Raw genomic sequence first — 72,089 nt, forward strand, 5'->3', positions numbered from 1 at the left:
TATATAAATGTATGTTTTATTGATGTTAAAATTGTTATGTTACATTAAAAAATATCGAACAATTTATTTCCCATCGCCGTGAGGTTCTTCAATCCCCACAATATGGGCAAGTCAAAGAAAATAACTTAAATCGGGTGTCAAAACTCGTTTTCATTGAGGGCCACATCGCAGTTATGGAGGCTCTCCGAGGGCCGCTTGTTAGAGTGAATATATATATGACATAATCTCCTCATGATATTAGTGCACAATTCCCTATGCATTTGATCATTAGTCTTTTTTATGTAACATACTTGCTTTTGAAATCATAACTCAAGGGAACAAGCATTTTATTCTAACAAAAAATGCTTGGTATGTACGTGAATATAGGAGTATCCACACTTTTGCACCAAGTATACAGAGGCCATTGCTCTGATTACTGCTTTGCACACATTCTCTGGATGAGCTTCAAGCACACCTGTGAAGTGAAAACCATTTCGGGTGACTACCTCTTGAAGCTCATCGAGAGAATGCCAAAAGTGTGCAAAAAAAGTAATCAGAGCAAAGGGTGGCTATTTTGAAGAAACTAGAATATACAACATGTTTTCAGTTATTTCACCTTTTTTTGTTAAGTACATAACTCCACGTGTTCATTCATAGTTTTGATGCCTTCAGTGACAATCTACAATGTAAATAGTCATGAAAATAAAGAAAATGCATTGAATGAGAAGGTGTGTCCAAACTTGTGGCCTGTACTGTATATATTTTGTCTTCTTGTCTCTCATAATGATTGTGAACGATAGGCAAAATAAAAAAATTAAAAGTGCAGTTTCCCTTTAAAGGCCTACTGAAACCCACTACTACCGACCACGCAGTCTGATAGTTTATACATCAATGATGAAATCTTAACATTGCAACACATGCCAATACGGCCGGGTTAGCTTACTAAAGTGCAATTTTAAATTTTGCGTGAAATATCCTGCTGAAAACGTCTCGGTATGATGACGTCAGCGCGTGACGTAGCGTATTGTGGAGGACATTTTGAAACAGCATGGTGGCCAGCTATTAAGTCGTGTGTTTCATCACAAAATTCCACAGTATTCTGGACATCTGTGTTGGTGAATCTTTTGCAATTTGTTCAATGAACAATGGAGACAGCAAAGAAGAAAGCTGTAGGTGGGAAGCGGTGTATTGCGGGCGGCTGCAGCAACACAAACACGGCCGGTGTTTCATTGTTTACATTCCCGGAAGATGACAGTCAAGCTTTACCATTGGCCTGTGGAGAACTGGGACAACAGAGACTCTTACCAGGAGAACTTTGAGTTGGATACGCAGACACGGTACAGTGAGTACGCATGCAGCTGCGGCTTCCAAACATTTGATCGCTTGCCCGTACGTGCGTGCCGCTATGTGCATGTCACGTAAATAATTCAATGTATACACCCTGATGATTATCTTGTGTGATGACTGTATTATGATGATAGTATATATGATAGTATATATCTGTATCATGAATCAATTTAGTGGACCCCGACTTAAACAAGTTAAAAAACTTATTCGGGTGTTACCATTTAGTGGTCAATTGTACCGGATATGTACTGTACTGTGCAATCTACTAATAAAAGTCTCAAAAAGTCTCACGTACGTAACTTTGGGGACTTTGGGGAAATATATGTGCTGTATGAACTTTGGGGAGGTGAACGGTACTTTGGGCTGTGGGATTGAGTGTGTTGTGCAGGTGTTTGAGTTGTATTGGCGGGTTATATGGACGGGAGGGGGGAGGTGTTTGTTATGCGGGATTCATTTGTGGCATATTAAATATAAGCCTGGGTTGTTGTGGCTAATAGAGTATATATATGTCTTGTGTTTATTTACTGTTTTAGTCATTCCCAGCTGAATATCAGGTCCCACCCGCCTCTCACAGCATCTTCCCTATCTGAATCGCTCCCACTGCCCTCTAGTCCTTCACTTTCACTTTCCTCATCCACAAATCTTTCATCCTCGCTCAAATTAATGGGGAAATCGTCGCTTTCTCGGTCCGAATCGCTCTCGCTGCTGGTGGCCATGATTGTAAACAATGTGCAGATGTGAGGAGCTCCACAACCTGTGACGTCACGCTACTCGTCTGCTACTTCTGGTACAGGCAAGGCTTTTTTATCAGCGACCAAAAGTTGCGAACTTTATCGTCGATGTTCTCTACTAAATCCTTTCAGCAAAAATATGGCAATATCGCGAAATGATCAAGTATGACACATAGAATGGACCTGCTATCCCCGTTTAAATAAGAAAATCGCACTTCAGTAGGCCTTTAAGGCCTCTTATTGCAGTATGCCTAGGGACTGGCACTATTGTGGATGCTTTGAGGCAGGTGGGGACAGAGCAATGTGACAAGGAAATGTTAAAAATGTCTGTAAAAATCCACGGCATAATGGTAAATGGTAAATGGGTTTGTGGAGGGAGATGTGGCCAGCGCTGCCTGCAGGAGCAAAGGTCACCGCCTCTGTCCATGGTGCTGAGGACAGAGCCCCATCAGACGGGGGCGTGGCAGTGCTGACGGCGAGACACAGCTGGCAGTTGATTAGATTTCACAGGTGGTACGTGTTAATCTAATCATCTGTTGTCTTTAACAGTAAGCGGCCGGGAGCAGGAGGGGAGAGAGGATACGGGCGTGGCTGAAAAGTCGAGAAAACTTTTGTTAAAACATATGAGTATTGAAACCTTGTTAAAACTTGCACGCTTGGCTCCTGTGCCGTGTCTGACAGTGGGACTGCAAGGACGCAACTTCCACAGGGTTATACTTGTATAGTGCTTTTCTACCTTCAAGGTACTCAAAGCGCTTTGACAGTATTTTCACATTCACCCATTCACACACACATTCACACACTGATGGCGGGAGCTTCCATGCAAGGCCCTAACCACGACCCATCAGGAGCAAGGGTGAAGTGTCTTGCTCAAGGACACAATGGACATGACTAGGTTGGTAGAAGGTGGGGATCGAACCAGGAACCCTCAGGGGCCTGCTGCTTTCCGCGTGATGTTACGGCGTGTTCTCCGTACTTCAGCAGTCTATAAAACGAGTGCCTGGTTGTCTCGCACAGGTGTTAGTTAGTGCCACTACAGACCTCAATGGAATGCCTCTCAAAGCGTCCACAGAAGAGGCTGAGTTCCTCAGCTCGTGGAGCGTTGTTGATGGTGAGCGAGTCGGTTCTGTATTGGCCTGTAATGTGTCGTGTTCCTTCCCATGCACGTCGTGAGTCAGAGTTGCTGAAGTGGCCCTCTATTCTCCCCCTGTAGGCCATATTTGCATCCCTGATGCTTTTTTTTAGTTGTCTCCTAGCAACTCTGTATTGATGTGCATCACCAGACATGAATGCAATGCTGCGGGCTTTAAACAGGTGTCAGATCTTCTTGTGCAGATTTTGGCTTAAAAACCAACGATAAAGGTGAAGTTATAACACGACTAAAGTCCATCTACAGTCGGCAGTGTTTTAGCTACTTCTTTTTTATTTTTTTATTTTTTTATTTTTTTTGTCCTCTCCAGCTTCTCAGGCAAATCATATAGTTGATGTAAATGCCCATGTCGGCTGTTCAGATTTACTTTACAAAAGAGAAGTGTAGGATACTTCTCTTGTTGCCTTATTTGTATTTGACTTTATTAAATGTATTTATATTATCATTTGGTGCAGCCGGGCTGGAGGAGGAGGGGATAGAAAGAGAAAAAAAAGAAGACAGAGGGGGAAATTGTGGGGACAAGAGGGGGATTAGACAGAGAGACAAAAACAACAACAACAACAACAATAGAGCAACATCAGCAAATACAACGTGTACAAATATGATGGTGAAAGTAATAGCAAATAAGCAGTTAGCGAAAAATAAAAAATAATACAGAAATGACAATGAGCATTATTACACTACTAATGGAGCAATACAAATACCAATAGAAATAGCGCTATTGATAAAAAACACTACCAATACTTTACCTTTATTATCAACAATACAGTTGTTCAAATGCAACAATACATATACGTCATGATAACTTGAGATACGAAAGAATGCAGAAAAATGGAGGGGGAGAAAGAGAAGCAACCTACATTAACCTTGTAGATTGTTATCGTAACAATAGGTTAAGCTTTGTCAGTGTGCCATGTGTTATACCCAGTTTACCCTAGGGCAACAACGTTAATATATGTTTGATGAAACGTGATTATATGCATGTGTGTAAGTATGCATATGTACTTGTATATGTACAGAATGTGTATATGTATTAGTACAGTGAATGTATATGTACAGAATGTGTATATGTGTTTGTACAGTGAGTGTATATGTACAGTATGTGTATGTGTATGTTTGTTTATTGAATGTGCGTGTGGGTGTACGAACTTTAAGTATGTAAATATGTACTGTATTTGTGTATGTATGTGGGAGCGTAGGTACCTATATACTGTATGTATGTATGTATGTATGTGAGCATATGTGAATTTGTATGTACAATGTATTCGACTCCCAGAGTGTGTGGGAGCCAGAGCACGGCCCCATCACCCCTGAGAGCCCAACCCACAAACAGTAGGCGTGGTGCCCAGGGAACCAGGGACCACCGCCCCCACGCAGCCAAGCCGGCCAGCGACAGGAACCCCAGAGCCCGACCCACCGCACCGCCCACAAGGGCCAGCAGTAGGCCGCAGACAGACGCACCCGGCAGAGGACAAGGCACGAGAAAAGCAGGGGACAGCCAGACCCCAAGCCAGCGAGAGACCACACCCCACACGGGCAGAAAGGCGAGACGCCCCGCCCGAGGGACCCAGAAACTCCCCGCAACCGAACGGGAAGGTCGCCCCCGCCCCACCGGCAACCGGGCCCCCACGAGCCCACCCCCCACCCCCGGAGAGCGCGGCAAGGCCAGTCCCCTTCAGCAGACAAAAATGCCCTGTAATGGGTGGAAAAAGCTGATGGGAAATACAAACAAACCCAACCCTGCCAACACTTAAATCTATTTTCACCTCATGTGGTCTCCAAAAAACAGACACTATCCTGAAGGACACAACCCACCTGTTCAATCTTCTCCCCTCAGGGAGACGCTACCAGGGGGTTAAAACACGCACAACACAGTTTTTATTCACAAGCCTCCAACAAACTAAATAATGCACTAAAAACTGCCCTGTGAAATACAATTTTACTATCTTTCTAGCACACTTTTACTGTCTTTTTAACAATAGTTTTACTATCATTTTAATACATTTTGCTGTCTTTGTATTACAGAAATTGCTTATTTTATGATTACTGCATATTTTCAGGCACTACGTGTGCAGTGTGTATGAATGGACTTGTTTTTATTTCTTAGTGATTGTTGTTTGTGCTTTAAACTGAATCACGTCGTATCATTTTTAGAATGACAATAAACGGAATTCACACATGGGGGCGTCACCGTTATTATATCTGCAAGGATGTCAGCATTGTCCATGTCCAATCATGACTGAATAGCCTCTCGTTATGACCTGCCATTAGCCTCTTAGGACCCTGACAGAGACTACAGTATGTGATGAATAACAACGAGACTGAAGTGGCTTAAAACTCTGAAAGTGATTGTTCCTATAACCCAGTGGCGGGCCGTGCGTTTCCCACCTAGGCCTTCACTGATGTCCGACTACAATGATTACCTTTCAAAACACCATTATTTATATCACCACATGACCATTGCTGGTGAAATACTATACAGAAACACATTTACGCACTACTGTTCATTGGAGCAACTCAACAGTGTACAAAACGGTTTATTTTCTGGCGCATTTAAAAATTAAAAAGAACGCATCAGCAATTAAAACATATCTTATGTGGTACTGTCAAAATTAAAATTGCAAAAAACATATAAAAAGTGAAAAAATTAAATATTTGAACTCACAATTTGTAGCGCTTATTCGATGCCGTATAAGATTCAGATGGATTCAGATAGGTCTTTATTGTCATTGCACAAGTACAACGGAACTTTGTTTTCAGCACAAACCCGTTCAAGATTAGACAAAACAAACAGTGTACAGGGTTACAGAACAGGAACGCTGATGGGTCGCCATTTTAAGGCGCCCCGTAAAAGATGGAAAAAAGGTAAGTACAAAAATACAATCTAGATTGGGCTCCTAATGGGGGCCTAGTCTGGAGTGGGAAAAAACCTCCATACAATGCACACAGACATGTCACATTTAATCACGACAAACTCGCAACAGAGGGGCGGGGAGTTGGGGCCCTTGAAGGCGACCGCTGCCATGAAGCGCTGCCATCCGACCATCACCCCGAGAAAGAAGTGGTGGTGAAGGTGTGGGGTGGGGCAGGGGGATTGGGTGTGCATGTGTGCCCAATTGTCTTGGATGTGATGATGTAATGTTTTTTTATGGACTAAGGCTGATCTGCAAAAGTTCGACTCCAGGTGTCGAAGAGGGAGGGAGGTCAAAAGCGCCCATCATTGAGGTGTCCTCGGGGGTGTTTTTCAGAACAGCCTGTTCCTGTTGTTCACAGCGTCAAGGCCATTCGAGGGAGTCAAATCGTGGATTAGGATGTTTGTTTTCCGCGAGCAGACAAACAACAATGGCTTGTCTGTTCTATTTGTCCATGCTGGCTTCTCTCAATTCCAATTCAATTTTCCTTTTCAGCACGCTTCTCCATGATGTGATCCATCTTGCGATTCAGTTCAGAAATCGCCGCAGTCTGTGTTCCCACAGCCCTGCCCAAGCCTTCCATTGCGATGAACAGCCTTTGGGCTCCTTGAGTGGCTGCCATCGTCTTACGAATTTGACGGTACACCAGAGCAATGCCCAGCCCAATCAGCAGGTGCCCCGCGATCATGGTTCCAAATAGGTAGATGTCTTCCACGTCCTCGATGGAAAGGACTGAGAGGCACATGATTCTCCATTTATTCCAGGAATCTCTCACGTACCCCGCAGCAATGGTTCCATCAGGGCAGCCAGGCTCCCCCGAACCGCTTTTCCTCGTCGAAAAGACTTTGTCAATTGCGTCGAGAGTCCAGCTTATCATATCCATGTCTGATGTTTAGATTTGAGGACAGCGCAAAGAAAGAGGCTTCAAAAAAAAGTTCAGACAAGACAAAAACGAAGAGAGCAAGCTGGGAAAGGAGGGAGCGGAGAAACATGCGACCGCCCTCACAAACAGAATACTTGTGGAAACAAAATAAAACATAGCCTATAGAAAGCTAAGGTCTACAGACAGGTGAGGTCAAAGACGGTGTATGCTGGTGCCCGACTGCCCCTTCTAGGCCTGCGTGGGAACTTTTCACCACCTGCAAAGGGTGCACACTGACATACACACATCAATCACTCAAAATAATAGAATAAGCATGGATTTAAGTACAATTCTCGATTAGGCTCCTACAGAGACAAATAACATTTGGGATCATTTGAAGCCGAATTTGTCATGTAAATTGTACACAGCTGGCAGCTAAGACAATAGAAACGCTTAGTAAGCGATGCCCTATATTAGGGGTGTCAAACGTACGGTCCGAGTTTACCAAGTATAAAAAAGTACCTGAAAATTTTGAATGAAATAAACAGGAGTCCACTAGATGTCGCAATAGCAATTCTTTGTATCTTTGTAGTTGATGCTATATATGTACAAAATAAACCACGTGATGTTAGTACATCAGTCAAGGAAAATGATCAAACTACATAGATAACATCCTGTAATTTGATTTTGATATCATTTTTTTCTATCTTGATAGACTGAAAATGAACACCAATGAGTTGACAAATGAACATTATCACATAATTTATTTAGAAAATATAAATAATGACAAATAAAGATAGAATACTATTAACCGCGACATGTAAGTGTAAAAAAAACCCCCAACAACATTATGATTTGTACAATTCCAGAATGTGCTTGTTCTATTTTTAAACAAAGACAAAAATCTGAAGTTGTCTTTATTTTTAAGTTATCGTGCCGTAATTTTTCCAGTCTGGCCAACTTGAGGGTAGATTTTTCTCCATGTGGCCCCCGATCTAAAATGTGTTTGTAATTTCAAGTGCTAACATGATAATGGATCACTAGTGTGGCTTTATAGTAAGTTTCTTTAAAATGCTGCATCTCAAGTTGTGTAGAGTATACAGCAGGGATCGGGAACCTTTTTGGCTGAGAGAGCCATGAAAGCCAAATATTTTAAAATGTATTTCCGTGAGAGGCATATAATATTTTTTAACACTGAAAACAACTAATTGCGTGCATTTTTAAGTAAGACCAACATTTTTTGAATATAATAAGTCTCTTATTCTTTTTTAATAACATTGTTATTTTGAAGCTAACCAATAATAAATCAAATACTTCTTACCATTAATTCGACTTCTTGAACAGGTGCGATAGAAAACGAATGGATGGATTAAAATGTATGAGAATGGTTATAATTTGAACGTTATTTTTAACACTGTGATTACCAGCGGAATTATTAATTACTTATCGTGTTAAGCAATGTCAGCTAAGATTTATCTGAGAGCCAGGTGCAGTCATCAAAAGAGCCACATCTGGCTCTAGAACCATAGGTTCCCTACCCCTGGTATACAGTATATGGTAAATCTGCATACTCCTCCTTTTGGCCAAAACACTCGGATTTAGCAGCCTGCTCCCCAAACACGACTAGACTCTCTTGTGATTGGTCATGGCTCCAGCTGCTCCAAGTTGTGACGTAAGAAATTCAAGAAAAATGGTTGAAATCTTGTGAGGCTCTAGCACCCTACCTACTATTGATGAGATTTAGTAGCATACAAAATAAAACCAGGGATAACTTAAAACCATACCAACCTCATGATTTGTCACTTCCATTTCATGTGGAACAAAAGTGTAGCATTTTGAACATTCACCATAGTCTAAAACCATGGAAATGTAGGCTAGGGCCCAGTTAGTGAAGTCCAATCTGCATGCATTGACTAACTTTGACCAGGTGAGGGCACCATTTACTTTCCCAAGTTCCCCATCCACCCGACTGATAAGATAGGATAGACTTTATTTAGCCCACAACTGTCAGCAAGCCCACAAAAAATAACAGATGAAAACTTGCGGGAAACATAAATGACATAAAAGACATTAAAAGAGCAAGAACACAAAAGGAGGAAACACAAAAGCAATGAGCTTCTGCAACCAGCAGCCAATACAGCGGTGCCCATCCATTCATCCATTTTCTACCATCTTGGAGAAAATCTATAAATGTTGATATTTGACTTAGATTGTATTTGACTAACAAATCTTATGTATCAATAACGAAAAACCCATTGGTGCTATATGCGTAATTTACAAAATAGTTACCGTCAATGTAACCAGTAAATGATATGTTTGCATCATTTGTCATTGACTTCAGTGTCGTTAGGAACATTTGAATGTTAAAATGTCACTCAACACATTGCCTATACAATTAATCAGTTTAACACCGGAACATATTCACCATACACTATTTCCTTTGTATTAAAAATGTACACAGGATTAATTCTTAAACTGTAGCAGGACTACCACTACACGACTGCTACGTTTCGTGGTCCTGGGGAACACCAAATTTATTTTTTTTTCAATATCAAAATTATACCAGAGACATATACATATGAAATGTTCAAATACAAATTAATGTATTTTCTGGACTACAGGCAGGCTGGTCTAGTACCCACACTCGTTTACTATGAAGCCACGCTGTTGTAACACGTGCAGAATGTGGCTTGGCATTGTCTTGCTGAAATAAGCAGGGGCGTCCATGAAAGAAACGTTGGTTGGAGGTTGCTCCAAAACATGCATAAACCCCGTTTCCATATGAGTTAGGAAATTTTGTTAGATGTAAATATAAACTGAATACAATGATTTGCAAATCATTTTCAACCCATATTCAGTTGAATATGCTACAAAGACAACATATTTGATGTTCAAATTGATAAACATTTTTTTTTTGTTGCAAATAATCATTAACTTTAGAATTTGATGCCAGCAACACGTGGCAAAGAAGTTGGGAAAGGTGGCAATAAATACTGATAAAGTTGAGGAATGCTCATCAAACACTTATTTGGAACATCCCACAGGTGTGCGGGCTAATTGGGAACAGGTGGGTGCCATGATTGGGTATAAAACAGCTTCCCTAAAAATGCTCAGTCTTTCACAAGAAAGGATGGGGCGAGGTACACCCCTTTGTCCACAACTGCGTGAGCAAATAGTCAAACAGTTTAAGAACAACGTTTCTCAAAGTGCAATTGCAAGAAATTTAGGGATTTCACCATCTACGGTCCATAATATCATCAAAAGGTTCAGAGAATCTGGAGAAATCACTCCACGTAAGCGGCATGGCCGGAAACCAACATTGAATGACCGTGACCTTCGATCCCTCAGACGGCACTGTATCAAAAACCGACATCAATCTCTAAAGGATATCACCACATGGGCTCAGGAACACTTCAGAAAACCACTGTCACTAAATACAGTTCGTCGCTACATCTGTAAGTGCAAGTTAAAGCTCTACTATGCAAAGCGAAAGCCATTTATCAACAACATCCAGAAACGGGCCCGAGATCATCTAAGATGGACTGATGCAAAGTGGAAAAGTGTTCTGTGGTCTGACGAGTCCACATTTCAAATTGTTTTTGGAAATATTCGACATTGTGTCATCCGGACCAAAGGGGAAGCGAACCATCCAGACTGTTATCGACGCAAAGTTCAAAAGCCAGCATCTGTGATGGTATGGGGGTGTATTAGTGCCCAAGGCATGGGTAACTTAAACATCTGTGAAGGCACCATTAATGCTGAAAGGTACATACAGGTTTTGGAACAACATATGCTGCCATCTAAGCGCCGCCTTTTTCATTGACGCCACTGCTTATTTCAGCAATACAATGCCAAGCCACATTCAGCACGTGTTACAACAGCGTGGCTTCGTAAAAAAAGAGTGCGGGTACTTTTCTGGCCCGCCTGCAGTCCAGACCTGTCTCCCATCGAAAATGTGTGGCGCATTATGAAGAATAAAATACGACAGCGGAGACCCCGGACTGTTGAACGACTGAAGCTCTACATAAAACAAGAATGGGAAATAATTCCACTTTCAAAGCTTCAACAATTAGTTTCCTCAGTTCCCAATCGTTTATTGAGTGTTGTTAAAAGAAAAGGTGATGTAACACAGTGGTGAACATGCCCTTTCCCAACTACTTTGGCACGTGTTGCATCCATGAAATTTTAAGTTAATTATTATTTGCAAGAAAAAAAAAGTTTATGAGTTTGAACATCAAATATCTTGTCTTTGTAGTGCATTCAATTGAATATGGGTTGAAAATGATTTGCAAATCATTGTATTCCGTTTATAATTACATCTAACACAATTTCCCAACTCATATGGAAATGGGGTTTGTATGTACCTTTCAGCATTAATGGTGTATTCACAGATGTTTAAGTTACCCATGCCTTGGGCACTAATACACCCCCATACCATCACAGATGCTGCTTTTGAACTTTGCGCCTATAACAGTCTGGATGGTTATTTTCCTCTTTGGACACGACGTCTAAAGTTTCCATAAACAATTTGAAATGTGGACTCGTCAGACCACAGAACACTTTTCCACTTTGCATCAGTCCATCTCAGATGAGCTCGGGCCCAGCGAAGCCGGTGGCGTTTCTGGGTGTTGTTGATAAATGGATTTCGCTTCGCATAGCAGAGTTTTGACTTGCACTTACAGATGTAGCGACGAACTGTAGTTACTGACCGTGGTTTTCTGAAATTTTCCTGAGCCCATGTGGTGATATCCTTTACACACTGATGTCGCTTTTTAATGCAATACCGCCTGAGGGTTCACAAGTCCTGCACATTCAATGTTTATTACGCTTACGTGCAGTGATTTCTCTAGATTCTCTGAACCTTTTAATGATATTACGGACCGTAGATGCTGAAATCCATAAATTCCTTGCAATAGCTCCTTGAGGAATATTGTTCTCAAACTGTTCGACAATTTGCTCATGCATTTGTTCACAAAGTTTACCAGTTCGAACGTTAAGTATCTTGTCTTTGCAGTCAATTCAATTGAATATGAGTTGAAAAGGATTTGCAAATCATTGTATTCTGTTTTTATTTACGATTTACACAACGTGCCAACTTCACTGGTTTTGGGTTTTATATAAAATGTTTAAGTCATGTACAGTATGCCACAAGCAAATTCCTGCGAATACAAGCCACATATCAAGGTACTGTAAACCAGGATGGTAAGCGGAGGTCGCGAAAACAGAGATACTTGCAAAAAAGCTCAATATGTTTGAGGTTTTACTTGATGTAAAAAGTTTGAAGACCCCTGGTCAAAAGAACATTTGAATTTCAAGCCCCACTCTGGTTGGGAAAATATGTGAATATTGAACAAATATTTCTATAAATGTTGCTGCCTTTATAGTAAGCATAAGTATAAGCTAACTTTTTTCAATAAAATAATTTATATTTTTAAGAAGAACAATATTAATAGTAACGTAGCCTCGCGAACAGGTTTTACCCGGCCCGCGGGATAAGTTTGCTAAGTATAAAAATTTGCCAAAATTTTGTAATGAAAGAAACTGCTGTTCTAAATGTGTCCACTAGATGTCGCAATAGCAATTCTTTGTATCTTTGTAGATGATGCAACATATGTTAAAAAAAAATAAACCACATGATGTTAGTACATCGGTAGAGGAAAATGAGCAAAGTACATAAATAACATGCTGTAATTTGATTTTGACATAATTTGTTTATCATGATAGATTGAAAATTAACACCAATGAGTTGACTGATGAACATTGTCACATCATTTATTCAGAAAATATAAATAACGACAAATAAAGGTAGAATACTATTAACCGCAACATGTAAGTGTAAACATTTTTTCAGAATGTGCTTGTTTTATTTTTAAACAAAAGAAAACAAACTGAATTGTCTTTATTTTTAAGTTATCGTGCCGGGATTTTACCAGTCCAGCCCACTTAGGAGTAGATTTTTCTCCATGTGTCCCCCGAACTAAAATGAGTTTGACACCCCTGCACTACACCCTATACAATAGGGACTGAAAAATATTTCCCTAAATTGAAATACTACTGAGAATGTAATAATAATTTATTTATTTAGCTGTATACAAACCACTGTATAATTAATAATAATAATAATACATTTTACTTATAAGGCGCCTTTCTGGGCACTCAAGGACACCGTACAAAATCCAAACAATAAAATCAAATTGGATAAAAACAACAACAACAACAACAACAAAGATAGAGAAGATAAGATGATTACAATCAATAAGCAGTCAGGAATAGGTGTGTTTTGAGTCTTGATTTGAAGAGGGATATTGAGTCTAAGTTACGAAGGTCTGGTGGTAAAGAGTTCCAAAGATGTGGGGCAGAGCGGCTGAAAGCTCGGGCACACATGGTGGACAGTTTAAATAAGGGGATTGCTTGTGATCACATGTTTATTAAAATTTGTTAATAAATTGAGATGAGTTAACGTCTGTGTGACAGACTCTGGTTGTCGTCCGGGTTCGCAGGACCACCAAGGAAGGACATTGTCGCGAGCAGGTTTGACTTCTCTATTTTTCAATAAGAAAAGTCCGTGTCGGTCGCTTTTCAGCTCCGCTTCGCTCTGCTCGCTCCTCCGCTCCAGCTCTTCAGCTGCGTGCGTCGTCGTCTTCCGTGTGCTTTCTTTCGCTCTCGCTCAGCGTCAGCTTCCCTCTGGCTCCTTCTCTCTCCATCTCTCTCCCTGACGTTTACGGCTGACGCCCTTTTATACCTTGCGAGGAGATTAGCTGATTGCGACTAGGTGCGCGATCCACGCACCTGGTAAAAATTGCGGCGTCGATCTCGGCGTGCACCGCATCGCCGCTTGCTCATCGCCATCTTGGAGCGGGCTCCGGTGTGCCCTGCCTCGCCATTGGACTGCCGGCCACGCCTCCTCGCCACCATCTGGGAGTCGGCCCCGCCTCCCCACAGTCTGCAACAACTTAAAACAATCGAGAACTAAAAGTGAGAGTCCCCCATGCATGACCCCCAACATGAAACAGTTCTCATACAGCAGCCTCTCATATCAGATGTCATTAGAAAGTCTAGTGTACTTAATACTGTGGCCATCAAGTGTACACCTGAGGGGCAAAGAAGTGCATCTTCAGTAAATGCCAAGATGATGAAGATGGGAGCGTGTCTACGCCGCTAACAAGGTTAAAAGTGGCGAGGGCTTTAACAAAAACAGCTGCATCATCTGTCCACTCCATTTATGCCAAATTTGGGTTATGATTGCAAATTGATAAAGTCCTGATTGATAAATGCCATCCGTCCAGCTCCTTCTCTGCTTCCTTCCTGTGCAGCAGGCAAAACCCCACTTTGGGGCTTCACTGATAGGGAAGATTAATGTCAGCACACGCTCTGCTCGTAAGCACCTCCCTTCCTCTTCACCTTTATCCCAAAAACGTCACCCGGAGAGCAGCATGGTCGTGACTGAGAGGGTGGGAGGAGGTTCTCCCTTGCTGCCCTCAGCGCCTTTGGTTAAGGATCCATCTGCATGCTGCTCTCTGGCAGATGCTCCCAAATCCATGGATCAACATCTTGTGCTCACGAAGCAAACAAATGTGAAAACTAAATTCTTAGTGTGCACTGTAGTCATACTATAGTAAATATCCACCTGGCTGCAGGCTGATTCTAGCACAGTTTGTTTCAAGGCCACTATTAAAAGCCGCTTACCGTATATTCCGGACCATAGGGCGCACTGGATTTTAAGGCGCATTAAAAGAGTCATATTAGAATTTTTTTCTAAATGGAAAACACTTCCTTGTGGTCTACATTATCTAGTTTCACGTATTTGGATTAAAGATATTTTTTTTAAACCAGTAATTATAGTCTGCAAATGATGTGTTGTTGTTGAGTGTCGGTGCTGTCTAGAGCTCGGCAGAGTAACCGTGTAATACTCTTCCATATCAGTAGGTGGCAGCCGGTAGCTAATAGCTTTGTAGATGTCGGAAACAGCGGGAGGCAGGGTGCAGGTAAAAAAGTATCTAGTGCTTAAACCAAAAATAAACAAAAGGTGAGTGACCCTAAGAAAAGCCATTGAAGTTTAGGGAAGGCCATGCAGAACAAAACTAAAACTTAACTGGCTACAAAGTAAACAAATACAGAGTGCTGGATGACAGCAAAGACTTACTGTGGAGCGAAGACGGTGTCCACAATGTACATCCGAACATGACATGACAATCAATAATGTCCACTCAAAGAAAGATAAAAACCACTGAAATATTCTTGATTGCTAAAACAAAGTAGATGCGGGAAATATCGCTCAAAGGGAGACATGAAACTGCTACAGGAAAATACCAAAAAAAGAGAAAAAGCCACTAAAGTAGGAGCGCAAGACAAGAACTAAAACACTACACACAGGAAAACAACAAAAAACTCAAAATAAGTCACGGCGTGATGTGACAGGTGGTGACAGTACACCTACTTTGAGACAAGAGCTATAGTAATGCATCCTTGGTTATGGTTTAAAGTCATATTCAACAATTGCGGCAACGACTTTTTGCTGTGAACTGAGTTTAATTTTTTAATGATTTCTGCTGGTGGTGTGCCTCTGGATTTTTTCAATGCAAAAAATGTGCCTTGGCTCAAAACAGGTTGAAAAACACTGGTCTACATAACATGTAATGGTGGTTCTTTGGTCAAAAATGTTGCATAGATTATGTTTTACAGATCATCTTCAAGCCGCTTTCTGACAGTCGCTTCCAGATGCGCCGTTTTGTGGGTGGTCTTATTTACGTGGCTCACCTTCGACAGCGTCTTCTCCCCGTCATCTTTGTTGTAGCGGTGTAGCATGCAAGGACGGGTCTGGAAGAAGTGTCAAAAGATGGAGCTAACTGTTTTAATGACATTCAGACTTTACTTAAATCAATAACGGAGCAGCATCTCCTCATCCGGAAACAACAACAAGTCCCGTGAAAAAACGTCCGACCGGAGCTCTCTAATAACTAAAGTGCCTTGGGTGAATTATGTAAACTCACTACACCGGTATGTTTTAGCGCTTTCATGGCGAGTTAACTGACAGATATAAATAAGAAATTTACACTACTTTATATTAGAAATGGCAACAGCAGAGGATGAATATCCCATGACAAGAAAATAGAGAAAATGAAGCACAATTATTCAGGACTTATGCAGATCCCAAATACAGATCAGCAGGTACCAGAAGGTAAGAAAAGTAGCCTTTGCATAATATTGTGAAACAAAACGCCAGATAATATGTCTTACCTTATACACAAACCATAATAATACTCGTATGTTGAAGCACAGTACAATCCATCAAGCGGTGCGGCTTCATAGCTTACCAAAGTCGTAGTAAAACATTTTGATAGATTTTTGAGCGCCGTGTGTAATGTTCTATGCTTTCAATGAAACATATATAATGTTGGTGTTGTTTACTTGAGTCATTTTGCAGTCTATATGTATCTCTTACATGTGACTGCCATCATATTGCAGTCTACATGTATCTCTTATTGCCATCTACTGGTCACACTTAACATTTCACCATGTAATAAAATACGGTAAATTGTCAATATTGGGAAGTGATCACACTGGCTTGGTATTGCAGATGTTTTAGAGACAACAATTCCTCCGTAGTCCTTAAGAAGGATACAATTAAATTCCTCCCAATTGTGAATTTTTTTTTTTAAACAATTGCTTGCGAGTTTGTTTACCTTCTCTGATTAGCACATAATGATAATAATAATGATGCTGTTGATGCTTGTCATTGCCTTCACTTCGTCCCAAGGCAGTTTAACACTTTTGAAGCTGATATTCAACACACTCAAAAATGCATCAAAGCAGCCCATTCATTTCTTTATTAAGAAAATACACCATAGTGATCGCAATCGTGTATTATTGAGTAGGCGGTGGGTGAGTTATCGATTCGCTTGGATGCAGTTTGCTAGCTTTTGGCTGCAGCAAGCATCTCTGTCACTTTTATGCTTTCTTTGTGGATTTACAGTGCTCATATTTTGCAGGGGCAGACACCGCCGCCATGTTTGCAATGAGTCATCTGATGCAAACACTGCTCTTATTGGACAAACGTGTATACAGCTGCACAATGGCAACTTTCACCTGATGCCTTCAAAATTTGTGGACGATCATGATTCAGTTTTAGATTTTATAATGGGGTATATATATTAAAATATCTGAAGCTCACATTTTTAGTTTGTTTTGTTGCTAGGCGAAATGTGTTAAGGACTGCTTGTTCTGCTTGACCCATTACATAATAAAAGATACATTCAAATACTGCCTGCCCACAGTACAGTGAGTGAGTCACATTCAGTTTAAATGGCAAGTGGGAGCAAATTATTATTATAAAGTATTATTATTAGAGATGTCCGGTAATGGCTTTTTTGCCAATTTCCGATATTCCGATATTGTCCTACCGATTCCGATATCAACCGATACCAACGTATACAGTTGTGGAATTAACACATTATTATGCCTAATTATTTCGCCAACATGGCACTGCCATATTTATTATTGAAGTCACAAAGTGCATTATTTGTTTTAACATGCCTCAAAACAGCAGCTTGGAATTTGGGACATGCTCTCCCTGAGAGAGCATGAGGAGGTTGAGGTGGGCGGGGTTGAGGTGGGGAGGGTAGGGGGTAGCATAGTGTATATTGTAGCGTCCCGGAAGAGTTAGTGCTGCAAGGGGTTCTGGGTATTTGTTCTGTTGTGTTTATGTTGTGTTACGGTGCGGGTGTTCTCCCGAAATGTGTTTGTCATTCTTGTTTGGTGTGGGTTCACAGTGTGGCGCATATTTGTAACAGTGTTAAAGTTGTTTATACGGCCACCATCAGTGTGACCTGTATGGCTGTTGAGCAAGTATGGCTTTCATTCACTTGTGTGTGTGAAAAGCTGTAGTTACTATGTGTTTGGGCCGGCACGCAAAGGCAGTGCCTTTAAGGTTTATTGGCGCTCTGTACTTCTCCCTACGTCCGTGTACCACACAGTACAGCGGCGTTTTAAAAAGTCATACATTTTACTTTTTGAAACCGATACCAATAATTTCGATATTACATTTTAAAGCATTTATCGGCCGATAATATCGACAGTCTGATATTATCGGACATCTCTAATTATTATTATTATTATTATTAGAGCTGTCTAAGTTAACGCGATAATAACATGTAATCTGTAAATTTCAATAGCGGCACACATTTTTTTAATGGCCAATTAACGTCCTTTTTGACCTTCGGGCCGTGCTGGAGCGGGGGGAACTTGGCTGCAGTTTACTTGCCACTGATGAGCCACAAGCGAGCAGAAATGGACAAAGGAAAGTCTACCTAATGGAAATATCAGGTTCAAAGCCATGGCAAGTTGTTTTCCTGACAAGAAAGGACCCTTTTTCACCGTGGGAAGAGCAAACGCCTGCTGTGCGGGTCGTTCAGAGGTGGTGCTTCACTTCTGTGTTCAGATTACATTTAAGGTGCAGTGATAACATAACAATTGGATTGTTACTGTGACTGATTTAGTAAGATGACATAAAGGCTCAACAGAAATAAAAGACGGTCGGCAAGAAGTCTAAAGCAGACTCTTTTTTTTTTAATTGCAAACAGTCGATCCAACTTCAAAACATGTCAAGACACTTTCTCAAACCAATCACACACACTTTTCTGGCTTCAAAATAAAAGAGCTATGCTATAAATCTGGTTTAACTACATTAACAAAATAAAAAGGTCTTTCACTATAATCAAGCTTTGTCAATAGGGATTGGGCACCGGATTCGGTACATTTTTGGCACCGACCAAAACCAGCCGGTACTAACGGGCACCGATTCACGTAAGATCCAGCGATGCCATGTTTCGATGGCTGGGTTGCGCGTGACGTCACGTCTGTTTTAATTAGCCCTTGCGATTGGCGAGTACTTGCTGGCACTTGAGAGGAAAACAGGCGATTTCAAAGCGGACATGCTCTTAGTAATCTTGCAACCCAACCATGCCAAATACAAAAACGTTAAAGGCCTACTGAAACCCACTACTACTGACTACGCAGTCTGATAGTTTATATATCAATGATGAAATCTTAACATTGCAACACATGCCAATATGGCCGGCTTAGCTTACAAAAATGCAATTTTAAATTTGGCGCGAAATATCCTGCTGAAAACGTCTCGGCATGATGATGTCTGCACGTGACGTCACGGATTGTGGAGGACATTTTGGGACAGCATGGTGGCCAGCTATTAAGTCGTCTGTTTTCATCGCAAAATTCCACAGTATTCTGGACATCTGTGTTGGTGAATCTTTTGCAATTTGTTCAATGAACAATGGAGACAGCAAAGAAGAAAGCTGTAGGTGGGAAGCTGTGTATTGCGTCCGACTTCAGCAACACAAACACAGCCGGTGTTTCATTGTTTACATTCCCGAAAGATGACAGTCAAGCTTTACCATTGGCCTGTGGAGAACTGGGACAACAGAGACTCTTACCAGGAGGACTTTGAGTTGGATACGCAGACACGGTACCGTGAGTACGCATGCAGCTGTGGCTTCCAAACATATGATCGCTTGCCTGTACGTGCGTGCCGCTATGTGCATGTCACGAACGTAACTTTGGGGACTTTGGGGAAATATATGTGCTGTATGAACTTTGGGGAGGTGAACGGTACTTTGGGCTGTGGGATTGAGTGTGTTGTGCAGGTGTTTGAGTTGTATTGGCGGGTTATATGGACAGGAAGGAGGTGTTTGTTATGCAGGATTAATTTGTGGCATATTAAATATAGGCCTGGTTGTGTTGTGGCTAATAGAGTATATATATATGTATTGTGTTTATTTACTGTTTTAGTCATTCTCAGCTGAATATCAGGTCCCACCCGACTCTCACAGCATCTTCCCTATCTGAATCGCTCCCACTGCCCTCTAGTCCTTCACTCTCACTTTCCTCATCCACAAATCTTTCATCCTCGCTCAAATTAATGGGGAAATCGTCGCTTTCTCGGTCTGAATCGCTTTCGCTGCTGGTGGCCATGATTGTAAACAATGTGCGGATGTGAGGAGCTCCACAACCTGTGACGTCACGCTACTCGTCTGCTACTTCCGGTACAGGCAAGGCTTTTTTATCAGCGACCAAAAGTTGCGAACTTTATCATCGATGTTCTCTACTAAATCCTTTCAGCAAAAATATGGCAATATCGCGAAATGATCGAGTATGACACATAGAATGGACCTGTTATCCCCGTTTAAATAAGAAAATCACATTTCAGTAGGCCTTTAAGTGTGGATCATCTTTTCCAAATGCGTTTCCTATGCAGTTTGCGCCCGCTGCAATATTTGTGACGAAAAGATCAAGGCAAGTGGCGGGAATACTTCCAATCTGAGGAAGCACCTGGTTAAACACAAGATTTTTCTCATGGCTGAAGAGTGCAGCTAAGTTTGATGTACAGGTGCAACTCTTGCATTTGGCACCTTTAGCGAGCCGGCTCCAGCCAACAGCACGGGGGCAGAAATGGCGTTAACATTTGGTGACGAAATCAGCAACATCATCATCCTCAACGTATATTCTAGTTCCTTCAAAATAGGCAAAATAGAGCTTCAAGCACATCTGTGAAGTGAAAACCATTTCAGGTGACTACCTCTTGAAGCTCATCGAGAGAATGCCAAGAGTGTGCAAAGCAGTACCGTATTTTTCGGACTATAAGTTGCAGTTTTTTTCATAGTTTGGCCGGGGGTGCGACTTATACTCATGAGCGACTTATGTGTGAAATGATTAACATATTACCGTAAAATATCAAATAATATTATTTAGTTCATTCACGTAAGAGACTAGATGTATAAGATTTCATGGGATTTAGCGATTAGGAGTGACAGATTGTTTGGTAAACGTATAGCATGTTCTATATGTTATAGTTATTTGAATGACTCTTACCATAATATGTTACGTTAACATACCAGGCACGTTCTCAGTTGGTTATTTATGCCTCATATAACGTACACTTATTCAGCCTGTTGTTCACAATTCTTTATTTATTTTAAATTGCCTTTCAAATGTCTATTCTTGCTGTTGGCTTTTATCAAATAAATTTCCCCCAAAAATGCGACTTATACTCCAGTGCGACTTATATATGTTTTTTTCCTTCTTTATTATGCATTCTCGGCAGGTACGACTTATACTCCGGTGCGACTTATACTCCGAAAAATACGGTAATCAGAGCAAAGGGTGGCTATTTTGAATAAACTATATAAAACATGTTTTCAGTTATTTCACCTTTTTTTGTTAAGTACATAACTCCACATGTGTTCATTCATAGTTTTGATGCCTTCAGTGACAATCTACAATTTAAATAGTCATGAAAATAAAGAAAACACATTGAATTAGATGGTGTGTCCAAACTTTTGGCCTGTACTGTGTATATATGGAAGGTGTGTATCGAAGCGTGTTGTCTCCTCAACAATGTCAATTTTTAATGGTGATGGCCCCTCGCCTCCCAATTTCGATAGCCTCTTTCATCCATCTCTTGTATTTATTTGTTTCTCATTAAATTACTTCTCTTTGTGTTCCGGGAGTTGGTGCGTCACGGTTACTTGCACCACTGTTACTTCCGTTGTGTTGGCTCTCTGTCTTTTGAGGTTTAAAGTTGTTTTGCAGCTTTATAATTGTGTTGTTGTCACAATGAGTTGTTGGTGACAAACCCCAAGATGCAGAGATGGCAGGCTTTGTCCAGGAAAACATGATTTAATGATCATAAAATAAAGGAAAAAACACAAACCAGGAACTAGGAACAGGAAGATGAGGAACAAAAAACAGCACGCTGCCAACAGCTACAGGATTCAGGTACAATCGACAAAACAGGTAGGAGCTACAACGACAAGTATTACAATGACAATAATCCAGCACTGACTCAGTGACGTGCAGTCAGGGGAGGCAGGTGAGGCGGGGCCTCACGTACCATCATGGAAAGAAAAAAAATGTAAAAAGAAAAAAAAAAATTAAATTGTTATATGTATCCAGTGATTATACTATAAAGTTATTTTCCATTTAACTTCACCAGTTTTAGATTATTTTTTTATTCAAAATCGCTGAATTTTCACATTTGCCGTTCAAATACTGAGAAGAGACTTGCGGTGAGTCAGCAGCCAGTTGAGGCACGTCACTGAGTTGAGCCTCACCATGGATTGCGCAATGACTCGGCTAACTGCTGGCCTGCTGTGCAGTGAGACCGTATTGCTATATGAATTATATTATACATTTCCATAGTTTAGTTAGCTGAGGTATATAATGTACAGTGTATTTTGTCAACAACTGTATGTGTGTAACGTATTTCTTGTGCTGAGCAATCATAAAACGGCTGCGAAGACGCACTGTGTGAGGCTCGCAGTAATCCCGCCTCCTGGTGGTAGAGGGCGGTAGTGATCCCAGGAAGCATTTCTGCGACTACTCGGCTGCAGAATAAGTGACAACAAGCAGCAACAGTTAGCAGCGATCGTTTATTTTTTCCCTCTTGCCTGGACTTTTAACATGGAGGATTATATATCTAAAATAAAACAGTTTTCTAAACTGGACTTTCAATCGAAGCAGGAGGTAATAATTAAAGGAAGATCTCCATCGAGACAGAGAGACTTTTAAAACTGAAGAAAGATAAGGAAGACTTCTATAAACAAGTTATCGATGCTTTTGTTCAAAAGGAGCTGCGCATGGACTTCATTTATAAGTAAAGGTAAGACCATAATACATTTTTTTCTATTAAATGTGCTTTTTTGTGTGCTACAGTTTGTATGTGTAAAGTTAAAGTTAAGTTAAAGTACCAATGATTGTCACACACACACTAGGTGTGGTGAAATTTGTCCTCTGCATTTGACCCATCCCCTTGATCATCCCCTGGGAGGTGAGGGGAGCAGTGGGCAGCAGCGGCGCCACGCCCGGGAATCATTTTTGGTGATTTAACTCCCAATTCCAACCCTTGATGCTGAGTGCCAAGCAGGGAAGAATGCTGGTATGAGCTTTTAAACATAACCCGTTAACTGCTGCCAATCAAATGGTGAATAAGATACTCTTTAGAGTTCATATGTTTGTAAATCTGACTGTGATGAAGTCAGTGCCTCACCAGCCATGAACCTCACCGCACGTCACTGCACCGACTGGAGGGGAAGGCAGGTTCAAATAGCAGCTGGCTGATTGACACCAGGTGTGGCCAGGTGCCGATCAACCACAGCTGAGGGGACAAAGCACTCAGGGAGATAATCAGGAAATCACCATAAGAGCGCTGACAGGAAACAAAGACAAACGCAGAGGAAAAACTAAAACATGGCCAAACTGTCAGGGACAAGCCCGACAGTTGTGGGATTTTGTATTTTTCGTGGATTTTGCAATCGCTCCTCTTTAACGTCTCAGAACACCTGTTAGGTATTTGTCAAAAGTAGAGCCTGGATGGCAAGATATGAGGCGAAGTGGAATCAAAAATACAATCTTTGGTATAGTCCAAAGTTTTAACAAATCTGTGACAAATGCAAACCATAAATATTGTCCACAAAAACTCCAGAGGTCGGCAAAGGGAAGACCAGGACACACTGGGCATAGAAACATGTCCACAAGGACAACAACCCCACCTCAGGAGAGGAGAGAAAAACAGTAGCAGAAGAATTGTATAAAAAGAAAAACATACCAGGTCATGGAGAGTAGACACTACTCGTGCACCATGGGAGGCAATAAACTAGTATGTCACAGCTCTCTGTAATGATACCAAGTACAAGAGCGTATCTAGTCTATACTATTATAATTACATCAATATTTTTTAGCATCACAAAATCTTTGTACATTTTTTTTTAAATTTATATTATGTTTATAAACTCAGGAAATATGTCCCTGAACTTTGAATATGACCAATGTATGATCCTGTAATGACTTGGTATCTGATTGATACCTAAATTTGTGGTATTGTCCAAAACTAATGTAAAGTATCAAACAACAGAAGAATAAGTGATTATTACATTTTAACAGAAGATTAGATAGAACATGTTAAAAGATAAAATAAGCAGATATTAACAGTAAATGAATAAGTAGATTAATAATCCCTTTTCTACCACTTGTCCTTAATAATTTTGAGAAAATAATAGAATGATAAATGACACAATATGTTACTGCATATGTCAGCAGCTAAATTAGGAGCCTTTGTTTGCTTACTTACTAATTAAAGACAAGTCGTCTTGTATGTTCACTATTTTATTTAAGGACACACCTGCAATAAGAAACATGTGTTTAGTGTATTGTAAGATTTTTTGTTAAAATAAAGCCAATAATGCCATTTTTTGTGGTCCCCTTTATTTAGAAAAATATTGAAAAGTACCGAAAAGTATCGAAATACATTTTGGTACCGGTAAAATATTGGTATCGAGTAGGGATGTCCGATAATGGCTTTTTTGCCGATATCCGATATTCTGATATTGTCCAACTCTTAATTACCGATACCGATATCAACCGATACCGATATATACAGTCGTGGAATTAACACATTATTATGCCTAATTTGTACAACCAGGTATGTTGAAGATAAGGTCCTTTTTTTAAAAATTAATAAAATAAAATAAGATAAATAAATTAAAAACATTTTCTTGAATAAAAAAGAAAGTAAAACAATATAAAAACAGTTACGTAGAAACTAGTAATTAATGAAAATGAGTCAAATTAACTGTTACAGGTTAGTACTATTAGTGGACCAGCAGCACGCACAATCATGTGTGCTTACGGACTGTATCCCTTGCAGACTGTATTGATATATATTGATATATAATGTAGGAACCAGAATATTAATAACAGAAAGAAACAACCCTTTTGTGTGAATGAGTGTGAATGAGTGTAAATGGGGGAGGGAGGCATCAGACCTTTCTCGTGACGTCGAACCTATTCAGCTGGGAGCCAATCGTTTTTCCAGAGAGGTCTCGGAGGCTGCATCTAAAGGATATTTTTTTGCCAAGAAAAAAGATGGCTCGCTTTGTCCGTGTATTGATTGCCGCACTCTTAACAAGATTAGTCAGAAACAAATACTCTCCTTCTCTTCTTGACTTGGCCTTCACTCCTCTTCACAATGTCGTCATTTTCACAAAATTAGACCGACACAATGCCTATCACCTGGTGCGTGTTCGTAAAGGTGATGTATGGAAAACCACTTTTAATACCCCATTGGACCACTTTGAGTATTGCGTCATGCCATTTGGCCTCACCAACACCCCAGCTGTTTTTCAGTCTTATGAACGATGTGTTGCGTGATATGATTGGCAGGTTTGTTTTTGTTTATCTTGTCGACATTCTTATTTTCTCCCCGTCCATCCAGTCATACCGTCAGCATGTACAATTGGCCCTTCAAAGACAGTTAGCAAATCGATTATTTGTTAAAGCTCAAAAATTTACATTTCATGCATCTTCAGTACCGTTTTTGGGGTTTATTGTGGAGAGGGGCCAACTCAAACCCGATCCCACCAAGATTGAGGCAGTGGCGGATTGACCCACTCCTAGGTCTAGGAAACTCTTGCAAAGGTTTCTGTGTTTTGCCAACTTTTATAGGCGGTTCATCCGCAACTTTACTAAAGTTGCGGAGCCATTAACCAAACTCACATCATCCAATTTTCTGTTTGTTTGGACTCCTGCTGCGGAGGTGGCGTTTAGGCGTCTTAAATACATTTTTACCTCAGCTCCGGTTCTTGTTCACGCTAATCGTTCTCTCCCTTTCTTTGTTGAGGTGGACACTACGGACACAGGGGTGGGGGCAGTACTCTCTCAACACTCTGAAGTGGACCAGAATTTGCACCCATGTGCATTCTTCTCGAGACGCTTTTCGCCAGCAGAACATAATTATGATATTGGTAATGGGGAACTCCTGGCAGTCGTTCTCGCTCTGCAGGAAGAGGCATTGGTTGGAAGGGGCGGCTCACCCGTTTGTCATCTACATGGACCATAGAAACCTCTCCTACATCCGCTCTGCTCAACGACTGATTCCTCGCCAGGCTCGATGGGCTCTCTTCCTCACAAGATTAGACTTCACACTCACTTATCGTCCTGGTTCACTCAATGGGAAACCTGACACCCTATCGAGAATGTTTGCTCTTCAGGTGCAGGAATCTGCTCCAGAGACTATACTTCCTGATTCCGGGATTCTGGGGTCCCTCCAATGGAAAGTGGAGAGGCGGGTAGTAGAGGAAAATAAGTACACACCCACTCCTCCCAGATGCCCCCCCCCGGTCATCTTTTCGTCCCTCCCCATTTCATCTCGGTACCATTCTCAGTCCAACGGCCAGACTGTGAGGGCGAACCAGGATTTGGAGGCTGCTCTGCGGTGCGTGTGTCACCAACACCGTGCGTCATGGTCCCACTACCTCCCATTGGGTCGAGTACTCCCACAACACCTTGGTGTGTTCAGCTACTGGATGGTCTCCATTCCATGTCGTTCATGGTTTCCAGCCTCCCGCATGTCCCTTTCAAGAAGCTGAGTCTTCTGTGTTGTCAGTGCCTGCTCTTCTACGGCAAGTCCATTGGATCTTGCGTGATACCCGGGCAGCTCTATCTCGTACGGCGCTACGCAACCAGAAGTGGGCCAACCGTCATCGCAGTCTGGCCCCCAACTACCAATCAGCACAGAAAGTGTGGTTGTCATCCCGGGACCAATGGAATCCAAACAGTTGGCACCCAGATTTATTGGACCATTCGAAGTGGAATGAATGATCAACCCAGTCTCTGCCAGACTTAAGCTTTCTCCATCTTTCAAGAGGTATCCTGTTTTCCATGTGTCCCTCCTGAAACCCGTGGCCTTTTGTGACCTGAGCCCTCCACCAGTGCCTCCTCCTCCTTCACGGTTGCTGGACCGTGATCCTGTATTTTTGGTAAAAGCTATTTTAAATGCCAGGAGACGGGGTAGGGGGATACAATATCGCATTGATTGGGAGGGTTATGGCCCAGAGCACCGTTCTTAAGTGCCGCGTCACCATATTTGCGATCCGTCTTTGTGATCTGATTTTCATCACAGATTTTCGGAGAAGCCAGGAAGACCACCGGAGAGCTGCAGTTAATTGGGAGGGGAGGAGTACTGTCACACACTATTGGGACACCAATTTGCATTCCACTTGTTAATCATCTTTTTTGGGGGGCAGTAAGGCCATTTTGGTGTTCAGTGTTGGAGCAGTTAATTATTGTTTTTCCTTTGTGTCTTGTGTTTTTCTTTGTTACCGCCCCTTTTGTTTTCTGTTACAGACTGCATAATTGCTGCAGGTGTGCATAATTAACTGGCCTATTTAACCATGCTCTGGATTCTTCTCCTCAATTCCTGTTTCAGTAAGACCTTCTGCCTTCCTGCCCTGTATAGTCTTCCTCCCGGCTCAGGTAGCCACGGTGTTCTTGTTTATCATATTTTACCTGTTGCAGTATTTTTCGCGGTGCAATCTTTTGTTCATTTTTTTATGCACTGTAGTTTTTGTTATCTACTTTAGTGTTGCTCTTTATCCCAGTCTTGAGCAATAAAGACACTTTTTGTTGTTACTCCTGCCTGTGGTTTGCATTTTGGGATCCACTAGCCTCTTAGAGCATTTGTTATTAAATGTGCTTTTTTGTGTGCTACAGTTTGTATGTGTAAAGTTAAAGTTAAGTTAAAGTACCAATGATTGTCACACACACACTAGGTGTGGTGAAATTTGTCCTCTGCATTTGACCCATCCCCTTGATCACCCCCTGGGAGGTGAGGGGAGCAGTGGGCAGCAACGGCGCCGCGCCCGGGAATCATTTTTGGTGATTTAACTCCCAATTCCAACCCTTGATGCTGAGTGCCAAGCAGGGAAGAATGCTGGTATTTGTTCAATCTTGGCCCGCGGCTTTGTTCAGTTTTTAATTTTGGCCCACTCTGTATTTGAGTTTGACACCCCTGTCGTAGAGTATCACCAAGCGTGACAGGAGTAAATATGGTAGATACCACTGAAGGTGGTTGAAAACAACCAGGTCAATATTTTTTTTTTCTTCAAATTAAATTAATTAATGTGATTAATCACAAAAACATTGCATTAATGGTGTATAAATGCAGATTAATTATGTAATATATTTTGACTGCACATGCTCCTTTACCTTAAATGTGGGGTTGCTATATGAACATTGATCAAGTCAATGCATACGCCAGTGCAAGTATGAGTGAGGGGACTCCGACTGGAGGCAATTTTTTCTTCAAAAAACAATGCATACAATCTAAAAGCAAAACAAGTTTTTTAGGCAGCCACAAGCAAGAACATTATTTTTTACAGTACACTGAAAACAAGCAGTGGACGACAAATAAGGCGTAATATACTGTATCCACGGCAATGTTGTCAACAAAAGTGCCGTTGGTAAGTGAAGAAATGCTTTATGTAGCAAAATGATGAATCCTAATTGTGATTAATTTGATTATTAAAACACTTCTTGAACTATTTATGTTTGTGATAAAAAAAACAAACATAGGCCTTTGATTACGTTTGATCATACAAGTGCTGATGCTCAAGCTGGAGGCAGTTACCTTGGCAACTAAAGACTGAGGACCAGATGATGCTTTTGTTACATGAGCACTGTTATAAATAAAACAGGTGCGATGAACAAATAAATACAAACAGAGGATGTTGACCCTATTTAACAGTAACCATTTAAAGCTATGGACACATCGTTTTACTGGCAAAAATACAGCTTTTTGTGACAATACAACACTAACAAGGCTGCAAAAAAGACATTTATATACAATTTCCTGCAGATTATTCAATCACTTACTTTAAACCCGATCGACAAGCAGATAAATAAGTCTACTTTTTTGTTCTTCCCGTTTGAATCAATCTTGCTGCCACGGTCGAAATAAACCCGCTGCGCCGTTAATATTTAAACCAGATAGAACTTTACAGTTAATTAGGCGTCACCCTCTGAGTAAATATGAACATTGGAGGACTTCTAACGAGGAGAGGCCCCATGCTGAAGTTCATGCAATATTAACTACCTGCACCTTGACTCTCAAAATAGAACACACACATGCACGCAATTATATAGCAGACAATTGATGGTATAATTAGGAGAAATAGTCATATTATTGTTCTAATAGGGTTTCAAAAAGATGAAAAAAAGGTATTTACTGAACTATGGATGGCACTACCAACATTACAACAAACTATTACCATTACGGCTAAAAGATGGAAGGATAGTACCGTATTTTCCGGACCATAGGGCGCACCAGATTATAAGGTGCACTGCCGATGAATAGTCTATTTTTGATCTTTTTTTATAGAACGCATTAAAGGAGTCATATTATTATTATTTTTTTCCTAAATTGAAAACAGTTCCTTGTGGTCTACATAACATGTAATGGTGGTTCTTTGGTCAAAATGTTGCATGGATTATGTTTTACAGATCATCTTCAAGCCACTTTCTGACAGTCGCTTCCGGATACGCCGTTTTGTGGGCGGTCTTATTTATGTGGCTCACCTTCGACAGCGTCTTCTCCCCGTCATCTTTGTTGTACCGGTGTGAGCTGCAAGGACGTGAGTGGAAGAAGTGTCAAAAGATGAAGCGAACTGTTTTAATGACATTCAGACTTTACTTAAATCAATAACGGAGCAGCATCTTCTCATCCGGAAACAACAACACCAGATATGTGTCCCGTGAAAAACCGTCCGACCGGAACTCTCTAATAACTAAGTTCCTTGGGTGAATAATGTAAACTCACTACACCGGTATGTTTTAGCGCTTTTATGGCGAGTTTACTGACATATATAAGTAATAACTTTACACTAATTTATATTAGAAATGGCAACAGCTGAGGATGAATGTCCCATAACAACTACAAAGGCGGACGCGTGCAATTTTTCAGGATTTATGCAGATCCCAAATACAGACCAGCAGGTACCAGAAGGTAAGAAAAGTTGCTTTTGCACAATATTGCAAAAAAACCCGCCAGATAATATGTCTTACCTTATACACACACCATAATAATACTCATATGTTGAAGCACATCAAGCGGTGCGGCTTCATAGCCTACCAAAGTCGTACTAAAACATTTTGATAGATTTTTGAGCGCCGTGTGTAATGTTCTATATTTTCAATGGAACATATCAAATGTTGGTGTTGTTTACTTTACATATTGCCGTCATATTGCAGCCTACACTTATCTCTTATGTTTGACTGCCATCTACTGGTCACACTTATCATTGCACCATGTACCAAATAAAGTAGTTTCGAGGAGGGTAAGCTCAACCAAACGTATTCCTTAATTTAAGTAATAAGGCGGATTGTCGAGTTTTGAGGGAAAAAAAAATGATTTTAAGTGCGCCTTATAGTCCGGAAAATACGGTATATACTACAGTACCGAATACATCATACCACTATAACTGATACAGAATAATCCAGTGATGTGCGGTGACCTTCACGCCAGGTGAAACATTGTTGCCTTTTAATGTTTTTTCCACTTTAAATTCATATGCGCTAATAAATGTTAATACAAGTTGCCCATTAAGATAAGAAAAATAAGAGAGTAATTCAGTTTCATAACAATGTTATAAATGTACTGTTTGGTCAAATGTATCTGTTTATCTATTATTTGTATCTGAGGTACTGTCAGGACGTGGACTATGGAGTGGTTGTTTTCCCGAGATGCAAGTGAACTTGGACCGGACATGGCGTGAAGGTAGGGACATCTTTTATTTTAAACACTAACAAACTACAAAAAAGGATACAAACAAAAGGTGCCCTCACAGACGGAGATAAACTTGGCTAAGAAAACAAAAACTAGGACAAAGGCAAAACTATGGACGTGAAACTAATAAACACTTACTGTGGCATGGCATGAAGCATGAACTATAGTGGACATGAATATCATAGGTAGCAGTAGCATGGAAGGATAGATACACGGGTGTGTAAAGAGTGCAAATGAATCAGGTGTGTGACATGAAACGTGAAACTGGTGCGTGACATGACAGGTGAAAACTAATGGGTTGCTATGGTGACAAACCAAAAAAAAGTGCACAAAGAGTCCAAAAACAAAACTGAACAGGACTAAAACAAAACATGATCACACAGACATGATAGGTGCATGCACCTGTCTTTCCAAAGGGAAACTTAATTAGTCGTAAGTATGATCACACTCTGTTTTTGTCATGTCTGTGTAATCATGTTTTGTTTTAAGTCATGTTTTGTTTAGTTTCTGGCTTTTCACTCCCTTGTCTTGTTTGCATGATTACCCATTAGTTTCACCTGTTCCACGTTTGGACTCATTGTGCACTCTTGTTTGTCACCATAGCAACCATTAGTTTTCACCTGTCACGTCACGCACCTGTTTCAGGTTTTGAGTCACGCACCTGTTTTCGTTAATCATGTCTGTGTTATTTAAGCTTTTCATTTTCTGTTGTTCGTCCTGACGACATCCCCGCATTTATGCTCCTGCACACTCTCCACACCCTTATGACCCTTGCTACTCTTTTTTCATGCCGGTTCCATGCCAAGTAAGTTTTTGTTTATTAAGCCACAGTTAGTGTTTTGTTTAATTGTTCATAGTTTCTGCCAATGTGCAAGTTTTGTGTTTATAGTCTAGTTTTGTACCTCCGCCCCTGTGCGCGCCTTTTGTTTGATCCTTTCCTTGTAGTTATAGTGTTAAATAAATCATGTATTTACCTTCACGCCATGACCAGTCCAATTCACTTGCACCTCGGGAGAACAAACCAAGCCAAAGTCCAAGTCTTGACAGTTTTGTCTAAAAGTCCAGGTTGGAGAAGTTTTCAAGCCTGGAAATTCAAAGATTCAAGGAACTTTGTGGAAGAATGGCCGTCCGCGACCCGAGGGTCCCTGGTTCAATCCCCACCTAGTACCAACCTCGTCATGTCCGTTGTGTCCTGAGCAAGACACTTCACCCTTGCTCCTGATGGGTGCTGGTTAGCGCCTTGCATGGCAGCTCCCTCCATCAGTGTGTGAATGTGTGTGTGAATGGGTAAATGTGGAAGTAGTGTCAAAGCGCTTTGAGTACCTTGAAGGTAGAAAAGCGCTATACAAGTACAACCCATTACCAGCACAAATGAGACATGAGATGGCATGAATACCACACAGGTACCACAAGACTTAGACTTAGACAAACTTCATTGATCCTCAAGAGAAATTGTTTGACACATATGTAAAATGTTGACAATCTCAGGAGCTCCTATGATATGCTGCCACTCTTTCAGGCACACATCAAAACAATGTGATTGCAGTGCAGACTCAAAAGAACACAGCAAAAACATGAAAACAAGAGGGGATGTTACATTCTACTGCTGCTGTGGTTGTCTATGGTGCTCTCTCTGTCTCTCTCTGCCCAGCAGATGGGCACGGCGGAGCAACTGGGCATGGCTGCTACTAATTAGTAAGCAGCTACTTAGGCTGAAAGGTGGCAGCTGAAAGATGCTGGATTCTTCAATATGACCATTCACTGCTAACAGCAAGGAGATGGTTCCCTTCACTGACTCCTTACTTTCCATGATACATCTTCTTGATTGGAAACCTGATTTGGATTATTCTTCTGGATCTGCCCCTGCCTGGTAGGCCCAGTTGCTCCCTGTTTGTTACATCACTTTTTGCTTAGGTTTTTCCCAGTGTGCTATTCCCACAGCCACTATCAATTTTTTTTGCACCTGTGTCCCTCTGGATTTTGTTAATAAAGACTTTAAAAGGATTTACTGACTTCCGCATCGGCATACTGAGGTCCATGTCAGGAAATGTTGGTGACGAACCCCAGGATGCAGAGATGGCTGGCTTGTTGCAGGAAAACGTGATTTAATGTCCAAGAGAAATGCAGGAAAACAGGAATCAGGACCCAGGAAACAGGAAACAGCTAACAGGAACCAGGGAACTGCTCACAGCATACAGGAAACAGCTAACGGGATACAGGAGATGAGGAACCAGGGAGAACTGGAGACAGCAAACAGTCCACAGCATACAATACTCCAGCACTGACTGGAGGGCGAGGCAGGTATAAATAGTAGCCTTATTGGCAATTGCCACCAGGTGTGCCAGACTGCCAATCGGGTACAGGTGAGGGAAACAAGCGCTCAGAAAGACGTGCAGGAAAAGGAACCAAAATAAGAGTGCTGACAGGAAATAAAACACAAACACAGAGGAAAAACCAAAACATAACCAAACTGTCGGTGACAAGCCTGACAGTCCACACCACACGAAAGCATAACAGAAGAATCCGGCCTAAGTAATGGACTCCACAAATATGGACCCCATTAATGTGGCGTTGCGCAACCTGGCTCAGCATATTATTCTGTAAGAGGAGCAACTGAACATCATGGGTTTTGGCCTTCAAGAGCTATCCGAGCAGGAGGACGCCATGATGAAGGGCTTGGGCTCCTGCCTCAACACCCTGTTTGCTCTCTCCAAGCCCGATGCCAGCGCCAATGCCGACCCTGCCGCCAGACCAGGTCACTCCAGCCGTCTGCCCGCAGTTATATCGGCCCAAGAGGTTTTCAGGGATTATATGACCCTTTCTTATTCAGTGCGAGATTCATTTTGAACTGCAAGCCTCTTATTTTTTATCGGAGTGAGCTAAAGTTGTTTTGCACCTCACTGGCCGTACAGAAACAAGGGGCCAGGGCTGAATGGAATTGTCATGCCTCAACTAACTCCTCCTTTACCACTTTTATGAAGGCTCTGGTTCAGATATTTTAGCAAAAACCTCCAAGTAGAGAAGCGGCACGGTCACTTTTCAATCTGCATAAGGGCCAGAGGCTACCCTATCTAATTCTGCACCTTGGCAGACAACAGCAGCTGAAATCCATCGACCCTCCTTGATGCTTTCTACCTGGGCCTGGCAGACACCATCAGGGGCATTATGAGCCCTTTGACTCCCCCCACCAACCTTGACAACTTCATGGAGCTGGCTGTGAGCATTGACAGAGGGCTGTGGAATTGAGAGGAAGACTTGGATCAGCGGCGAGTAAGCCCCGCAACTACCCATCGAGGGAGCAGCCCCAGTGTGCATGTCATCATGGCTGGACCAGTGCCAGCAATCAACCCCTCTCCTGCTTGGATTACAGAGGAGCCCATGCAGCTGAGAGGAGGTCCGTTCACCATGTCTGAGCGGGCTCTACGTAGACAGTTCCATCTCTGCTTCTACTGTGGCGACACAGACCACTCCATCTCCCGCTGCCCACTGCGCCCAGCGGGAACCACTTGACACCACAGACGTCATCTATCGCCAAAAATCTCTACCTCCAGAGGGTGCCCTTCGTCATGGCAAAGCATCAGCTAACCGGACGACAGTTTCATTGATTCATTGGTCTGTTCACCATGGCTGAGCGGGCTCGACGTAGACAGTTCCATCTCTGCTTCTACTGTGGCGACACAGACCACTCCATCTCCCGCTGCCCACTGCGCCCAGCGGGAACCACTTGACACCACAGACGTCATCTATCGCCAAATATCTCTACCTCCAGAGGGTGCCCTTCGTCATGGCTAAGCATCAGCTAACCGCACGACAGTTTCATTGATTCTGCATTTCTCGAGCTCCATGCTATACTTGTTGCTAAGCTACCTGATCCTGAATAAGTTTATTCCCTAGAAAGTTGTCTCACGGCTTGCATTACATACCAGAGTCTCCATTTGGCTTCCTGGTGTCTGGTAACCATTGTGAGTTTTTTTGATGCCTTCTCGATTGGCCCCTGTCATTCTCGGGTTAACATGGATACTTAAGCATAATCCACACATTGATTGGTCTCACTACATCATTCGTAACTGGAGCATCACATGCCACACATATTGCCTACGTTCTGCTGCCAGTCACACCCCCTGGGAGTGGCAGACCTATTCCCAAAGTCATTGATTTCTCGACCATGCTTATCACAATTCCGTGCTACACAGTTGAGAGGAATCCAAGAATGCAGACCAACGGTGAGTAAAACAGTTCTTTACTTATTCAGCATACTCACAAAAGCCAGTCATCATGGGAGGAAACAAAAGGCGACTGTGCAAAAAGGAGATAACCTTTAAGGGAACCGTGGAAAAAAACTAAAGTTACTAGAGACAAAACTTAAACTAAACTTGGGGCGATGTTGCAAGACGTGCTAAATACAAAACACCAAGCTGGATGGCACTGGGATTGACCAAGGTAACATAAACAAGTTATTTTGCAGCATAAAATTCATCAGGTATGGAAAGCCAAGAAGTGGAATTGCCGAGTGCCATCCAGCTGCCAAGGTGCTGCTTAAGTAGAGACAGGGTAAATTGGAAGCAGCTGTGCACGTCCCACGACTTTGCGCTAAAGGAGAAACACAGAAACTCTAGAGGAAAGGAGAAATGCAGTTTCAATTTCAGTTAGTGTTGTCCCGATACCAATATTTTGGTACCGGTACTTTTCGATACTTTTTGGTACTTTTCTAAGTAAAGGGGACCACAAAAAATTGTATTATTAGCTTTATTTTAACAAAAAATCTTACGGTACATTAAACATATGTTTCTTATTGCAAGGGTGTCCTTAAATAAAATAGTGAACATACTAGACAACTTGTCTTTTGTTAGTAAGTAAGCAAACAAAGGCTCCCAATTTAGCCGCTGACATATGCAGTAACATATTGTGTCATTTATCATTCTACTATTTTGTCAAAATTATTTTCTCTTTCAACATGTTCTATCTACACTTCTGTTAAAATGTAATAATCACTTATTCTTCTGTTTTTTGGATGCTTTACATTAGTTTTGGATGATACCACAAATTTGGGTATCAATCCGATACCAAGTAGGTAGGTTACTGGTCATAATCTAAGTCCTTGTGTGTTAAATAAAAAAAAACGAAAGAAAGTTTTGTGATGCTAAAACATATCGATGTAATCATAGTAGTATCGACTAGATACACTCCTGTACTTGGTATCATTACAGTGGATGTCAGGTGTAGATCCACCAATGGCGTTTTGTTTACATTTTGACGCCGGTGAGCTACGGTGTGAAGTGAAGCATGTTTAGATATTCCTCGTCCTGCAGGGATGATACTTGTAAGAAACTTACTTTATTTGTCGCCATGGGGCGAGGATTAGTGATTTAGAAGTAGCTAAAGCACTGCAGACCGCGGCTGGACGTTAGCCGCTAGCTAGCTAGCCATGTCTTAAAGCACCTCTTACTGAGGGCATTTCACTGTTATAACTTCACCTTTATTGTTATTTTTTAGGCCAAAATGCGTCCGGTCTCCCGTTTCTGTCTCCACACTGTGTCTGCTTGTAAGTACTCCGTGATTGTGCGCTGCTGAACATTCTCCTCTGCTCGTAAACCAGCAATGACACGACGTGACGACGGCAGAGGTGTGGGGGACCGGTAAATTTTAGAGGCGATATCGTACTGAATATGATTCTTTAGTATCGCGGTACTATACTAATACCGGTATACTGTACAACCCTATTTTCAGTAAGGATCGGGCCCTATCTTTCCCCACCCCCACTGCCTTTACAATTGTTGCGTTAACCTACTTTGCTGGATCTACATTACCATCTTCCCGCTTGTATAATGTGTTCAAGACTGAACGGAAGATGTCAGAGGAATATATTTTCTTATCCTTTGCTGCTGGTATTATTTGCCCATCGTTGTCACCTGTGGCCGCAGGATTCTTGTTTACAAAGAAGAACAAGTCACTTTGCCCCGCATCGATTATCGCGCTCTTAATCAAATAACTTAAAAACAAGTATCCCCTGCACCTTTTGGATTCCACTTTCTCACCCCTGCATTCTGTCAACTATTTCACCAACCTTGATCTCCGGAACGCTTATCACCTTGTGCGTATTCAACAGGGGGACAAATGGAAGACAGCTTTAAATACACCTCGAGGGAAGTCTGAATACTTAGTTATACCTCTCGGCTTGACGAATACTCCTGCATTTTACAGAACCTTTGTTCAGGGCATTTTTCAGGACACATTAGTTTGGTTTCATTTTGTATATCCTTATGTTTTAATCTTGTCCCCTTCCCTAGAAGAACACCTCCAGCAGGTCCACTTGGTTCTCTGCCGGTTGTTAGAGAATAAGTCTATTCCTTTTCCGAGGTTCATAGTAGAGAAGGGTTATCTGAGACCCGATGCAGCCAAGGTTCAGGATTAGACTTAGACTTAGACTTGGACAAACTTTATTGATCCACAAGGGAAATTGTTCCACACAGTAGCTCAGTTACAAAGGATGGAAAGGGTAAGGATGCAAAGGATAATGCAGGTATAAAGTAGACCAAAATGTACCATAGTAGCATTATAACATGTAATTGGGGCGGTATAGCTTGGTTGGTAGAGCGGCCGTGCCACCAACTTGAGGGTTGCAGGTTCGATCCCCGCATCCGCCATCCTAGTTACTGCCGTTGTGTCCTTGGGCAAGATACTTTACCCACCTGGTCCCAGTGCCACCCACACTGGTTTAAATGTAACTTAGATATTGGGTTTCACTATGTAAAGCGCTTTGAGTCACTAGAGAAAAGCGCTATATAAATATAATTCACTTCACTTCACTAATATTTACATATTATATATACAGTATATAATATATACTGATATATTATTATATTTGTATATAATGTATACAATATATAACAAATCCCAATTACCATGTACAATATTACAGTATATGTAACACCTTCTCATTTCAATGCGTTTTCTTTATTTTCAAGACTATTTACTATTTAGATTGTCACTGAAGGCATCAAAACTATGACACCTCTTAAAGCTCATCGAGAGAATGCCAAAACAGTAATCAGAGCAAAGGGTGGCTATTTTGAAGAAACTAGAATATAAAACATGTTTTCAAATATTTCACCTTTTTTGTTAAGTACATAACTCAACATGTGTTCATTCATAGTTTTGATGCCTTCAGTGAGAAGGTGTGTTCAAACTTTTGGCCTGTACTGAATATTTATTTGCCTTAACAACAAAGCGCTGCGGGAACCCCTGTATATATATTTCGTGTGTTCTTTATTGTAGTTTTTGGTTTTCATACTAAACATCATATATACACTGTATATATATATATAAATATATATATATATATATATATATATATATATATATATATATATATATATATATATATATATGAAAACCAAAAACTACAATAAAAAACATGTGACATCATTCATTAATGGGATCAAAATTAACCTGGTGCCTGGTTATTGTTAATGCAAAATGAACTTGGAAACAACATACTGAAATTGTCTGTAGCAAGATGATGAAAGCAATAGGATTTTTGAGTAAAGTTTGTTATATTCATTTCTCTTGTATGTTGACATTAATATTATAGTTTAATGTATTCACACATAATGTATTGCAATAGTATTTTAGGTTCTACTTGCCAATCATACCTTAACAAAATCTTAGTAAATCAAAATAAATTATTGAGAATAATACATTTCTCCAATAGATAGTCTGCATCTGCTCCTCTTTTTAAAAAGATAACATTTTGACAATATTTAATGTGAACATACTATTTTTATGTATTGGTATGTACATTTATCCATCCATCCATTCATTGTCTACCACCTGCCTTATCTACTGATTCATTAATAGTTTTACATTATCTTTATATACATCCTTGTGTAACTTTTATCTACCATTACGTAGAACGTCTAAGTATGGTTAAATACTGAGGACCCTCTCTATGGAACAAACTACCACAACTTATTCAATTCACAACTGCATTTTATTCTTAAAACAGAACAAAACAATTGAAGGCTATGTTGGTCTTAATTGTGATGAGTACCGTATTTTCCGCACCATAAGGCGGCCTGGGTTATAAGCCGCGCCTTCAATGAACGGCATATTTCAAAACTTTGTCCACCTATAAGCCGCCCCGTGTTGTAAGCCGCATCTAACTGCGCTAAAGGAATGTCAAAAAAACAGTCAAATAGGTCAGTCAAACTTTAATAATATATTGAAACCAGCGTGATGTGGGCGCTCATGGAATCGTATATCAACATGGACGGAGCTGCGTGAAAAAAGCCACCCGGCCTCTTCGCGTAAACTTAAACTTACCTTAACCACTCGCTCATCTTTTCTTCATCCATCCCTTTGAGTTAGCTTTTATGATGACGCCGGCTGGAAATGTCTCTTTTGGCAAGGTCTTCCTTTTGAATATCACCATGGGTGGAAGTTTCTGGCCATTAGCATGGCAAGCTAGAACCACAGTGAAGGATGACTTCTCACTCCCTGTGGTGCAAATATTCACCGTACGTGCTCCCGTTGTATCCACAGTGCGGTTCACAGGAATATCAAAAGTCAGTGGAACCTCGTCCATGTTGATAATGTTCTCTGGCCGGATCTTTTTTCAGCTATCTTGTTTTTACAATATGCACGGAAAGTAGCCAGCTTTTCTTGAAAGTCTTTAGGCAGTTGCTGTGAAATAGTAATCCGTGTGCGGATGGAGAGATTGCGTCTTTTCATGAACCGGATCCCTGTCGCTTAGTAGGAGCCATTTTGTGGTCTTTACAGATGTAAACACACAAAGGAAATGAAACGTACGGTAATATCCGCGCGCTTTTTCTTCTTCTACGCGGGCGGGTGGTTGCTTACAGTAGAAGAAGAAGCGCTTCCTGTTCTATGGGGGCGGGTGCTTACCTTGGCGGTTGCTTGCGTAGAAGAAGAAGCACTTCCTCTTCTACGGGGAAAAAAGATGGCGGCTGTTTACCGTAGTTGCGAGACCAAAACTTTATGAAAATGAATCTTAATATTAATCCATATATAAAGCGCACCGGGTTAAAAGCCGCACTGTCAGCTTTTGAGTAAATTTGTGGTTTTTAGGTGCGGCTAATAGTGCGGAAAATACGGTATGTTGTTGTATTATATATTTTATTAATTGTTTTTTGTGTGTGTGAAAATAAATACATACAAAAAATATATATATATAGGCCCCTGAAAGCAAAGGTAAGTGGAATATATAATATATAAGGTCATTGTTTGTCACATGACTAATTAATCTTTTATCTGCTGTAAGGTGACCTTGAGTGCTGAGAAAGGCGCCCATAAATAAAGTGAATTATCATCCATCCATTTTCTACTGCTTATTCCCTTCGGGGTCGCGGGGGGCGCTGGAGCCTATCTCAGCTACAATCGGTTATTATACTTAAACTAAATTTGTTGCACTTGCACAGAGCCACAGGTGTGAGTGCCATTTAAAGCTCTTTTATGTGAGTGCAGTGGTGATGAGGTGGCTATTGAGGAAAAAAAATTGAGCTGCAAAAAAAACCAACAAAAAACAACAACACAATAATACACAACAAAAGTAGAGCAAGTGCACAAGGAGGCAAGGATTAGAGAACAAAACATGAAAGGTGTAAAAAGGTGTCGATATTGAACTGTGCCTCTCTCGCCTCAAACACACGTACTTTACTTAGTTGGCTTATTATCGAGAAAACACACAACACATGTGCGTCATGCTGTGTGTGCTGTTACAAAAACAAAAAAAAAATCAAAGGTCTCCATCCCATCATTTCCTCCTCACGACTCATTCTTTTCATTATTTCCTTTGGCCACTAGCCTATACAACACATGAGGGTCAGGGCTTTACTGAGTGTGTGTTGCAAATATACTTTTTATCACTTGATGCATGTATATTGTGTTTTCCTGTCCATCTTGGGTCCGCATACTTTGCACCGCTTCTTCTTGTTGCTGGTGTTCACAACCTAGAACAGGCCTGGGCAATTATTTTGACTCAGTGGCCAAATTTGGAGAAAAAAATGTGTCATGGAGCCGCTATATCTATTTTTAGGAACACTAATACAAAACCTCACAATAATGTCTGATTGAATGCTAAAAACGTTATGACAGAGCGTTTTAAAAAACGGAATGGAATTTTACATTTTTCTATGAATGATAAAACACTGAATATTGACAAAATATGAACGTCACACCCCCTCCCATCCACATATTTTACAATCAAGCAAAACGCAACAAAAATGCAACAAAAACAGCAAAATATGAATGTGAAGGGTAAAAAATAAACCCCCACCCATACTTGCCAACCCTCCCGATTTTCCCGGGAGACTCCCGAATTTCAGTGCCCCCCCCCGGAAAATCTCCCGGGGCAACCATTCTCCCGAATTTCTCCCGATTTCCACCCGGACAACAATATTGGGGGCGTGCCTTAAAGGCACTGCCTTTAGCGTCCTCTCTCACCTGAAAAGGAGACTATTATATATGTCTCCGTTATCCATAGGTTTATCTATAACCCATAAAGTAGGCAGGCACGGAGCTATTTCTCAGCGTGTGTTTATTCCAGCCGGCACGTTAATACACTGACACACAACATCCGGATTCCCATCATGCATTGCTTCAAAACTACGGCAAGTAGTAATGTCCAAAAACATAACAGAGACAAAGCAGAAGAACGAAGAAGAGACATGGCGACGACGAGTAAGAAGAAGTACGCTTGCAAGTTCCAAAATGATTGGAAAAAATAATTTCAGTTCATCCAGGACAGCTCGAAGGGGAAGGGGTATGCTGCCTGCACATTTTGTAGATCAGACTTTTATGTGTGTCTATATGTGTGAATAAATGAACACTGAAATTCAAGTATTTCTTTTATATATATATATATATATATATATATATATATATATATATATATATATATATATATATATATATATATATATGCAGCTAGAATTCACTGAAAGTCAAATATTTATTTTATTTATATATACATATATATATATATAAGTATTTCTTATTTATACATATATATATATATATATATATATATATATGTGTATATATATATATATGTATATATATATATATGTATGTATAAATAAGAAATACTTGAATTTCAGTGAATACTAGCTATAAATATCAGATCAGGAATTTTACTAACCTCTCTCTCTCTCTCTCTCTCTCTCTCTCTCTCTCTCTCTCTCTCTCTCTCTCTCTCTCTCTCTCTCTCTCTCTCTCTCTCTCTCTCACAAAACATGAGTGCCAGACATGTACTGCAACAGCATCACTCACTTACTTCAGGCTCTGCAGATTGTGGTTCTGTAGGTTGGGTGGACAGGGCACCAGCATTCTCCTCCTGAATCCTCCTCACCATGGCTGCAGAGGCTAGGGTTCTGGGGATATGTTTTCTTCTCTCGATTTGTGGTCTCACCAATGCCTTTCCCAGATCCTCAAGAAAGAGCCGTCTTTTCTGGAGCTTCACTCATTTCCACTCTGGGTTCAGTGCCATCCAAATGACAAAGGCATTGTACGCTGAGATGTCCAACATGTCAAAGAATATCACCAGTGGCCAGCGTAGAGTCCTCCGTTTGCAGCTGTATGCCGTCACCAGCTTGTCCATGTTGTCTACCCCTCCTTTTGTGGCATGAAAATCCATGATGATCTCTGGTTTGTGATGTTCCTGGTCACAGATTCTTCCATCACCGTGCAGTGCACTCATGAGTACCACATTCTTGCCTTTCTTTGGCACATAGGACACCAGGGATGTGTCAGCCGTGTTTACAAACTTGGAAGACTTGACAGGCCTGTTCTTTGAAGTCAGCAGTTGAGGTGGGAGCTCTGACCTGTTTATCTTTATTGTTCTCATCATGGTCAGCTTCCTCTTTAGGGGCTCCTGTCCCAGTTTGTGCAAGGTAAAAAAATTGTCGCATGTGATGTTGTGTCCACTGAGTCCCTGAGACATGTCGAGGACAACTCTCATTCCATGGTTTTTCTCGGGGGCTCCTCCATCAAGTTTCCCTGTGTAGACTTGTAAGTTCCAAGCATATGAGGAAGTGGCATCACAGGCAGCCCAGATCTTTATACCATACTTTGCAGGTTTAGATGGTATATACTGCCGAAAGGGGCAGCGGCCCCTAAATGGCATCAGCTGTTCATCAATGGTGACATTAGGCCCAGGGTTGTACAGCAGGGGGAGGCGGCGCACCCACTTGTCCCACACTGTCCTGATGGCAGCTAGTTTGTCTCTCTGCCGTCGAGCTGGTCTGTCATCTCGGTTGTCAAAGCGGATAATCTCGGAAATGATGTGAAAGTTTTCCAGAGACATTGTTGCACGGAAAATTTCTCTGCCATTTTCTGCATCCCACAGGGATTCTGCAGATTCCCCTTTGGACCTGAAAACCCCATAAAGGATGAGAACTCCGAAGTAAGCTTGGGTTTGGTCCATTTCCTTCCACCTCTCTCCAAAAACACGTCTTCCTTCTAAATTAGTGCAATCAAGAATAATTTCCTGGATGGAATCTGGGATGAATAGCTCAAAAGAAGACTTGATGTCCTGTGTGTGAGTAACTGCCATCCGTGTTGGCCCTGGTTGCATCCTTATCACATTGGCAGCCTTGCGGGGTGGCTCTTTTCTTGGGCGAGAAGACCATTCAATTTCAGAATTTTTTGACATCCATATTTCCTCACTTGCTCCATGCTGACTGGCTTGATCTGGGCCTGGGGCTGGCTGCTGACTGCTTGGTCCTGGGGCTGTCTGTTGACGGCTTGGTCCTGGGGATGGCTGCTGACGGCCTGGTCCTGGGGATGGCTGCTGACGGCCTGGTCCTGTGGCTCGTCTTTGTTTTGGAACTGGCTGATGCTCAATCTCATCATCTTCTTTAGAGTCACTGTCAGACTCTGAATTTTCAGAAATGTGATCATCAAATTCTGAAACCTCTTCTTCTGAATCCTCTCCCTCTACATCATCATCAAAAACTTCTCTCCCTTCCAAAATCAATTCCGGGGCCCTCTGCACAGAGTACCTTTTGGCCATCTTGATTGGTTGTGATAAAAAACCACACTGGCAAAGCTACAATTATAGTGTCCCGCCTCCAATTTGTAGCAGATAGAGTGAGAAAATAAAGATTCATTTCAATATCATTGGCATTAATTGAAATAACGGAAGAGATTACCAACGCGATCAATGCTGAACAGTGTGCTGCTGCAGTGTTTATGGATCTAACAAAAGTATTAGACAGTATTATTCATAATATCTTAATGAGAAAAATATAGAATGGTATAGTATCAGAGAGTTGGTCTTGAACTGGGTAAGAAGCTACTTAACCAACACCAACAGGAAGCATTATGTGAAGCTAGACAAACACATGTCTTCAGAGCTCTATAGAGCTAAATATCAGACCGATTCATTAGGGTTGAGCTGTCCTGCTTTAGCCTAAAACAGGCCTGGGCAATTATTTAGAGAAAAAAATGTGTCTGCGGGCCGGTATATCTATTTTTAGGGAACACAAATGCAAAACCTCACAATAATGTCTGAATGCTAAAAACGTTATGACAGACCGCCATAAAACATGGAATGGAATTTTACATTTTTTTTACTGAATGAGACACCCAGAATGTACATGAAAATAAAGAATGTGGGATTTTTAATATTAACTAGGAACAATAAAACACTGCATATTGACAACATATGAACGTCACACCCCCTCTCGAGCAACGTATTTTACAATCTAGCGAAACAAAAATGCAGCAAACACAGCGAAATATGAACGCGAAGGGTAAAAAAAACACCTACAATCTGATATATCTGATATATTACTAAGCTTTAGAACTTTGTTTTAAAAATCTCCTTCTGTGTTTGTCCCTGACACCCGCATTTCAGGCTGGCCGCTCTGGAAACACTCCGTGGAAACGCTTCCCACCCACACTGCTTGGTGACTCGTCTGAGCTGCTGTGACAACATTTAGCTTGACTTGATAGCCTAATTCTTAAATTGAATTTAACCTTAACTAGGACTTCACACACAATAGTCAATATTTACAAAACTGAAAGACAGTAGTTTTATGAATGGTACGAAAACAGTCTTCTCCAACTAGTTTATCAATGATCATGTCTCAAAGTTTATGTATTGTCCACTTATTTACACAGAGAAACTTAAAAGCTATTTTTATGCTACGCCTCTGGCTAAGCAGGTTTGTATGTGTGTTGTGAAACAGAGTTATGATGCATGCCTTCATCATCATTTGGTTATGAGTGCAGTAGAAGCAGCAAATAAATACATGTCGTTCACTTCCAGTCTGTAGATTTCACCATGACTCGTCTGCTGATGGTGTCAACAATAAAAAGTGCCCTTTCACTGTTCACATATTAGGGTGTAAAAAAAGATCTACATGTTTTTGTTTTGGCGCTGCTGGAGATAATTTCAGCTTCCTAAACAAGGAAGGAAAGGTATCTGATTGGCTCTGATACTAGTATCTGATTGCTAAGCCCCCGTCCCCACCCTTGCTCATATTTGACACTGTTAAAGAGTGATAGGATATACTGTATTTTTTGGACTATAAGGCGCACTTAAAGCCTTTCATTTTCTCAAAATCGACAGTGCGCCTTATAACCCCGGTGCGCCTAATGTACGAAATAATTCTGGTTGGGCTTACCGACCTCAAAGCAATTGTATTTGGTACATGGTGTAATGATAAGTGTGACCAGTAGATGGTAGTCACACATAAGAGATACGTGTAGACTGCAATACGGCGCCAGTAAACAACACCAAAACTTAAAATGTTCCTTTGAAAATAAAGAACATTACACACGGCACTCAAAAATGTGTCAAAATGTTTTAGCATGACTTTGAAGCCACACCGCTCGATGGATTGTCGGCCCATTACGACTACCGTAGTCAGAGATACAAGTATTACTATGGTGTGTGCATAAGGACCGCAAAATGGCACCCATTAGCAGACATATTATCTGGTGTTTAGTTTCACAATATTATGCAAAACCAACTTTTCTTACCTTCTGTTACCTGCTGTTTGTTAGGAGCTCACATGGCTGCAGTATTTGTGACCCCAAGATGCAGGAACCAGGAGGACGGAGAGGATTTTAATATACTCAGAACAGAAAATAAAGCAGTCATGCATATAAGTGCCAAACATAAAGTCAATCCTCGACCACTGAGGAGCGCGCGAGACAGGCATAAATAGAAACATGCTGACAGCAGGTGAGAGGAAAAAACAGCGCTCAGCGGGACAAGCGGGAAATAGAACCAAATTAAGAGCACTGATAGAAAATAAACACAAAACGAGGAAGCTCAAACAGAAATGAAGTGACAGATCGTCACACTGATGTGTATTTGAGATCTGCAAAAGTCCTGAAAATTTGCGCACGTCCGCCACTGTAGTGCGTGCCGATACCGTAGTCGATAAGTTTCTTCTTTTTCACCATCTTCTTGTTATGGGACATTCACCCTCCGCTGTTGCCATTTCTAATATAAAGTAGTGTAAAGTTCTTACTTATATCTCGCTATGGAAGCACTAAAACATACCGGTGTAGTGAGTTTACATTATTCACCCACGGAACCTTGGTTATTAGAGAGTTTCGGGCGGATGTTTTTTCACGGGACACATTTCCACATTTAAGTAAAGTCTGAATGTCATTAAAACACTTAGCTCCATCTTTTGACACTTCTTCCACTCCCGTCCTTGCACGCTACACCACTACAACAAAGATGACGGGTGTCAAGACGTGGACTATGGGGGTTTTGTTTTCCCGAGATGCAAGAATTGGAGCGGACGTGGCGTGCAGGTAAAGACATGGTTTAATTATTACTATAAACTACAAAGTACAAACAAAAGGGTACAAACAAAAGGCGCGCACAAAGGCGGAGAACAAATTTGACTAATGAAACAAAACTAGCACCTGGGCAAAAAACTATGGACATGAAATAAATAAACACTTACTGTGACAAGAATTTAGACAAAACTCATTTGGCATGGAACTATGGCAGCATGGGTAACATGGGTAGCAGAAGTCAAACAGAGTTAATGTCGCCAGGCTGACTTCCTGGCAACTATTGGCTTAAATAGTCTTGAACATGATTAAAGAGGAACATTATCACAATTTCAGAAGGGTTAAAACCATTAAAAATCAGTTCCCAGTGGCTTATTTTATTTTTCGAAGTCTTTTTCAAAATTTTACCCATCACGCAATATCCCTAAAAAAAGCTTCAAAGTGCCTGATTTTAACCATCGTTATATACACCCGTCCATTTTCCTGTGATGTCACACAGTGATGCCAATACAAACAAACATGGCGGATAGAACAGCAAGGTATAGCGACATTAGCTCGGATTCAGACTCGGATTTCAGCGGCTTAAGCAAGCGAAACCAACGAAAACGACACGACAGCCAGTGACACGGGAGAAAGCGAGGACGAATTCGGCGATCGCCTTCTAACCAACGATTGGTATGTGTTTGTTTGGCATTAAAGGAAACTAACAACTATGAACTAGGTTTACAGCATATGAAATACATTTGGCAACAACATGCACTTTGAGAGTGCAGACAGCCCAGTTTTCATCAATTAATATATTCTGTAGACATACCCTCCTCCGCTCTCTTTTCCTGAAAGCTTGGAAGTGCATCTGCTTTGAGTGTCGCACATTCTTGCCATCTCTGTCGTAGCATAGCGGAACAAACGTCCAATTTCTTGCCACTTTCGCATCTTTGGGCCACTGGTGCAACTTGAATCCCTCCCTGTTCGTGTTGTTACACCCTCCGACAACACACCGACGAGGCATGATGTCTCCAAGGTACGGAAAACAGTCGAAAAAACGGAAAATAACAGAGCTGATTTGACTCGGTGTTTGTAATGTGTTTGAGAAAATGGCGGATTGCTTCCCGATGTGACGTCACGTTGTGACGCCATCGCTCCGAGAGCGAATAATAGAAAGCTGCTTAATTCGCCAAAATTCACCCATTTAGAGTTCTGAAATCGGTTAAAAAAAGATATGGTCTTTTTTCTGCAACATCAAGGTATATATTGACGCTTACATAGGTCTGATGATAATGTTCCCCTTTAAGGACAGGTGTGTGAGTCCAAATGAATCAGGTGTGTGACATATGAGGACAGGTGAAAACTAATGAGTTCTCATGGAAACAAAACAAACAAGAGTGCACAAAGAGTCCAAAAACCAAACCGAACATAATCAAAACAAAACATGATCACACAGACATGACAACGGGGAGAAGACGCTGTCGAAGGTGAGCCACGTAAATAAGACCGCCCACAAAACGGCGCATCCTGAAGCGACTGTCAGAAAGCGACTTGAAGAGGATCTGTAAAACATAATTGATGCAACATTTTGACCAAAGAACCACCATTACATGTTATGTAGACCACAAGGAAATGTTTTAAATTTTGAAAAAAAATCATAATATGACCCCTTTAATGCGCCTTATAAACCGGTGCTCCTTTTGTATGAAAATAGACCTGACTAGACCCGCTCATCGGCAGTGCGCCTTATAATCCGGTGTGCTCTATGGTCCAGAAAATACGATATTACAAATTTGTGCCACCCATCGACAAAACAAAATATAATTGGATTTTGTGTATGTCAACATTTTTGTCGACACTGGTTTGCTGAGGGCTGGAGGTGGAGGGGGGCGGCGCAGAGCCTGACACTAACAGCGGAGGGACGGAGATGAGGGAAGCTGATACTAGTGTAGCGTGTCTCTTTTTCAGTGGGTTTCTCCACTACTGCCGATACCTTTATCATCCCCACCCTTGCTCTCTGCATGCAGAGAATGTGTGCCAAAACCAGACACTTTCTGCTTCATTCAAGCAAACTGTAGTAACGCATCACTTGCCATTCTCAGTAAGGACAACGGCTTTGTGACGATGGCAACGGTGATTAATTAGATTACTCGTTACTGAAAAAAATAACGCGGTTCGTAACGCCGGTATACACTTACGCCGTTATTACCAACACTGCATATACTTCCTTGGGACTTTGATGCCTTAAAGCGGGGGTCAGCAACCCGCGGCTCTAGAGCCGCAAGCAGCTCTTTAGAGCCGCCCTAGTGGCTCCCTGGACCTCTTTCAGAGATGTGTGAAAAAATAAAAAGATGAAGAAAATTTTTTTTTTTTTGTTTGAATATATTTTCTGTAGGAGAACAAACATGACACAAACCTTCCTAATTGTTAGAAATCCCACTGTTTTTGTTATACATTAGAGATGTCCGATATTATCGGCCGATAAATGCGTTAAAATGTAATATCGGAAATTATTGGTATCGTTTTTTTAATATCGATATTGTTTTTTTTAATTTTATTTTTTTTTAATTTTTTTATTATATCAAAACTTTTTATTATTATCAAAACTTATTTTCTTTTTTAAATTTATTTATTTATTTATTTTTTCATAAAGAAATACAATTATGTGTGCTTACGGACTGCATCCCTGCAGACTGTATTGATCCATATTGATATATAATGTATATATTGTGTTTTTTATGTTGATTTAATAAAAATAAATAAAAAAATTAAAATAAAATTTAAAATTTTTTAATTTTTATTTCTTGTGCGGCCAATCGTTCCGCGGACCGGTACCGGGCCACGGCCCGGTGGCTGGGGACCACTGGTTTATACCACTCCTTTGTCTCATTTTGTCCACCAAACCTTTTATGCTGTGCGTGAATGCACAAAGGTGAGCCTTGTTGATTTTATTGATTTGCTGGAGTGCTTCTCAGGCATATTTGGTCAATCCATGACTGCAAGCTAATCGATGCTAGCATGCTATTTAGGCTAGCTGTATGTACTTATTGCGTAATTATGCCTTGTTTGTAGGTATACTTGAGCTCATTTAATTTCCTTTACTTATGTCCTATGTGTATTTAATTTATATTTGCATGACTCATGACACATTATCTGTACGTAATATTGTCTGCATTTATCATAGTTGCTATGGTCCGGAAAATGCGGTAATAATTGTAATTTATTACTTTAAAAAAATAATTTTCCAAACAACATGGTGTCCCCCTTCTATATCTTTTAGACATGCATATGTGCAAGGTTTAATTGGTGCACAGCATTTATAGAGTAGGGCGTAGCGACAGTGAAGAGATAGGAAAAGCTTTTTGATTGTTAATGAATAAAAGATGTACCTATACCACCCGCTCTCCCAATTTAAATTTTATGAATGACAAACATGAAAATAATGATGAGGGCGGCAGCTGTTTCCACTTAATTAGGGCGGCAGAGAAGCTCCCTAACTGTGTGTACATTAGTGTCCTTCCATCTTTCTGTGACACCACCCATGACACCCTACCTTTACTCTGAGGACATATTGTCTTTGTGGGGACATGTTGGCTTGTCCAATAAGGAAAACCCCTGTATGTCCCGGTTGGGTAGATTCGAGGACATTAGCGGACGAGAGGACAAAGAACAACGGCACTGTGCAAGGGCGGTGTTTGGATGGATTTATAGTCTTGCTCACCTGTTTAAACTCTGCATGGCAGCCATTGCATCCGTTTTTTAATATTTGCCTATGCAAAGATCTCTCCTGTGGGTGAGCACGAGTCACAGGCGTGCGCACATCAACGTTTATTAAATCTGTTTTTTTCAACAGCTAATGGTAATGTTACGGTCCCCGTGCCGTTGTCTAGTCAAAAAGGGACGTGTCATTTAAAGGGGAACATTATCACCAGACCTATGTAAGCGTCAATATATACCTTGATGTTGCAGAAAAAAGACCATATATTTTTTTAACCGATTTCCGAACTCTAAATGGGTGAATTTTGGCGAATTAAACGCCTTTCTATTATTCGCTCTCGGAGCGATGACGTCACATCGGAAAGCAATCCGCCATTTTCTCACTTTCGTCGGTGTGTTGTCGGAGGGTGTAACAACACGAACAGGGACGGATTCAAGTTGCACCAGTGGCCCAAAGATGCGAAAATGGCAAGAAATTGGACGAAATTTGTTCAAAATACGAGGCTGTGGGGAAAGCTGACGAAATGGTCAGTCGTTTGTTCCGCACACTTTACCGACGAAAGCTATGCTACGACAGAGATGGCAAGAATGTGTGGATATCCTGCGACACTCAAAGCAGATGCTGACATCAACTCCAAAACTGGACAGATCAGCTTTCAGGAAAAGAGAGCGGATGAGGGTATGTCTACAGAATATATTAATTGATGAAAACTTTATTCATTACTCGCGGTTTTACGTAAATTATTATACATAAACTGTTTACCAATAATTTAGCTTAAAAACATTTATTTTTTTCAATCATTCGAGTACATTCGGGTAGTCTTGTGTAATGCAGTATTTTGTGTCTATTTAGGTATGGTTAACCTGAGTGCTGAAATCGTGGAAAAATATATGTTCTTAGCGCGCCTGAAATGGGCAGTCTGCACTCTCAAAGTGCATGTTGTTGCCAAATGTATTTCATATGCTGTAAACCTAGTTCATAGTTGTAAGTTTCCTTTAATGCCAAACAAACACATACCAATCGTTGGTTAGAAGGCGATCGCCGAATTCGTCCTCGCTTTCTCCCGTGTCGCTGACTATCGTGTCGTTTTCGTCGGTTTCGCTTGCATACGGTTCAAACCGATATGGCTCAATAGCTTCAGTTTCTTCTTCAATTTCGTTTTCGCTACCTGCCTCCACACTACAACCATCCGTTTCAATACATTCGTAATCTGTTGAATCGCTTAAGTCGCTGAAATCCGAGTCTGAATCCGAGCTAATGTCGCTATATCTTGCTGTTCTATCCGCCATGTTTGTTTGTATTGGCATCACTGTGTGACGTCACAGGAAAATGGACGGGTGTGTATATAACGATGGTTAAAATCAGGCACTTTGAAGCTTTTTTTTAGGGATATTGCGTGATGGGTAAAATTTTGAAAAAAACTTCGAAAAATAAAATAAGCCACTGGGAACTGATTTTTAATGGTTTTAACCATTCTGAAATTGTGATAATGTTCCCCTTTAAAGGACGGGCGCTATTGACTTGTTTGTTCTAACTGAACACTTTATTAGGCAAAGGATAGTTAATAAAAATGATAAATAGTCACTACTCAATGTGAATGTGTTGTATCTGTATAGCACTTTTCTACTTTCAAGGTACTCAAAGTGCTTTGACACTATTTCCACATTCACCCATTCACACACTGATGGCGGGAGCTGCCATGCAAGGCCCTATCCACGACCCATCAGGAGCAAAGGTGAAGTGTCTTGCTCAAGGACACAACGGACGGGACGTGGTTGGTAGAAGGTGGGGATTGAACCAGGAACCCTCAGGTTAAGTTAAAGTTAAAGTTAAAATTACATTTCAAATTAAATGTTGCTTGCAGGGCCACTATCCCAACCGCGCCACGCCGTCCCCAGCGCATCTGGGAAAAAGCAAACCACCAGTTTAACTAGTAGGTCTTTCAGTTTGGGCACATAATAACATAGGGCCCTTTAGTACTGACATTTGGGATTAGCTAGAATTCACTGACATTAAAGTATTAAAAAAAAAATAACACTTAGCTTTCACTATTTGAGTAGCTTTTGTTCTGCAGTGCATGATGGGAATCCGGATGTTGTGTGTCAGTGTATTGTAATAATCCCAGAAATGTAGGCTCATACGACTTCTTTGTTTGTCTTGTCTTTATTGCACAAGATGTAATTCAACCACACAACAGCTGAATTGAATTGAATTGAATTATATATATATAGTGCTTTTCTCTAGTGACTCAAAGCGCTTTTACATAGTGAAACCCAATATCTAAGTTACATTTAAACCAGTGTGGGTGGCACTGGGAGCAGGTGGGTAAAGTGTCTTGCCCAAGGACACAACGGCAGTGACTAGGATGGCGGAAGCGGGGATCGAACCTGCAACCCTCAAGTTGCTGGTACGCCGCTCTACCAACCGAGCTATACCGCCCCAAAAAGAGACTTTTTTGCTCAATATGTTGAAAAATATTCTTAAATTAATTAAATGCTAGTGCCATTATCTTTACATAGTGATATGCGCTCGGCATCATGATTTGTTTTTTCATGCTTAAAGTAAGAAATTATTACTTTAAAAAAGTAGTTTTATACTTGTGAGTGTTGATGACACAGCTTTACAACAGTTGATATTCTAGTTTCAAGCATGTTTTACTCAATATAGGTCATACAATCTCAGCAAACAAGCTCTAATATCTTACTGAGATCATTTAGGACCAAAACCCTTAAAACAAGTAAAACACTCTAACATAAAATCTGCTTAGTGAGAAGAATTATCTTATCAGACAGAAAATAAGAAATTATCACCCTTATTTGAGATATTTCATCTTACTTAGATTTCAGTTTTTGCAGTGTGTGTGTAACTGTAACAAAGGATCAGGATTGATGTCTCATTATGTAGTGTGTCTGCACTCTCATTTCAGTCAGTCCACTCATCATACACACACAGACACGTGCACATGCACACATGCACACAAACACACGGACACACACACGCACACACACGGACACACACACGCACACACACACTCACGCACAGACACACACTAACAAGCTGTCAGAAGGTTGACATATTGTCTCTTTCCCTTCTGGTGACTTGTCACAGAAACACTGGATAGTGTCAGAGCTGTAATGAAGCACGGCTTTTTTCTAGTAATTGTGTTTCCCCCTTGTGTGTGTGTGTGCGTGTGTGTGTGTGTGTGTGTGTGTGTGTGTGTGTGTGTGTGTGTGTGTGTGTGTGTGTGTGTCTGTGTGTGTGTGCGTGTGTGTGTGTGTGTGTGTGTGTGTGTGTGTGTGTGTGTGCGTGTTCTGGCAATGTTTACTTAATGGGGACATCGCTCTGTTTACAAGCCCCGTTTCCATATTGTTGTTGGGAAATTGTGTTAGATGTAAATGTAAACGGAATACAATGATTTGCAAATCCTTTTCAACCCATATTCAATTGAATGCACTACAAAGACAACAAACACATAAACTTTATTTTTTTTTTGCAAATAATAATTCACTTAGAATTTCATGGCTGCAACACATGCCAAAGTAGTTGGGAAAGGGCATGTTCACCACTGTGTTACATCACCTTTTCTTTTAACAACACTCAATAAACGATTGGGAACTGAGGAAACTAATTGTTGAAGCTTTGAAAGTGGAATTCTTTCCCATTCTTGTTTTATGTAGAGCTTCAGTCTTTCAACAGTCCGGGGTCTCCGCTGTCGTATTTTACGCTTCATAATGCGCCACACATTTTCGATGGGAGACAGGTCTGGACTGCAGGAGGGCCAGGAAAGTACCTGCACTCTTTTTTTACGAAGCCATGCTGTTGTAACACGTGCTGAATGTGGCTAGGCATTGTCTTGCTGAAATAAGCAGGGGCGTCCATGAAAAAGACGGCGCTTAGATGGCAGCATATGTTGTTCCAAAACCTGTATGTACCTTTCAGCATTAATGGTGCCTTCACAGATGTGTAAGTTACCCATGCCTTGAGCACTAATGCACCCCCATACCATCACACATGCTGGCTTTTGAACTTTGCGTCGATAACAGTCTGGATGGTTCGCTTCCCCTTTGGTCCGGATGACACAATGTCGAATATTTCCAAAAACAATTTGAAATGTGGACTCGTCAGACCACAGAACACTTTTCCACTTTGCATGAGTCTATCTTAGATGATCTCGGGGCTCTGGGGAGCTCTAGAGCTGTTTTCAAGGAGAGGTGATGGTCTCGTCTTGTTTGACCACATTTTGTTCACTTTTGGAAAATAAACTTGTTGCCATTTGTTGAATCAGTCTTGTTATGTTACATTACCCTCACTCAAGTCAGGAGTGTGACATTGACACACTACAAACGAGGTGCCACAATAGCATATGTACCCTGTTTATCTGAAATGTGTCCCGTGAAAAACCATCCGACCGGAACTCTCAAATAACTAAAGTTCCTTGGGTGAAAAATACAAACCCCGTTTCCATATGAGTTGGGAAATTGTGTTAGATGTAAATATAAACGGAATGTAATGATTTGCAAATCCTTTTCAACCCATATTCAATTGAATGCACTACAAAGACAAGATATTTGATGTTCAAACTCATAAACTTTATTTTTTTTTTGCAAATAATAATTAACTTAGAATTTCATCATGGCTGCAACACGTGCCAAAGTAGTTGGGAAAGGGCATGTTCACCACTGTGTTACATCACCTTTTCTATTAACAACACTCAAACGATTGGAAATTGAGGAAACTAATTGTTGAAGCTTTGAAAGTGGAATTCTTTCCCATTCTTGTTTTATGTAGAGCTACAGTCCTTCAACAGTCCGGGGTCTCCGCTGTCGTATTTTACGCTTCATAATGCGCCACACATTTTCGATGGGAGACAGGTCTGGACTGCAGGCGGGGCCAGGAAAGTACCCGCACTCTTTTTTTACGAAGCCACGCTGTTGTAACACGTGCTGAATGTGGCTTGGCATTGTCTTGCTGAAATAAGCAGGGGTGTCCATGAAAAAGACGGCGCTTTGATGGCAGCATATGTTGTTCCAAAACCTGTATGTACCTTTCAGCATTAATGGTGCCTTCACAGATGTGTAAGTTACCCATGCCTTGGGCACTAATGCACCCCCATACCATCACACATGCTGGCTTTTCAACTTTGCGTCGATAACAGTCTGGATGATTTGCTGGAAACGGGGTTTGTATAAAGTCACTACACCGGTCTGTTTTAGCGCTATCATTGTGAGTTTACCGACATATATAAGTAAGAACTTTACACTACGTTGTCTTAGAAATGTCAACAGCAGAGAATAAATGTCCTATAACAAGAAGATAGAGAAAAAGAAGAAGCTTATCTACTACGGTATCAGCACAAACCGCATAGGTGGACACGCGCAAATTTCCAGGACTTATGCAGATCCCAAATACAGATCAGCAGGTACCAGAAGGTAAGAAAAGTTTGCATAATATTGCGAAACAAAATGTCAGATAATATATCTTACCTTATACACACACACCATAACAATACTCGTATGTTGAAGCACAGTACAATCCATCAAGCGGCGCAGCTTCATAGCTTACCAAAGTCGTACTAAAACATTTTGATAGATTTTTGTGCGCCGTGTTCTATATTTTCAATGGAACATATAACATTTTGGTGTTGTTTACTTGAGTCAGATTGCAGTCCACGCGTATCTCTTATGTGTGACTGCCATCATACTGTAGTGTACACGTATCTCTTATGTGTGACTGCCATCTACTGGTCACACTTATCATTTCACCATGTACCAAATAAAATAGCTTTGAAGTCGGTAAGCACAACCAAAATTATTCCGTACATTAGGCGCACCGGGTTATAAGGCGCACTGTCGAGTTTTGAGAAAATCAAAGGATTTTAAGAGCGCCTTATAGTCCAAAAAATACGGTACATGTACTGTTAATACCAACATTATTTGCATACTGTTCAATATCTTCAGAAATAAAGTCAATTTGTGTCTCTAATTCAACTCCTGTATGAAATCCTGAGGTGGTTCAGTACAATCATTGCCTCGAGGTGTGCCTAATAGGAAGCTTGTAATAGGCAGTGTTGGGTTAGTTACTGAAAACCAGTAGCTAGTTACAATTACTAGTTACTTTGTTTCAAAAGTAACTCAGTTACTAACTCAGTTACTTACACCAAAAAGTAATGCGTTACTGTGAAAAGTAACTATTTAGTTACTTCTTCTTTTTTTTTTTTTTTTTAGGCTCCCATTAATGCCCTTTTAGCCTTCATTTCAGTACTGTTATTGCAGTGGAGAATAATACAATCTGTTGATCAACTTGACATGCATTTGCATCACTGAACTCTGCTAAGCAATGTGCTCTACATACAACACACAAAGACAAAGATATGTTTCAAAGGGCCAATTTATTTCAGGCCAGAACAAATTGACAAAACTATTTGAAATAGCTGCGACAAAGCAGTAGAAAATGGATGGATAACATACACACGTAACACACAGCATAATAACAACATGTCACAACATAGCTGTAAACCTGGCTTCACCCAAGGAAGGCACACATGACATACACAACGTTCTGAAATAAAATCATGTGAATTCAATTATATACTGTTGCACTTTCATTCTAGACTTCTCGAGTGTTTGATTATGACATCACTCTAAACTTATAGAATATCAAGTTAACAAACTTGAACAGGGATCCTGGTGGGGCGGGACAAGGAGGATCTATCTTTCCTTATCCCTACACTAAACTGGGGAAATGCATAGAGAGCTCTGGTCTTCAGTACAAGCACCATAACTACTGTTCCTTCATATATCAAATCTAGCAAGCAACATAAACACAAAATAAATTATCATATTTTCCTCAAGGCATTATGAAACAATTCAAACAAATACATAACTGAATATATTATATCATTCAAGTTGGAAAAATTTACCATTCTTTCACTCAGCACCAAATAACTGCTGGTAGGCCTTTAGACAACCATAAATGCAAACTGATTATATTATTCAGAATCAAAGTGCAAAACTTAAAATGCTTTCAGCACTAATTACGTATGAGGTAGACAATTGCTGTTGTGGATATTCCATCAAAATAAGGGTTAGGGTTAGTTATATTTATTTTTTTAAAGTCAATGTTTTTCCTTTAGCTAAACCATGAAGTCCAAGCAGCAACCATAACATAACTGTTGTGGAATATAACAGAAGTGTTAAGTACATAACAACAAAAAGTGCTTATTGGCAAAGACCTGATTAATGTTTGAGTGGATGATTAACCTTGAACCAGTGGTTGTACCTCATGAGAAGCAGCTTCTCAAACCTTTGGTCAGTGAGTCTGTTTCTCTTGGGAGACAGTACCAGACTTCCCAGACTGAAAAGTCTCTCAACGGGTGCACTGGATGGGGTACCTGCATTTTGCTTCAGACAAATTTCCTTAATCGTGGGAAATTGTTTGAGAATCTCCATGCCTGTTTCGGCTGTTTTCAAGTAGGCCATTACCTCAGTTTCCACAGTGGCAAAGCTTTCATCATCATCCTCAAAGGAAAATAAGTCCTGCTCTTTGTCTTTCAAGGAGCCTGAGTCTGGTGGAGTTTTAAGAGACACAGGATTCCTGGCTGGTTGCTGCTCAGGGACAAACTTGTGACACTCTGCTACAAGGATTCCCTTGAGCATCTCTTTCTTCCTCTGGTCTCTCACCCAACGCAACTTGAACTTGGGAAGTGTGATGGCTGCCAGCATTGCATCGTTGCTTTCCAAGACGTCTGCAAATCGTCCTTTGATAGCCTGGAAACATACACACAGTGACACAGACATACGTCTGACATAAGTGAGATTGCCTTTTATTTATTTTATTTGCATACATGTCAATGAAAGCTGCACACCACCAGGCAATTTTGAACTATAGTTATGAAACTGTATTTAGCCAAAAAAATATTGCTATTTATTTATGTTGCACCCTGCAGTACAGTTTATCAATATTCTCATGACTTATGTTGTCCCTTAAAGCAATGAAAATAACTTTTTTTTAAATGTCAACCATTTTCTTTGGCTATTTATTATATTAGTGCTCTCTCTCAGCTAACAATATTAATGAAATCTACTCTATAGTTAAAATAATGAGTGGTGTCCACTACTGTACAATGAAGAGGGAAAACCAGTTAATTACAAAAGTGTTGATGAATGTTTCTTACCTTAACTATGGCTTCAGGTAGGCCAGTTGCCACAGTCAGACTGTCTTTCACCTCCAGGGTCTTTGACAGTAATGTTTCTAGAGTGGGCAAAAGGGTGCCAAAGTAACAGTTCTCCTCTCCTTGCAGGATGTCCAGAGCAACTGTGAGTGGCTTCATTATGGCACAATATTCCTTCAGAAAATGAAGTTCCCTGTCACTGATACATTTGAGCTGTAATCGATCCGATATGGCACTCAAGTCAGTCATAGGTATTTCAACAATTCTGGCCACAGCATCGTAAAATGAATTCCATCTTGTAGTGCATGGAACAAGCAGCGTTTTATTAAACACTTCGCTCACTTCCTCTGCTGCCAATGTGGACCTGCTTGTCTTATTCCACAGTGCTGTGCATTTAGCCACAGAGTTTCTGTACAATGCTTTAGTCCCAAGATTTGAAATGAGCCACTTTTCTACATCATTGCATGAAATTAAGTTGAGTGTGTGAGAAGCACATCTCTGGTGCGGAGGTAAAATAATCCCTTCCTCTGTGGCGGTGTTGAGAACCTCTGCAACGTCAGTGAAGATAACCTCTTCATCATCATTATCATCATCATCGTCGGAGAGTGATTCCGGTTGATACATGGCAAAGGCTTTCACAAAGTTGGAGCCGTTATCTGTAATTGTGGAGGTAACTTTTGTTGACATGGATGGTGTGCCTTCCCTTTATCCTTTTACAGGCTAACGCAGCTTTCTGGCGTTGTAGAGTGGTGGGGTTTATCCAGTGAGATGTTATCCCAATAAAGCTTCTGTTATGGGCAGACCCAGTGCCGGCCCAAGCCTCCATGGGGCCCTAAGCAAAATTAGATTTTGGGGCCCTCTATTTCTGCCAATAATATTGATTGATCATTCACACACCTACTATAAACTCATTGCGGCTCTGGCAGTGTTGTTTACATTATCCTATTGTCAGCCTGGCATGTCTTTACAAATGACATGTCATTTATAAAGATATGGGGGTGGCCCAGTTTATAACATAAATAATACCAATGAATGAACGAATGATGTCCAGAGTGCCACATATGGTTCCTAATCTTAAAATGTAGAAAACATTCAATCAATCAATCAATCAATGTTTATTTATATAGCCCTAAATCACAAGTGTCTCAAAGGGCTGCACAAGCCACAACGACATCCTCGGTACAAAGCCCACATACGGGCAAGGAAAAACTCACCCCAGTGGGACGTCGATGTGAATGACTATGAGAAACCTTGGAGAAGACCGCATATGTGGGTAACCCCCCCCCCTCTAGGGGAGACCGAAAGCAATGGATGTCGAGTGGGTCTGACATAATATTGTGAGAGTCCAGTCCATAGTGGATCCAACATAATAGTAAGAGTCCAGTCCATAGTAGGGCCAGCAGGACACCATCCCGAGCGGAGACGGGTCAGCAGCGTAGAGATGTTCCCAGCCGATGCACAGGCGAGCGGTCCACCCCGGGTCCCGACTCTGGACAGCCAGCACTTCATCCATGGCCACCGGACCTGTGTGCCCCCCCCCCCTCAAGGAAAAGGGGAGCAGAGGAGAAAAGAAAAGAAACGGCAGATCAACTGGTCTAACAGGGGGGCTATTTAAAGGCTAGAGTATACAAATGAGTTTTAAGATGGGACTTAAATGCTTCTACTGAGGTAGCATCTCTAATTGTTACCGGGAGGGCATTCCATAGTACTGGAGCCCGAATAGAAAACGCTCTATAGCCCGCAGACTTTTTTTGGGCTCTGGGAATCACTAATAAGCCGGAGTTCTTTGAACGCAGATTTCTTGCCGGGACATATGGTACAATGCAATCGACAAGATAGGACGGAGCTAGACCGTGTAGTATTTTATACGTAAGTAGTAAAACCTTAAAGTCACTTCTTAAGTGCACAGGAAGCCAGTGCAGGTGAGCCAGTATAGGCGTAATATGATCAAACTTTCTTGTTCCTGTCAAAAGTCTAGCAGCCGCATTTTGTACCAACTGTAATTTTTTAATGCTAGACATAGGGAGACCCGAAAATAATACGTTACAGTAGTCGAGACGAGACGTTTTAGCGATATTACGGAGATGAAAGAAGGCCGTTTTAGTAACACTCTTAATGTGTGATTCAAACGAGAGAGTTGGGTCGAAGATAATACCCAGATTCTTTACTGATTCGCCTTGTGTAATTGTTTGGTTGTCAAATGTTAAGGTGGTATTATTAAATAAATGTCGGTGTTTAGCAGGACCGATAATCAGCATTTCCGTTTTCTTGGCGTTGAGTTGCAAGAAGTTAGCGGACATCCATTGTTTAATTTCATTGAGACACGCCTCCAGCTGACTACAATCCGGCGTGTTGGTCAGCTTTAGGGGCATGTAGAGTTGGGTGTCATCAGCATAGCAATGAAAGCTACAAGAGTGGCCTGGGGTTGAACAGTCCAAGTGATAAAGCTTTGCATTTACGGTAAAAGTGTCATCTTGTCTCATCAGTCTTGTACATATTAGTCTTTAATTACTAGTTTATATTTTTAGTTAATTGTTCATATTTAATGTTTACTTTGTACAAAGAGAGCGCAGTCTACTGAAGTTAAATTCTCAATAGTTTTCCCCTTTGAAAGACGCAAGGGGAATTCCTTCCATTTCACCATGTTGCTACAATGATCTTCACTGTTTTCATGCTGTTTCAGCAGTGCACCTATGTTGACCCAATCCAGCTGTCCCTCGGCTGCCAGTTTTTAGGACTTTTTGGAAAACAATTTGCAGCAAAAGCAATAGACTGCATATTTACTTCTTGAATAAGTCAGCCAGCTACGCTTGACTTTTTCTCCATTGACTAGCTGTCTGTAGGTATAATGATAATGAAAACTTCGGCCATCATGCCGTTTGGGGAATGAAAAGTTCTCCTTAATAGACAGTGGTCCTCTGATCACCTGCTCAGTCCTGTCTGAATCTGAGAGGAAAGAAGGCCACTCAGCTGGGTCAACTGGCGGAGCTGATGATGGTCCATGGTGTGAAGGGGACGTTGTGGTGGAAGTTGCTGAGGAAGTGACCAAAGAAAGACAATGACTAAAAAAGAAGGACCTATAAGGTCATTAAAGTGCACTGTTGGACATAATTATTAATCTCAGAATGTTCTGCAGTACAATGAGCAATTACAAAGGGTGTTTTGCAGTTAACTTACTAGATAAATCAGCTGTGGTTTCAGACATGGAGGGGACAGTGGGCACAGAGGATGGAGGTGTGTGAGAGAGCACTGTAGAGGATGGAGATGGACCTAAGATGAAATACATACATACATATAGGCACACATATTAATGAGATACTTTGACTATATTAATTTCCCTTCAAGTGTAATGTTTATACTAAGAAATTAAATGTATACTGTATGGTGACAGTCTTTTCCTCACCTGATTCATCACTCACAGTTGAGCCTGAGGATGTGGACTGGCTCTGGGCTGATTCTGTGCCTCCAAAGTATTTTAACAATGCTCCTGGGGAAGTTTCACATAACTTATGAGTTGATGTAAAAAATAATGTTTATTTTACTCAAATAAATTACCGTGCTCTGCTGCAAACAATTTGTGCAAACAACATATCTCACTAGTAACCTGATGCTAAAAACATATTGCTAGCACCTGATGCTAAAAACATATTGCTAGCTAGCTAACGTCACCTAGCTAAAGCTAATTACAGCTACAAATCTCTTTGATAAACTTTTTATTACCAAGTCATGCAAACATACCTTTATCATGGCATTTTTTCTCCTCTTCCACTTTCTTCTTCTTCCTTTTTTCTGCACCTGAAGGATATGTCCTTTTTTGTGACATTGTTTTGCCTCTATCTGCGCTTTTGATGCCTAGTGCGCACTGGCATTGCACGGCGGGCGGCAAACGTCACAGGTGCAGCAGAGGCAGTTTTACATTTAAAGAGAGGCAGGAAGAATCACTAGGCCTAGATCAGCAGCAGCACTCTGCTGACCTAAAATTGTGTTTTTGTACAATAATATATCTTTGATCATTTAGAAATCATCAGTCAGACTCGTACATGCAAAAAATAAAAAATAAGAAATTTTTGTTAATTGCTTTTGGGGGCCCCCTGGTGGCCGCGGGGCCCTAAGCAAGCGCTTAGTACGTTTATGCCTTGGGCCGGCTCTGGGCAGACCAAATGTCTGCGGTAGTCGATATGTAGTCCAGCCCCTCAAACGTTCTCTTTAGCTCGCTTTCCATTTTAATGTACTCACTGTCCAGGTATTTTGAAAAAGTTTTTCGTGCCATTTGCCGTTTGGCGCCGGGTATCATGCTAATGAGATGCCTGAAAGCGGGTGACTCCACCGTAGAAATTGCCTGCATGTCCTCTACCACATATGCTGCAATGGCTCTGTCAATATTGTCCTGACTAGCAGTCGTTGTGTTAAAATCCAGCCGCTGTTGCTTACGTGCTGGTGGTGGAGGAGGTGAAGTGGCATCGGAGTCTCTCTCTCTTTTTACTAGCTTCGTGGAAGCATGTTGCTTTTCGAGGTGTTTCAGCAGATTAGAATTGCTGTTTTGGGACGTAGATAGGATCTTTGATCCAAAGCATAACTTACATTTCACTAAAATGTTATTTTCTTTGTTCTCAATAAAAGAAAAATAGTGAGAAAATTTCCATGTAAAAAAACTCGTCTTCAGCTCCGCCATGATGTATTGTTCGTAAACACAGACACGCCCCTCCGCCCCCCCCACCCCCCACACCCCCACACACAGAGCGTGCTCTGTGACACAGAAACATTCAGCGCTGCAATAAAACACACTCAGATCTTCTGTTTCTAGCCGATACTACATAAAAAGTAACGTAAAATGACGCAGTAACGCATCATGTAGTAACGGTAACTGAGTTACTGAATATAAAAAAATAACGCGTTAGATTACTAGTTACCGCCGAAACTAACGGCGTTACAGTAACGCGTTACTTAGTAACGCGTTAGTCCCAACACTGGTAATAGGCCTTCCTTTTTTTGAGTTCCAGTCCAGAGATAGTTACTCCACACAACAGTGACAATGTAAGATCAAACTGTGACATACCCCTCTATCTGTCCAGTGGCTGAAAGGTCAGGTGACGAGACAGGTAATCAGCAAGTAGGTTATTTTTACCTGTGGTGGGTCAAACATCAAAATTGTAGGGCTGTGTCACCAGGCACCATCTTGTAACTCTTGAATTCTTATTCTTCATGGAATTGATCAGCTGAGTGCTTTGTGGTCAGTCCTGAGATTGAAGGTTTTTCCTAGAAAGCTGGAAAAAGCCTTAAATTGCCTTGCTTCCTTTCTGAACTTTTGCTGACTTACAAAACCCAAAACCAGTGAAGTTGGCACGTTGTGTAATTTGTAAATAAAAACAGAATACAATGATCTGCAAATCCTTTTCAACCTATATTCAATTGAATAGACTGCAAAGACAAGATATTTAATGTTTGTATTGAGAAACTTAATTTTATTATTTTTTGCAAATAATCATTAACTTAGAATTTAGTGGCAGTAACACATTGCAAAGAAGTTGGCACAGGACAATTTTTACCACTGTGTTACATGGCCTTTCCTTTTAACAACACTCAGTAAATGTTTGGGAACTGAGGAGAACAATTTTTGAAGCTTTTCAGGTGGAATTCTTTCCCATTCTTGCTTGATGTACAGCTTAAGTTGTTCAACTGTCCGGAGTCTCCGTTGTGGTATTTTAGGCTTCATATTGTGCCACACATTTTCAATGGGAGACAGATCTGGACTACAGGCAGGCCAGTCTAGTACCTGCACTCTTTTACAAACTGTACTACGAAGCCATGCTGTTGTGACATGCACATAATGTGGCTTGGCATTGTCTCGCTGAAATAAACAGGGGCATCCATGAAAAAGACGTTACTTGGATGGCAGATGTGTAAGTTACCCATGCCTTGGGCACTAATACAATCCATACCATCACAGATGTAGATGCAGCGACAAACTGTAGTTACTGACAGTGGTTTTCTGAAGTGTTCCTGAGCCCATGTGGTGATATCCTTTACATATTGATGTCGGTTTTTGATGCAGTACCACCTGAGGGATCGACCTTGCCGCTTACGTGCAGTGATTTCTCCAGATTCTCTGAACCTTTTGATGATATTACGGACCGTAGATGGTGAAATCCCTAAATTCCTTGCAATAGCTCGTTGAGAAATGTTGTTCTTAAACTGTTCGGCGATTTACTCACGCAAATGTTCACAAAGTGGTGACCCTTGCCCCATCCTTGTTTGTGAATGACTGAGCATTTCATGGAAGCTGCTTTTATACCCAATCATGGCACCCACCTGTTCCAAATTAGCCTGTTCACCTGTGGGATGTTCCATATAAGTGTTGGATAAGCATTCCTCAACTTTCTCAGTCTTTTTTGCCACTTGTGTCAGCTTTTTTGAAACATGTTTCAGGCATCAAATTCCGAAAGAGCTAATATTTGCCAAATATAACAACGTTTACCAGTTTGAACGTTAAGTATCTTGTCTTTGCAGTCTAATCAATTGAATATAGGTTGAAAAGGATTAGCAAATCATTGTATTCTGTTTTTATTTACGAGTTACACAACGTGCCAACTTCACTGGTTTTGGGTTTTGTAGTACCGTATTTTCCGCACCATAAGGCGCCCTGGGTTATAAGCCGCGCCTTCAATGAACGGCATATTTCAAAACTTTGTCCACCTATAAGCCGCCCCGTGTTGTAAGCCGCGTCTAACTGCGCTAAAGGAATGTCAAAAAAACAGTCAGATAGGTCAGTCAAACTTTAATAATATATTAAAAACCAGCGTGATGTGGGCGCGCATGGAGTCGTATATTAACATGGACGGAGCTGCGTGAAAAAAGCCACCCGGCCTCTTCGCGTAAACTTACCTTAACCACTCGCTCATCTTTTCTTGATCCATCCATCCCTTCGAGTTAGCTTTTATGATGACGCCGGCTGGAAAGGTCTCTTTTGGCAAGGTCTTCCTTTTGAATATCACCATGGGTGGAAGTTTCTGGCCATTAGCATGGCAAGCTAGAACAACAGTGAAGGATGACTTCTCATTCCCTGTGGTGCGAATATTCACCGTACGTGCTCCCGTTGTATCCACAGTGCGGTTCACAGGAATATCAAAAGTCAGTAGAACCTCGTCCATGTTGATAATGTTCTCTGGCCGGATCTTTTTTTCAGCTATCTTGTTTTTACAACCTGTCGCTTAGTAAGAGCCATTTTGTGGTCTTTACAGATGTAAACACACAAAGGAAATGAAACGTAATATCCACGCGCTTTTTCTTCTTCTACGCGGGCGGGTGGTTGCTTACAGTAGAAGAAGAAGCGCTTCCTGTTCTATGGGGTGTGGTGCTTACCTTGGCGGTTGCTTGCGTAGAAGAAGAAGCACTTCCTCTTCTACGGGGAAAAAAGATGGCGGCTGTTTACCGTAGTTGCGAGACCGAAACTTTATGAAAATGAATCTTAATATTAATCCATATATAAAGCGCACCGGGTTATAAGCCGCACTGTCAGCTTTTGAGTAAATTTGTGGTTTTTAGGTGCGGCTAATAGTGCGGAAAATACGGTACACACAAACCAATAATAGATAAGGCCCTAAATTTTCAATTTTTTTCAAGAATACAGATGCATCTACCGTATTTTCCGCACCATTAGCCGCACCTAAAAACCACAAATTTACTCAAAAGCTGACAGTGCGGCTTTTAACCCGGTGCGCTTTATATATGGATAAATATTAAGATTCATTTTCATAAAGTTTCGTTCTCGCAACTTCGGTAAACAGCCGCCATCTTTTTTCCCGGTAGAGCAGGAAGCGCTTCTTCTTCTACGCAAGCAACCGCCAAGGTAAGCACCCGCCCCCATAGAACAGGAAGCGCTTCTTCTTGTACTGTAAGCAACCACCCGCCCCCGGAAGAAGAAGAAGCGCGCGGTGCATGCTGGGATATGTGACGTTTCATTTCCATTTGTGTGTTTATGTAAAGACCCCAAAATGGCTCCTATTAAGTGTGTTGTCTGTCTAATTATAAATAATGCAGACGAGGCGTGTTAACTGAGTTCTCAACGTTTACTCACAGCGTGCTCATAACCACATTCTAACTCCCAGCATACAACAACGCTTCTCAGGGCTACCGCGCATGCTCGTAACTATCGTTGCATGCTGGGTAGTGTAGTTGTTATATTTGCTAGCTCATAACATCACATTAAGAGACACGCTTACGCGCTTAATTCAATACTCGCCGTCATTCCAGGTGGATTGACAAAAGACCTCCAGCCGCTAGATATTGGTGTCAACAGGGCATTCGAAGCTAGACTGCTAACTGCGTGGGAACAGTGGATGACGAAGAAGCGCGCGGTGCATGCTGGGATATGTGACGTTTCATTTCCATTTGTGTGTTTATGTAAAGACCCCAAAATGGCTCCTATTAAGTGTGTTGTCTGTCTAATTATAAATAATGCAGACGAGGCGTGTTAACTGAGTTCTCAACGTTTACTCACAGCGTGCTCATAACCACATTCTAACTCCCAGCATACAACAACGCGCATGCTCGTAACTATCGTTGCATGCTGGGTAGTGTAGTTGTTATATTTGCTAGCTCATAACATCACATTAAAAGACACGCTTACGCGCTTAATTCAATACTCGCCGTCATTCCGGGTGGATTGACAAAAGACCTCCAGCCGCTAGATATTGGTGTCAACAGGGCATTCGAAGCTAGACTGCTAACTGCGTGGGAACAATGGATGACAGAAGGCGAACACACATTCACTAAGACAGGGAGGCAGCGCCAGACGACGCCAACATCTGCCAGTGGATCGTAAATGCCTGGGCAGATATTTCGGTCACAACTGTGGTCCGAGCTTTCCGGAAGGCAGGATTCACAGAACTGCTGGATAACAGTGACACTGACTCCGATGACTTCGACGAGACGGAACCGGCCATTTTGGATCTCACATTTGCCCAACTTTTCACTTCGGACACCGAAGACGAAGGATTTACGAATGAAGAATAACTTCAGAAAGTGAGCGCTATGTTTATTTTGTGTGTTGTGACATTAACGTTCGAGCAACATTATGTTGCTATTGCTCTGCACTATTTTGAATTTTACTATGTTTGTGATTGCACATTTGCGTACATTTTGGGACAGAGTTGTTAGAACGCTGGTTTTCAATATATTATTAAAGTTTGACTGACCTATCTGACTGTTTTTTTGACATTCCCTTTAGCGCAGCGTAGGCGCGGCTTATAGTCCGGGGCGGCTTATTGGTGGACAAAGTTATGAAATATGCCATTCATTGAAGGTGCGGCTAATAATCCGGTGCGCCTTATAGTGCGGAAAATACGGTAAGTTGTTATAAAGGCCACATTATAGAAAAAGACACATTGGTACAAAAGACAAACAAGTACAATTTCCTCCATACAACAGAGTCCTCTACTGCACCCGTGTCAAACTTAAGGCCCTTTTAATGTTGTTTATAACTAAGTGTATGCATTCTTTCAAATTTAGCATGTCTTTTAATGTTATATATTATCTGAATATCCCAAAAACATCATATTAACATTTTCCAAATATGTTCTGTTAAAACAAAAATACATATTCTAATATCTGTTGTCATCCTGATTTATAATTTCAAAGCAAGTTATCCAATAATTTCCTCAAAAAAAGCAACAATCTAATGATTAGGTCATTGTGTAATAATATCATGAGGCGATTTTACATAAATACTCTTTTTTTCCTGTTTCAAATAAGCCATAACAGCGATGTTGCCCTCAATTGAAATTAGTTTGACAACCCTGCTCTAGCCTTTTAAGAGTTTGCTGCAACAATTTGGAACTGGCCTGGTGTCGTTCTTCGGCCTAACGTGGGACTCATGATTATTTAACATTTTCATACACAACAGCATCTTCCTTTAATGACTTTCTTGTCCCGTTGTCATTTTCATGAGGTAACCTGATCCTCCTACACGTACAATTACGACTGGAACAAGGTGACAAAAAGGCTCCAGCAGAACTTTCTCATTGGAAAAATTTATAATCACATCTCCATAATCACGCTGTGTTCCAGTGGTGGAGTGGAGAAAGTTCCTTCTCCCATTTCTGACTATTTATGTATCATCGTACCTGTTTCAATTGTGTTAGCTTCTCAATTGGAACATTCATTCTTTCCAGCTTAACGAGCTGCACTGGAAAAAAGCGTGTGTCCACACAGGAGCCAATTAAATTAAACATGAGAGAGGTCGTTTGTTTGCCCCCTCCACCGCCTTACCTTCTATCTTCGCTCTTTTGCCACCTTCAATGCATGTGGAGATGGAAACTTTTCTTTTCATTTTGAATCATAATGTCATGATCCGTTGTCCGGATTATGTTTTGTTTATGTATGTCAGGGACCATTTGTGATCTGGCTCCTCCAACGACGACGACATCGTCTTTGGCGGCTCGTCACATGTCGCCGTCATTTTCCTCGTCTCCAGCATCGTCGCCACCGCGACCCCCATCTGGCCTGCCGCACAAGCAGCCAATTAATGGACGCCTTTTGCGCCAACAGCAACGACACCTCCACTGTTGCAGCACCGTTTGACTTGCCGCCGCCACCTGACTCGTCCCCGGTGGATTCGGGGACACTTGGCCTGGCAACCCACCACCAAGTCCTCCCTCCGCCCTCCTGTGACTTTTGAACTTTTTCTTAGTTTTTTTTCTGGGGACATCTGGAATCTCCTTTCTGAGCTGCCACCTTATCGTGGTAGATGAGTTTGCGTGTCTCAATGATCCGAGGAGCTATGTTGTCCGGCGGATTTATGCACCCTGGTAGGGTCTCCCAAGACAAACTGGTCTTAGGTGAGGGATCAGAAAAAGAGCAGCTCGAAGACCTCCATGAAAAATACAAACAAAGGACCCAGATTTCCCTCGTCTGGACGCGGGTCACCCGGGCACCCCTCTAGAGCCAGGCCCGGAGGTGGGGCATGATGGCAAGCGCCTGGTGGCCGGGCCCCAATGGGCAACGTGGGTCTCCCCTCCAATGGGCTCACCATCCATAGTAGGGGCCATAGACGTCGGGTGTAAAGTGAGCTGGGCGGCAGCCGAAGGCAGGGCACTTGGCAGTCCCATCCTCGGCTACATAAGCTAGCTCTTGGGACGTGGAACGTCACCTCACCGGGGGAAAGGAGCCTGAGCTAGTGCGCAAGGTGGAGAAGTTCCGGCTAGATATAGTCAGACTCACTTCGAAGCACAGCAAGGGCTCTGGAACCAGTTCTCTCGAGAGGGGCTGGACTCTCTTCCACTCTGGCGTTGCCAGCAGTGAGAGGCGACAGGCTGGTGTGGCAAAGCCTGCACATTGGAGTTCAACCCAGTGGACGAGAGAGTAGTTTCCCTCCGCCTTCGGGTCGGGGGACGGGTCCTGACTCTTGTTTGCGCTTACGCGTCAAACGGCAGCTCAGAGTACCCACCCTTTTTGGATTCACTCGAGGGAGTACTGGAGAGTGCTCCCCCGGGTGATTCCCTCGTTCTACTGGGGGACTTCAACACTTATATTGGCAACGACAGTGAAACCTGGAGAGGCGTGATTGGGAAGAATGGCCGTCCGGATCTGAACCCGAGTGGTGTTTTGTTATTGGACTTTTGTGCTCATCACAGATTGTCCATAACAAACACCATGTTCAAACAAAAGGGTGTCCATATGTGCACTTGGCACCAGGACACCCTAGGCCGCAGTTTCATGATCGACTTTCTAGTTGTGTCATCGGATTTGCGGTCTCATGTTTTGGACACTCGGGTGAAGAGAGGGGCGGAGCTTTCTACCAATCACCTGGTGGTGAGCTGGCTGCGATGTTGGGGGAGGATGCCGGACAGACCTGGCAGGCCTAAACGCATTGTGAGGGTCTGCTGTGAATGCCTAGCAGAGTCTCCTGTCAGAGAGAGTTTCAATTCCCGCCTCCGGAAGAACTTTGAACATGTCACGAGGGAGGTGGTGGACATTGAGTCCGAGTGAACGATGTTCCGTACCTCTATTGTCGAGGCGGCCGATTGGAGCTGTGGCCCCAAGGTGGTTGGTGCCTGTCGTGGCTGTAATCCTTGAACCCGGTGAGGGATGCCGTCAAGCTGAAGAAAGAGTCCTATCGGGTTATTTTAGCTCATAGGACTCCGGGCGCAGCGGACAGGTACCGACAGGCCAAGCGGTGTGCGGCTTCAGCGGTCGCGGAGGAAACAACTCGGACTTGGGAGGAGTTCGGGGAAGCCATGGAAAACGACTTACAGACGGCTTCGAAGCGATTCTGGACCATCATCCGGCGCCTCAGGAAGGGGAAGCAGTGCAATGTCAACACCGTGTACGGTGGGGATGGTGTTCTGCTGACCTCGACTGCGGCTGTTGTGGATCGGTGGAGGGAATACTTCGAAGACCTCCTCAATCCTATCAACATGTCTTCCTATGAGGAAGCAGTGCCTGGAGAATCTGTGGTGGGCTTTCCTATTTCTGGGGATGAGGTTGCCGGGGTAGTTAAAAAGCTCCTCGGTGGCAAGGCCCCGGGGGTGGACGAGACCCGCCCGGAGGTCCTTAAGGCTCTTGATGCTGTGGGGCTGTCTTGGTTGACAAAACTCTGCAACATCGCATGGACATCGGGGACGGTACCTCTGGATTGGCAGACCGGGGTGGTGGTTCCTCTCTTTAAGAAGTGGAGCAAGAGGGTGCGTTCCAACTATTGTGGGATTACACTCCTCAGCCTTCCCGGTAAGGTCTATTCAGGTGTACTGGAGAGGAGGCTATGCCGAATAGTCGAACCTCGGATTCAGGAGGAACAGTGTGGTTTTTGTCCTGGTCGTGGAACTGTGGACCAGCTCTATACTCTCGGCAGGGTCCTTGAGGGTGCATGGGAGTTTGCCCAACCAGTCTACATGTGCTTTGTGGACTAGGAGAAAGCATTCTACCAGGTACCCCGGGAAGTCCTGTGGGGAGTGCTCAGAGAGTATGGGGTAACGGACTGTCTGATTGTGGCGGTCCGCTACCTGTATGAACTGTGTCAGAGCTTGGTCCGCATTGCCGGCAGTAAGTCAGACCTGTTTCCAGTGAGGGTTGGACTCCGCCAAGGCTGCCCTTTGTCACCGATTCTGTTCATAACTTTTATGGACAGAATTTCTGGGCGCAGTCAGGGCGTTGAGGATATCTGGTTTGGTGGCTGCAGGATTAGGTATCTGCTTTTTGCAGATGATGTCGTCCTGATGGCTTCATCTGGCCAATATCTTCAGCTCTCACTGGATCGGTTTGGAGCAGAGTGTGAAGCGACTGGGATGGTAATCAGCACCTCCAAGTCCGAGTCCATGGTTCTCGCCCGGATAAGGGTGGAGTGCCATCTCCGGGTTGGGGAGGATATCTTGCCCTAAGTGGAGGAGTTCAAGTACCTCGGAGTCTTGTTCACGAGTGAGGGAAGAGTGGATCATGAGATCAACAGGCGGATCGGTGCGGCGTCTTCAGTAATGCGGACGCTGTATCGATTTGTTGTGAAGAAGGAGCTGAGCCGGAAGGCAAAGCTCTCAATTTACCGGTCGATCTATATTCCCATCCTCACCTATGGTCATGAGCTTTGGGTTATGACCGAAAGGACAAGATCACGGGTACAAGCGGCCGAAATTAGTTTCCTCCGCCGGGTGGCGGGTCTCTCCCTTAGAGATAGGGTGAGAAGCTCTGTCATCCGGAAGGAGCTCAAAGTATAGCCGCTGCTCCTCCACATTGAGAGGAGCCAGATGAGGTGGTTTGGGCATCTGGTCAGGATGCCACCCGAACGCCTCCCTAGGGAGGTGTTTCGGGCACGTCTGACCGGTAGGAGGCCACGGGGA

General features: G+C 41.8%; 1 pseudogene; it reads right to left on the reverse strand.

Moving 5' to 3' along the window:
• Positions 1-34,191: 34,191 nt before the first annotated feature.
• Positions 34,192-58,422, reverse strand: LOC133618050 (uncharacterized; annotated as a pseudogene).
• Between the last annotated feature and the right edge of the window lie 13,667 nt (positions 58,423-72,089).

Source organism: Nerophis lumbriciformis, linkage group LG18 (assembly GCF_033978685.3).
Source record: "Nerophis lumbriciformis linkage group LG18, RoL_Nlum_v2.1, whole genome shotgun sequence".
Lineage (NCBI taxonomy): Eukaryota > Metazoa > Chordata > Actinopteri > Syngnathiformes > Syngnathidae > Nerophis > Nerophis lumbriciformis.